The sequence below is a fragment of the Corapipo altera genome, unplaced genomic scaffold (genome assembly GCF_003945725.1).
Source record: "Corapipo altera isolate COAL_440 unplaced genomic scaffold, ASM394572v1 23, whole genome shotgun sequence".
In the NCBI taxonomy this organism is placed as follows: Eukaryota; Metazoa; Chordata; class Aves; order Passeriformes; family Pipridae; genus Corapipo; species Corapipo altera.
Window position 1 is genome coordinate 18,270,758 of NW_020884878.1, and position 72,089 is coordinate 18,342,846.

Consider the following 72,089-nt stretch of genomic DNA (forward strand, 5'->3'; position numbering starts at 1 on the left):
CAATCCCTATCAAACAGTTAAATTTTATGACCCCATAAATTATTTGGGACATGCACAAGGCTGCTCTTTACAGATCTTGTGTAGACTTGTTTGTGAATTATCTCTAGGTAAGCCCTCTGTGACAGAAGGAGGAAGCTAAAATGCAACTGATGGTAGCTTTGCCTGTCTGGTGTTGCCAAAACTTGAGAGAAAATTTAATGGTTTCAGCAGTGCACTGTGTCTCTGGTCAGTCCAGACCAGTCTCAGTTCACGGCCCTCTTAGAAATGCCTTCAGCAATGAAGTCTCACATGCACCAATCTAGGCAATCTAGGCTTTAGCTTCAAGTTCATTTTTATGCCCATCTACACAAGACAAGAAATGGTTTATTGCCTAGCATTTCCATTTCCATAGAACACTTTCTACCACACAGACAATAATTAATCATGCGATAGATTTTGGAACAAAAAAAAAATTCTTACTTTCTAGGATCTTGCGCATTGAAAAGCAGTGGTGAGAACTTTAGGTTCAGAGTCAACTGACTGAATATCATCTTCTGTGGTAATGTTACAGCAGTGTTTGGGCAGCAAAGGTTAGCATGACACTGATATGAAGCCCGAACAGCAGTATAAGAACACTCTGTAAAGAGTACAGTTATACTCTGCAACTCTAAAGAATACTCTTAAGTGTAGACACTAGCACTGAATGCATATGGATGTGAAATACTGGGGATTTTCATGCAGGAGGAAAATTAAAGGTTAAATGACAAGTTTTCAGTGTGAAGCTTATGAAAAATTACTTATATGGGTTAGTGGATTACATAGGACTTGCTGGGTGGGTATAGGTAGTTATACATGTCAAAAAAAGCATAATTGTAAAGAAAGAACAAGACTTTTCAACTTTGCTAAAAAAAAAAAAAAGCAGAGTAAGAAACAATGTCAGGATGTTCATATCAGGAAAAAACTATTCAAAGAAAAGATGCAATTTACTTATAAAGAGAGTAATTAATAAGAAAACTGATTACAAACAAAGATGAGCTAATTCTTACTTGATGCTTTTAAAGTCAGGACATGTCCTTGTAAAAATATCATTAAATCCACTTGCAAGATAAATACTATAGCCAAAAGGTTTGCAAAAGTTTTCTCCAGCTTTGAAAAAAGTTTGTACATCTTTTTGAGACTGGACACTGGGCTAAGAGAACACCAAAAAAAGCATCATTATAAAACTACTTCAGCCTTACAATACCCCCTAGGTATCCAAACCCAGTCACTGTGAGAGACAGACTACCAAGGCAGATAGATCTTTGGTCTGACCCAGTACAGCCTTTTTCATGCTGTTCATCCCATTTCCTTCAGACGTTACAAGGACAAGAGGGCAGCTTTACAAAATCCTGATCATCCTCATAATACTGGCATCTCTGCTTTAAGACAATGAATACTCTAGGTCATAACACGCAGGGCTCAGCAATACTTTTCCTGATTGTCTGCAAGTATATATATATTGCATCTCTCTCTGACATAACACGCTGTACCAGTCCATTTTCCACTTTTACCAATCCTTTAAGTTGGTAAAAGAATTCTCTTTCCCTAGTATGTCAGTTAATACATCTTTGTTAACTCACTGGACTCACACTAACAGCCATGTTTGCAGTTGGGAAGGCATTCTACCCACTCTGAAGTTGAGAAGGATGTTGAAGGTTCCCTCTGTCTCCACAACGTAAGTCTGTATTGTACATCACGTGGCTGAGGGCCAGCCATGCACCTGTCTCCAGGCACTGGTGCCAGTTTAGTCTCCCTGCACTTGCCTATGGCACTGTTCACTTTCTTAAGAATGAGATGCTCAGGTATAATCAAGACATTATGTTCTCTGTGCTGAGTTCAATCTTTGTACTGGGTAAAAGTTAATGGCCTAAGATAATCTTGTCTTACCTTCTGCATAGCAAGAGTCTCCTTATGCTTAATGCCTTAAGAAGCATTGCTGTATTTTTCCCATATTTGATGGCATAAAAGGAAGATTTCTCATCATAAAACACAAACTGGAACAGAATACAGAAGACATAGTAATGAAGTATCACACAGAGAACCAAGTTTGTCCTCCTTTGATAGTCTCCTAACAGACTATAAAAATACATTTTCTGAACAAATGATTGGTAGCGTCCTTCACTTTTGCTTCAGTGAAGTACTCAACAGCAAACTGTTGAGGAACAAACTGTTCCTCAAGACAACAAAGCAAAGCTCTTATCCACGTGATATAATTCCTTTTCAATACCCAGGCACACATACTATTTTTTGTAGCATCTTCCTTCTTTGGTACAGAACAGGTTACAATAAAAGATGCACTCAATCACCCTTCTTGTTGTCCGTCCTCCAATTTCCCTTCTCATCCTCTGCTCAGGATCTCTGCAACATCCACAAAATAACTGCAGGAGTTTCTACAGTTTGAAGGGCAGCACTGACCAACTCGACGTCATTATTCAGGAGTGATGCTGGCAAGACACACCTCTGCATACCACAATTACGAAGCTAATCTATCACTCAGTAGCACTAGTCCCAGCCTCTAACAAGTTTCTCTCCAGCTGCTGTTTTGTTGCCTTCTTCATTCTTCATTGTACCTTAAAATCACAAATCCATCAGGCCAGAAACTACATTCTTTTAATTTAAACTTCTCCAGTACCTACCAAATTGAGTATTAAGCCTGACTAGAGCTCACTGGAAGTACTGGAAACATGGAAAGAACTACTCAGAAACGTGCCCCTCTCAGCTCTTGATTTCTTTTTCACTGAATGGTCATCTTCTCTCTGTACATAGAAGCACGTCATTTCAAGATGGGTCTCTGTCTTCTATGAAAAAATGTGGCAATTGCACGAGGTCCCCAGTGACAAGAAGGGGTACGTATACATCATCTTTCTAAAAAGACACAAAGGAGTATCTGTGGAATGATAGGCTAGTCATCCCTACCTCAGTCCCTTGCAGCTTTATGAAGCAAGTTCTGAAAGCCATTTCCAGGTACCCAAAGGACAAAGAGGTAACTAGGAACAGGCTGCCATATTAAAGAGGGAAAATCAAGCCTATGAACCTGACTGCCTTCTCTAATGAAATGACAGACTCTGTGGATGCATAGAGGGCAGTGAATGCTGTTTACAATGACTTCAGTAAGCCTCTTGATGCAATCTCTCACAGTATCCTTATAGCCAAATGGGGGACCTATGGGCTACGGACCAGTGAGAAACTGGCTTAAGTGCCAGGTTAAAAGAAAAATGGTCAGTGGTTTGAAATCTGCCTGATGGTCAGTTACGAAAAGCATGCCTCAGAAGACAATACTGAGATCAATACTGTTCAGTGATCATTAGTGACCTGGTGGAAAAAGACAGAACATAAAGATCAGAAAAAACAGCATGTTAGGGAAGGGAGCCACTGATATGCTGGAGGGTGGGGGTACCACCCAGAGGGACTTTGACAGACTGGAGGAATGAAAAAACAGAAACATCACATAGTCCATGTATAAAATACAATAGTTCAGCTGGAAGGGACCTAAAATGAATACCTAATGCAAATGACTGATCACATCGTGACTAACCAAATGTTAAAATAAGGGCATTGTCCAAATGCCTCTTAAACAAACAGGCTTGGGGCATCAACCATCTCTCCAGGAAGCCTGCTCCAATGTTTGACCATCTGACTGTATAGAAGTGTTTCCTAATGTCAAGTCTGAATTCCCCCTCATGCAGCTCTAAACCATTCCCGTGTGTCCTGACACTAGATACCAGGGAGAAGAGTTCAGCATCTCCCTCTCCGCTTCCCCTCCTCGAGAAGCTGTAGAGAGCAGTGAGGTCACCCCTTAGTCTCCTTTTCTCCAAACCAGATAAATCCAGATTCCTTCACCAGTTCCCACAGGACATGCCTTCCAGCTCCTTCACTAATTTGCTGTTTTTTGTTTGCTCTGTTTTAAAATTACATCGTGAGCCAGTCGAAGGAGGTGATTGTCCTGCTCTTTTCTTCACTGGTGCAGCCTCACCTTAAGTCCTGTGTGCAGTTCTGGGCACCACAACATAAGAAGAACATAAAGCTACTAGAGACCATCCAAAGGAGGGCTACGAAGCTGGTGAGGGGCCTAGAGGGGAAGCCATATGAGGAGCAGCTGAGGTCACTTGGCTTGTTCAGCCTGGAGGAGACTGAAGGGAGAACCTCATCACCATCTACAACTTCCTCATGAGGAGAAGTGGGGGGGCAGGCACTGATCACTTATCTCTGGTGACCAGTGACAGGACCGAAGGGAATGGCCTGAAGTTGTGTCAGGGGAGGTTTAGGTTAGATACTAGGAAAAGGTTCTTAGCCCAGAATGTGGTTGGGCACTGGAACAGGCTCCCCAGGGAAGTGGTCGCAGCACCAGCCCTGAAGAGTTCAAGTGTTTGGACAATGCTTTCGCTCACATGGTGTGATTCTTGGGGCTGTCCTGAGCAAGGCTGGGAGTTCATAGAATCATCAAGGTTGGACAAGACCTTTAAGATCATCAAGTCCAACTGTCAACCCTGCACTACCACTGTAACCCCTAAACCATATCACCCCATGCCAGATCCAGATGCCTCTTAAACACCTCCAAGGCTGCTGGCTCCACCACCTTCTTGGGAAACTTATTCCAGTGCCTGACCATCCTAACAGTGAAAACAAATTTTCCAATATCTAATTTAAATCTCCCGTTTCAGCTTAAGGCCATTTCCTCTGGTCCTCTCACTATTACAGGCATGGCAGAAGAGACCAGTCTCTACCTCACCACAAACTCCTTTAACAGAGCTGAAGAGAGTGACGAGGTCTCCCCTGAACACTGAGGGGCGCACTCAACCCCCACATCCAGATAATGAGTAAAGATGTTAAACATGGCTGGCCCAAAAACCGAGCCCTGGGGAGGGGGCCCCCAGTGTTCCTGGGGAACACTGCTAGCAACTGGCTGCCAACTGGATTTAGCTCCATTTGCCACAATTCTCCGAGCCTGGCCATCCAGCCAGTTTTTTACTCATCAAAGAATGCACCTATCCAACCTGCGAGGAGCCAGTTTTTCTAGGAGGATGCTGTGGGAGGTGGTGTCAAACACTTTACTGAAGTTTAGATAGACTGTATTCACAGCCTTTCCCTCATCTTCTAAGAGGGTCACTGTCATAGAAGGAGACGAGGTTAGTCAAGCAGGACTTTCCTTTTGTAAACCCATGTTGGCTGGGCTTGATCCCCTGGTTGTCCTGTATGTGCTGTATAATGGCACTTAGGATGAATGATCTCTTCCACAGCCTTGCCCAGAGGTTAGGCTGACAGGCCTGTAGTTCCCCAGATCATCCTTTTTGCAGACGGGGGTTCCATTTGCTAATTTCCAGTCAGCTGGAACTTCTCCAGTTGACCAGGACTCCTGGTAGATGACTGAGAGTGGTTTGGCAAGTTCTTTCACCAGTTCCCTCATTACTCTGGGGAGGATTCCATCAGGGCCTGTAGACTTGTGAGTGTCTAATTGGCATAGCAGGTCACTAACCATCTCCTCTTGGATTACAGGGGCTTCACTCAGCTCCCCATCCGTAAGTTCCAGCTCTGGGGGCTGAGTATCCTGAGGACAACTGGTCTTGATATTGAAGCCTGACGGAAAGAAGGCATTAAGTACCTCTGCCTTTTCCTCATCCCCTGTCATTGTACTACCCTCTGTATTCATTATGGAGACACTCCTTGATCCTCCTTTTGTTGCCAATGTATTTACAGATACTTCTTTTGTTGTCTTTAACTGTAGAGGCCAAATCAAGTTCTGGTTGGGCTTTGGTCCTTCTGATCTTCTCCATACATGACCTCGCAACATCCTTATAGTCCTCTCAAGTTACCTGACCCTCCTTCCAGAGACAATAGATTCTCTTTTTTCCCCCCCCCTAAGTTCTCCGTTTAGCCAGGCTGGTCTTTTTCCCCAGTGCCTTGTCTTTCTACACATGGAGACAGCCTGCTCCTGAATATTTAACAATTCCTTTTTAAACCACATTCAGCCTTCCTGGACTCCTCTGCCCTTCAGGACTGACTCCCAAGGGACTGACTGTGTCAATCAACCTCCTAAACAGGCCAAAGTCTGCCCACTGGAAGTTCAAGGTGGAAGTTCTGCTGGTGCCTCTTATTTCAATCAGTATTGAAAACTTCTTAAGTTTCATGGTCACTATGCCCAAGACAGACACCAACCACCACATCACCCACCAGTCCTTTGCTGGACTTGATGACCCCTGTGGGTCCCTTGCAAGTCAGGATATACTATGATTCTATGATTTAAAGGACTTTAAATGCCTTTCAGTAGCACCCAGTATGATCTTCTCCACAATTTTTCCAGGTACTGAGGATAGACTAACAGATCTGTAGTTTCTTCGGTCTTGCTTCATGCTCTTCTTGTAAACTAGAATAACACTAACTAGCTTCCAGTCAACAGGAACCTTCTCAGACTCACAAAACCTTAGGTAGGTGATTGAGAAGGGTTGTGCTCTAACAGCCCCTAGCTTCTGGATGAATTCCATCTGTCTTCATAGACTTCCAAACATTCAACTCAGTGTACACAAATGGAAAGCCACTATTCCAACAGTAATGGTCATCCAGATCAGAAGACTGGGCAGCCCAAAGTCTGTCAGTATTATGAGAGATTGAAGCAAAAAAACCACATTGAATACCTCCACTTTTTCTTCACCCTGATTTGTCAGGTGACCATCTTCAACACATATTGGTCCAATGTTTTCCTTAGACCTTCTCTTGCTGCTATTGTACTTCAAAAAGCCTCTTGTCTAGAGTTTCAACTCTAATTAAGTTTTGGTCTTTCGTATTTTCTCCTTGCACATAAGAAGCACAGCTCCATAATCTTCCTGTGAAGCCAGAGATCATGCAATTTCTTTTTCTTCCCGAGTTCCAAGAGGAGTCCCCTGTTCTGCTAAATTGGTCTTCTGCACTGCTTGACTTTCAACAAAGGGATTGCCTGCTCTTGTGCTCTTAAAAGGTGATTCTAAAAAACTGACCAGCCCTCATGGAACAGCACACTACTATCTCACTGAGTAGCCTAAAATTAGCTCTCTTGAAATCCAGGGTAGCAACTCCACTGACCATTTTCCTCATTACATCAAAAATTTTAAAATTACCCATTTCATGATCCCTGTGGCCAAGGCAGCCACCTACCATCATATCTCTCTCAAGTCCTTCTCTAGTCATAAATAACAAGCCTAGGTGGGCATCTTTCCTGTTTGACTCACTGAGTACTTGTGATGCAAAATTACCTTCACCATACTTCAGGAATTTCCCAGACTTGCTTGTCACAGCAGTATGGTATTCCCAGTTCATATCTGGGAAGCTGAAGTCTCCCATAAGGACAAGGAGAGTAGACAATTGGAGAGAAGACAAAATCGGAAAAAGACTGGGGAGTCCTGGCTGACAAGAAGTGGAACATGAGTGAGCTGTGTATCTTTAAAGCAATAATCATATACTGGACCATCTTGGTAGAAGCACAGCTACCAAATCAAGACATGTTATTATTCTTTTCTACTCAAGTAATCCACATTGGAAGCAGCATCCTTCATAGCGAGTACTGTGTGAGCAGAGTGTGAGTTCTAAGAAATCTGCCTTAGAGAATAAAAGAGACAAAGCCATGAACGTATTTTATTCATCTAAGAATGCCGCAGATATTAAAATCTGTATCAACTTACTGAAGTCTGAAGATAAATTTTGATAAATACCCAGGAGTAACAAAATACATGATTCATTTAGCTTGCCTCAGGAGAATCAAATTTGGTTGAGAATGCAACTGACCTGTAAATGGATTCTAACGTAGAAATAGGAAAGACAGGGCAGCTGCAATAATTTGAGTCTCCTGACGCTTCCAGAAATTTGCCGTAGTAGGAAGTATGGTTTGACAAGACCTGCCACAGTTACTCTTCAGTACTGCCACAGGTACATTCAGCCTTTCAGGACAAGAAATATCTTTTAGGAGCTTACAACCTAAGTAAGGGCTTAACCAGATAACAGTGCTACTGACCTCAACAGGAAAATCTGATAAATTATCTTTGCCCCCAGAGAAAAGTCACATGAAGCATGGCAACCCACCTCCCACCCACTGCAATGAGATGAAGGCTCTGGATTCCCTAACATTTTCTTACACAAGTTTTAAAACCATCATGACACCACAGAAGAGAAAGAACTACTCTGGACAATACGCAGAATGTAGCAAGATATATCAGAATTGGTTTTAAAAAGAGGAATACAAAGGCTAAATATAAAATTTTAGCTGAATGATCAGTAATCTGAGTAAGTCTGTTGAATAGACTCAAACCAAGAGAGGTTGTGAAGGGTCCTTTGTGAGATCAAACCCACTCAATTTCACAAAAGCTCTTCTAGGGAACCACTCCCTGTCACTGGAACAGCATGCAGTTTAGATTACAAGGCTTCCAATCCTAAAATTTATCTGCAGGTTGTCAGGAGTATGTGACCACCTGTATTCACGAGTATTAGATAGTCAAGCTACTCGTCTTCAGATTTACCTTCCCCTCACATGTTCTAGATTAAAGGTCCTCCAGTGCTGAAACTTCTTGTGCTACTCCTTAGACACAATTGCTCAAAATAACTACAAATAAGACAAACCAATGACTACTTCAAAACAGGAGCACTCCTTCCTCCACAAAAGCCTTACAGCTTGCCCTGTAATCCAAACAGACCTCTGTACTCCTCCATTAAGGTAAAAATGTGCCACCCTAAAAAAAAAAAAAAAAGTTTTGAGATGGATTTACAATGACAGATCTGACAGTTTGCTTGGGCTGCAAAATATAAATCCAATTTGGATATCTCCCCAGGAATAAGTAGGTATTAGGGGATCAGACACAGACAGTATGTCTGTAGTATAACCAACTATATTTGTCAATTGTGATTTAGCAAGTCATTCAATTTCTGTTTTGTGTATGTTATGACCACTTAACATTTTAATACAGAGTTAAATATAAATCACTGCTTCATATTCCCACAATCAAACCTGTCCCTCAGCTATTTGATTTATAAGGCAGAGCAGAACACTGCGAAACCACTAAAACCATGCAAATTTTGGTGTCTACTTAAGAGTGCTAGCTGCACTTCCACAATCAAAATTAATTTTAAAAGTTTAAATGGTTCTGTCTGAAAGCTCCACACAATGAAGAAAGCAAAGAGTTCTATTCATACAAATATATCCCATTTTTACAGGACTTAAAAAGCTGTGAGGTCACCTGTTCCTTGACACATGCTATGCAGATATATATTCTGAAAACACAGCCCAAGGTAAGCTCCAGAGTTATTTAAGGAAAGAGAGGGAAGAAATCACTGTCCAATATATATTCTGCAACACAGAAGGTAACAGAAGACCAAGTGGAAGTTCTATTAAGAGAATCTCTTTAGTGTTCACTGCAGTGTAATGTGCAATCATCAGCAGGTGGAGACACCCCCAGTAGGTACAGCAGACAATACTTGTGAGGGGAGGGAAAGCAGGAGACAGGAGTCTGATCAATACCCATAATGCTCTGAACTCAGGTGACACTTTAGGTGGCTTTTTTGTTCAATGGCATGTTAACTTCAACAGCAAGCATCCTTTAGAAACGCTAACAGAATTTTTTTTAATTTATACACTGAGATATGGAAGTGTTGTATATCCTCTACCATACTCCAACGATATTGAGGGACCCAGGTTCCTTTCCAGGACACCAGCTTACATATTTATGCCAAAGTAGTTCTCCTAAATCCTTATCCAGCAGGAGGTTTAAGAATGAACATGCAATACACAAGACTAAAGACACTGAGAACAAGGGAGAAGGAAAAGGTCTAATGGATGATGACGCTGCCAGTGAGCCAATTGCAATTTCTACGTGGACAAGCACCATATTTGCTTTGCCAAAAGCAACATGATTTGAGTCCATTAGCACGTGGCCTGAAAACCTTCTGTTAACACAGAATTCAGGTTCCATATTTCAACCTGTTTGCATTCCCTCCTCATTCCCCAGTCAAGAAATCCCTCTGGCCTGGAAGAAAGCAGGGAGAGAATTCTGCCTCCCTGAGTGGCAGTGGGACTTTCACCCCCAAAAATGCCAAACACACAAACAAGTATCATGTCCAAGGGGTGAATAAAGATCTGAAAACCCAAAAGAATCTGTACATGACCTATTACATATAAGCTGGCATCAGGGAAAGAGATGAATGCATAATAAATACAGCAATAGCAAGAATATTTTTAAAAGCCGCTGCGGTCCCAACAGTGATTACCTTTTCCTAAACATAGAGTCACAAACATGACTTAGGTTTGTGGGGCACACAGATCAGTCTGGATGATGGGAGGCATCACACACCAATACTGAGGATACCACTACTACCAAACAACATGTTTGGTGCAGATACACACCAGAACCAAACACTTCCAAAATCGAGCAAGATTTTATAGTTGCAATGTGTCCTTTTAGTTGTATCCAAGGCTCTTCTCTGGTGGCATTTTAAAAAAGTTACTGGAGGCAGCAATAGTAGATTTCTCAGTTGCTGGTGTTTTCCCAGTCCACTCAGAGTTCTGGGATCTCAAGGATGGTGTTGCTGGTAGTTCTGATTCTGCTGCATCCATGTGGACAGATAAAGTTGCTGGAATATAAAATTGCAGGAAAGGGGGAACAGAGGAAGAGAATAGGGAAGGGCAATAAAAAAAAAGTTAGAACAAGTGACTTCATGGCAAACGCCTCATATATATAATTTCTTTTATGAAACTGTTATTTATTGAGTACCTACAAGTTTTCCATCCAAATTCCTTTGAAATACAGGTTCTTGATAGCATTAACACCTTCACCTTAATGAGTCACACATTCAAAACTCTAATTTCCCTTAGAGTTCCTGTTGAAAATCAAGAGCTTTAGCTGTCCCATAGTTAAACTGAATCAATTCACAATCACTCATTTGAAGATAAATTGAATTCTTTGCAAAGACTCAATTAACCCTGTATCTGAAACTTTGAAAGTCTCTGAAGGCATGGCAAATTTCAGGTTGCAAAGCTCCTTTAGAGAGGAAAACATACCTCTCCTTCTCACACAGTAAAGGCAGTAGCATGAACCTCCACATATATCCAACATGGTAAATCAGCACATTATGACAAGAAGCTACTTGCCAAGCTAGGTTGAAATCCATTCTCATTTTCTCAGTACAACCACTGCTTCAAATGGGACAGATTATAATAGCACAAGAGACTTGCAGATCCATAGCTCAACCCAACAGTCATACAAATTTCAAGAAGGATTGCCAGAAACCTAGAGATATGAGAGTTTACTCCCATTCTCAGTATCCTGAAACACTCAATCCCCACAACCAGAACAGGGCAGGGTAGAGTAATTGCCATAGGAGTCTTTGGGGCAAACAGATTTTTTTTAACAAGTAACTGCCTCAATACAAAACACATCTCTTCTTCATTGTAGTCTCGTAACAGATAATAATTGTTTGTGTGTTTTAATTACAAGTTGCATCTGCTACTCTGTAGTGGATGAAGGATAAACAGGCCTCAAGGATAACAAGCCTCAACTAGAGGACTAATTGCTTTGAAGTTTAAATAAAAAGTTGGTTCAATGCTTGAGGTTCCACACTCAGTAGACCTGGAACCCCAACAATGCTGCTTCTGCACATCCAAAACAGTGAGTCATTCCCATACAGCCACAACAACATAGCTGATAACAATATATTGCATATTTTATGTCTAGCCCACCAACTTCTTCCATCTGAAGGTCATATGAAACATGAAAAAAAACCTCAAAGTCCTTAAACTAACCAATACTACACTATGTGACCCTTGTTAGCAGCCTCCCCACACAGGCTCTCGATCTTTGCTCATAAAAAGAAAAAAAGCAAAGGACTGAAGCAGGCTTCTTGCTGCTGGGTATGACAAACCACCACCCTGAAAAAGAATGAATGATTAGCAAGAAATACAAGAGGGAAAATTCACCAAATTGCTAGTACTCATCAGACTGGTCTCTGATAAGCAGTTTCACAGGCTGCTAACTGGCACCTTTTAGAAATTAGTTTTTCACAAGCTAAGTGCAAATACATGACAAGGCAGACAAAAATCTGTTTATGCAGATTTTTACCCCCAACTCACTGTAAGAGCTGAAAAGGATGCCAGTTACCACGTGCACTGCTACATACCTAGTGGATTGAACCACAAAAACACTAAAAACATCAGTGTACAGATCGACAGTTGTTCACCATTTATGGCACAACCATCTGTACTTGCAGTTTAATCTGGCAAAGTGAAAACAGACATGACAGTCTTCATCAGATCCCTTTCAAACCAAAGAATAACTACCACGAGAATAAAATTTCATGCAGTATTTCTCAGACAAGCCCTACTGTGCAACTGGGGACATTATTCCAAATCTACTGTACTGCAATGGAAAGTAACTAAACACAAGGATACTACCCATGCCTTCAAAGTCTTAGGTCACTGAAAGCTCAAAGGAACTTTCTCACCACAGACTTTGTTCCTCCCTAGGCACTGGCTTTTGGTCATTAAGCTTGATGAACCTCTGGTCTAATCCAGTATAGTCAGTCTTAACTTCCTCCAGATTTCCTTATTCTACTGCCAAACTGCACCAGTCAGACTTTTGTTCTTAGCCGGTAAAAGCCTTATGCTTTAGGGCTCACACTGTTCGATTGTGTAGTGTAGAAGACACTAACTTTAATTTTCAATCTCTCTGAACATTTGCATGTTTGCTCAACTTAATTTTGATAAGTCACTTCCTGAAGTGCAAATTAATTCTGAATTTCTACCTACTTTTTGTTGCTCTCAACAGACACCTCAGTTATGGTATTTAGGTCCGTTAGCCTCAAAGAGCAGGATTAATACCAGAAGTTTAATACTATAACAACACAGTAGAGACCTAAGGCACTTCTGCTACAGCAATGCATGTTTTTTGATGTTCATACAGGGGTCTCTGGCAAAAGATGCTTTACCAGAACTCATAAATACTCATATTCATGAAAGTATGTGAGAGGATATGGAATAAACTTAGTTTGCTTGGTTCCCAAATAAACATTATCTCTAGCTCCCTTCTCTCATTCCTGCACTTAGAAAGGAAATAGCATCCACATCTCATCTGCCTTTTATTAGCGTTTCTGATTTCAGCCAAATTCGACTCAAAACTTTCTGTGGATAGTGGGGGGGTGAGGCGACAGGGGAAGATTTGTAGCTGCATGTTTAAGAAAGAAGCTAAATTCATCACAATGACAGGGGATAGTGTTGGCAGAGATTTGAGCTATTTATTCTTTTAGGAAAATCCTATAAAGAATGACACGAGAAAGCCTCTATCTGCAGTCTTGTTCATCACACTGGTGAGGAGTCCGATAACAGATGTATGCAGTAGCGTGATTTAGTGCCGGGAGCTGGCCCCTGATGTGTATTAATACAGCGGCAAAGCGGAACGAGCTCCTCTTCATCACTCATCTCTATAAAAGAGGTGGAATCCGAGATGGCCCGATGTTCGGCAGAGCAAGCCCATTTGTTCTGCTGACTGATGAAGCCAGCTCAGGCTGTGTCCTTCACCTCCACGGGGCACTCAGGTTGCAAAAAAGAAGATCACTGAAGCAGGACCTGGTCAACAAGTGAGACGAGAGCAGCTGGACTCAGCTAAGTAGATATTTAAAGGTGAAGAAATCCAGCACTTCATGTGCCTGCACTGGTAGGCAAGGGCCTGTGTTCTGATTCACCTGTGCTTCACCTTTTGCCAAGGAGGTAAAACACCACAAACATAAGCATCTGTAGTGAGAAAAAGAGGCTGCCATGATTCCAGAGGTATAGGGGAACCCCAGTATATGGCATTTATGCAAGGGTGAGTAGATGCATGGCAAGGGAGAAAAATCTTTTATCTATTTCATCAATATCTAACAAGCACAAGAGTATCCAGATAATTCTACATTATTGCAGAGTAATACAATGTATTTTTTTAGGCCTTAGTAATTCCATAGTAAGACCCCCTTTGACAGAAATAATATCAGATTTCAGTACTTTCCAAGTTACATGTCCAGGTTGTGCTCCAGCTACAACTGGGAGTCTGTTGTAGAAAGTCATCTAGGACACAACTTCAGTTATCCAATCATAAAAGTTTCTTTCCAAAAGTCAGAATTGTAGCAAACCCTGCCCCATAGTTGTTCACTTTGCTGGGGATATTTCTAAACAGGGTCTAAGGAAGAGATCTTTACCATTTCTGACCATTGCAGCACTTGTCTCTTAAAGATCAGTACAAGCAAGTCCATATTCTAGTTACTACACTCATTCCTTATTTTGTAATACATAACTCTAATTTTCTCTCCTATCCATAAAAAGAAAACTTTTCAAACCCCTGTTGCTATTTCCACTGCTAAGTTCTACTCCAGATGCAGTTTCAACTCTTCAAAAAAGTGTTCACTGTACAATTTGCCTAGTCAGGTAAGTACAATTTACACAATATTCTGAAACATGTAGGCATAAAACATGACCAGCAGTGCAGTACAGAATACAGTCTGAACAGGTAACTGGGGACAGTGAGATATTAGCATTCATACCAAGAAAACTTAGTATTCCAGTGCTAAAATTCTGTGGCTAGATACATGATTTTACTAACCCTTTCACTACAGAAGCTTGAATATCCCAAAATGGAATATGCAAAAGCCAGGAAAGAATATCCTAAATAAAGAGTTGATAACAAATGACACGCTGAGCAACAGATAAATAATGTTCTTTTCTTTTCTTTTTTAATCCAGAACCTTTCAGACTGTTTGTAATTCAGATCTGTGACCTGGAGAGAAAGCACAACTTTCTTTCCTACTTCATTATTTTACTGTCTAACCACCAGCCCAAGAAAGAAAGACGAACTTCATTCCTTTTATTTATCATCAGTCTCTTTGGCCTCTTCCCTGTTTTCACATCTCCATTCTTCCCATCAGCTTACCCACTGCCTTGTTACTGGATTACAAGAACAATTTTTTAATAAACTAGTTGGAAGAACATGTGTTGCTTGATAGTCACAAGACAGGGACTTGTGAGAGGCCAGAAAGTAGCATCCTAAACTCCTCTGTGTTCTGCAGATTAAAACTTTCAGATTCTGATGAGTCATCAATCACTTTCCAGAAATATGCCACATGAAAATAGACCAGCGTTTTAATGACTACATCCCTAGAGCACGAAAAAGAAAAAAGTAACTATTTTCATCCAGAAGAGTAAGACAACCTCCAGGGAATAATAGGTGGTCTCATCCAGTGATGACAGAAAAACTGCCAGATTTTTGCTCCTGTGAAAGTATCTACAAATACCCTGACAAAGGGCATCAGAGCCACCAGCTAATGCCAGCCCAACACTGAAGGAACACACTGTGCATACTGATCAACTCCCTATTACCATGGACTGCATAATTTAGGACAGTAGAAATAACATCTCATGAAGAAACAGATTACTATCCACTATACAGTGAAGCACCGTAAAATATATTAACCTAGTATAGCTACATCACCAAAAATTTGTTTAATAGACAGCTTTTGATGCTATGCAAAAACACATGATATGCTCTCTCACACCTTTCACTAGTTTCAAACCAAGGTAACACTACTTTTGCCTGTGTCACTTTGCTCAAGAGATACATGACTTAAAAATGCTGGCAAGTTACCTGATGTTGGGCTAGACATGGAGGCTGCAGCTGGCTTTCGTTTCCTCTTGATGTCCCTTGAATATGGTGGTCCCAGGTGGACACTTGTTTGCCTATGGAGAAATTAAAACAAATTAAACTCTGTTCCAATAATGCGTTTCTGTAAGACCGACCAGTCACCTCCAAATCCCATCTTCCCCTCACCCTATCTAGTAAGTATGACAGGGAAAAACTTCTCAGGGAAGTTTTGATCACATTCTTTGTTAATATACCATTATGCTCCCTCTTCTTTTAAGAGCTCATACACATAAACTGCTCAGAAGAATAAATCCTTAGCCTTTAAGGGATCTAGTTTTGCATTAACTTTAAAATAACTCCTTGCATACATAAAGATGTAGATTAAGCAGTGATAAGACACGTCCTACCATTACTTCTGCATAAGCGTAAAAAATGTCTGCAAGATTGCTCTTTAAAGAAATTGTGTGATATTTCCTTTCTTAGTCAAAAATTATTTTGCAATCTACTTAGTACTATAGTCATCTTAGAATGTACCTATAATGCCAATAGTCCATGCATATTGTTTCCACCACAGCAGTAAGTTCGTAAAGTTAGGAATGCAATGCTGTCTCATGCATTTTCAAAATCATTATTTCCTTATCAAAGTGCTTTGAAAACAGCTGAATCTGGCTTATGGTAATACAGCCTTGTTGCACCTCTAAACTGGCTGAAAGGCATAATCTGTTCCATTAATATCAACTGTTAAGTTTGAAGCCTACTGATGGCCACTGGAGTTTAATCATTTGACAATTAACAAGAAACCTACATTGTTGCGACTGACTTGAATTGAGAACTCCAAGTTCTAGATGTAGGAAGCAGAGAAGTTTAATTCAGAAACAACAGTCTGTACAGCAGACCAGAGAACTTTATCAAATACCATCCATAATGAATACAAATGTGTAAGGTTCAAATCCCTGCTTTGTCCAGTATAACAGTTGCTTTGGCAAGTTCCTTGGTCACACTCAGCCTCAGATCTGATGTGCAAAAGGCAGAACTACAGTGCAAATAGAATGCATTAAACACTGGGAGGTGCTCACATGGTACAAAGATTGGAACCTTATAAATTCGATGATTAAGTAATGAAAAGCTTGTTATTTTGATTTTTTTTAAAAAAATCCTGAAAGTTTAACAAACACTTTTATAAAGTACCGAAATCTTCTACAGATAACAAAAGGAAAAGTTCATGGGTTTTTACTTCTGTGCCAAAATCGATTAAAAAAAAAAACCCAAACCCCAAACAGCATATATAGAATATCTATAATTTTAGATGCTGACTTTACACAAAACCAAAGTGTGCTGTTATATCTATACAGTGTAGAGAGCACAAAAAAATTCCTATACCAGTCCAGTCTATAAATTGTTTGAATGTTGCTGCGTCTACCTACTTACCTGTAAAAAATGCACAACCACAAAATAAAAGACATATCTACCCTTCTGTCTTCTCAACTAAACTTCAAAAGTTCTACAAGAAATCTACAAGATCTGTCCTCTAAATCTGACATTAAGGAACAAAAATTTTTAAACTGTGCTAAGCTTCACTGACAGCCAATTTTTCAAATTTGGGAACACACATTAATACAAACAGACAAAGAAGCCTCCTGAGGGGATCGAGTGTACCCTCAGTAAACTCACAGACAACATTAAGTTCGGTGGGAGCGCTGACCTGCTGGAAGGTAGGAAGGTTTGGCAGTGGGATCTGGATAGGCTGGATCGATGGGGCGAGGCCAATGGCCTGAGGTTCCACAAGGCCAAGTGTCAGGTCCTTCACTTTGGCCACAATAATCCCCCACAGCACTACAGGCTGGAGCAGAGTGGCTGGAAAGCTGCACAGCAGAAAAGGACCTGGAGGTGCTGGTTGACAGCCACTTAATGTGAGCCAGCAGTGTGCCCAGGTGGCCAAGAAGGCCAATGGCATCCTGGCTTGGATCAAGAATAGTGTGGCCAGCAAGACCAGGGAAGGGATCATCTCCCTGTACTTGGTGAGGCTGCATCTCTAGTCTTATGTTCAGTTTTGCGCCCCTCACTACAAGAAAGACATTGAGGTGCTAGTGTGTGTCCAGAGAAGGGCAACAGAGCTGATGAAGGGTCTGGAGGGTAAGTCACATGAGGAGTAGCTGAGGGAGCTGGGCTTGTTTAGCCTGAAGAAAAGGAGGCTCAGGGAAGACCTTATTGCTCTCTACCTGAAAGGACGTTGTAGACAGGTGGGGGTCGGCCTCTTCTCCCAGGCAACCAGTGACAGGACAAGAGAGTGCAGCTTCAAGTTGTGCATGGGGAAGCTCAGGTTGGATATCAAGAGGAATTTCTTCAAGGAAAGGGTTGTTAAACATTGGATTGGACTGCCCAGGTAGGTGGTGGAGTCACCATCCCTGGAGATGTTCAAGAAACGACTGGACATGGCACTTAGTGCCACAGTCTAGATGACAATACTGGCACACCTATAAACTGCATATTCAAATCTTGTGTTTGTACACTGAACCGAATAACCTTTAAGTGACTTTGCATATCCTAAAAACTGCTTTTGTACATGACTACAATAGCAGCTATATAATATTTTAGCATAGCTGTACCATGAAACATCTAAGCACACATAGCCCGAGGAAAAGATTCAGTTTTTTTATTTTGCATCAGTGACACAGTATTAGATTACTAACTAGATGACTACATCATTATATATAATAATCCAACTAATTTTAAATAATAACATTAATAATAACAATAATAAAAATGCTCCCTTTTAAATTTTATTAATTTATGCCAACATTAGCCATCTGATCCTTGGTGGAGAATCACAATGGACTAGGAAAGAATCATGCACTATCATTTTCAAGAGACTTTATGCAATTTTTCCCAGTTCACAAATATTACAGCTAGGTTTTAAATAAGAACTCCTGGCTCTCAGCTACATGCTCAAACCACATCTATCCTTACCTGATGATTACACAGGGGGTAAAAAAAAAAAAAACGAAAAATGAAAACAGAAGAATCTCAAAATCACTTCTTGTAGTGAAAGTAAAGGCAAATCATACTCCAGTTGAAGACTACTAGCAAGGATATTGTATCTAGTAGCCCAGCCTCTAACACATAAAGGCTCAGAGGTCATAAATTGTCTCTGTAACATGTATTTCATTCAGGTTTATCCCTTATTGATCACCCACACTTCAGCTAGTAAATCAGGAACCTATTGATTACTCACTGGCTCTGACTAACCCGGTAGTAAAAGTGTCAGTTTCAAGTGGTTGGTGCACTTTACAGGCACCATAAATCTGCATACAGGGAATCTCCAGGTGGTAAGAACCTTGGGAGAGAAAAAAGCAGAAGACTGCATGCAGGGATGATAGCTCTCATTAAGACATGGACAGAAAAGACAACTGAGGTATAATTTATGAAATATACACATTTTTGGTAGATAGCACTTTTCAATCTAAATTTCTAATCACTAGTTTGCATACAGGTGCTATATCAGTAAGATAATAGAATTAGTGAATCCCATTTTAACAGCAGACTCCTACAAACACCACCACCAGGCAACTCAAGTCATGGGTATGCAGAGCACCCAACATAGCAGTGGACAGGCTGAACTATAGAATGTGAAAATATCACTGACAAGCTGCAATGATGAATTAGTTCTCTTCCAAAGCTGAATTTTAACAACTCTTCTGAACTGTTAAAAATTACTCTGAAGTAGAATAGAACAGGAAAGGCAGAAAGAAAATGCATATTTGTGCATTGTCACAACACCCTCTGTGTAGAAGTTTGAGGCCAGAGCTTTGTGGGATGAAAGATATGGACCTAAACTGATAAATTAGAACAGTACTTACTCTGTCCTTACTAGCTTTCAATCTCTTCTGCTAGGCTTCCATACGTTCTTTAATGTTGCATAAACAGTAATGAGAATATAATTCCCTGGTTTCTTTTGGAATAGGTTGATCAGAAATAAAAAACAAAGTTGCAGTGCTTAATCACAGATGGAACTGCTGGGTGACCAGAGACTAATATGAAAACCTAGTTTACATTGTAGAGAAGACTGAAATTCTAACCGGGGAAGAGAAAAAGGAGAGTACACTTGGAGAGACAAAGCAGGATGCAGAGTGCAGCTGTGTTGATGGCTGTAATATATTCAACTCACACCGCAGTCCCTCACTGCCAGGAGTTAGTAAATGAAAAATTACATATGTATAGGAAAAATGGCTTTATATGAAAAGTCTATAGTGTCTTTTTGACAGTGATAATATTTTTTGTAATCACAAGCTAAAGGAATTATTCAGGAAATATGGATTTATCTCTTGTTTTTAACATAGTACTTATAGTACCCAATTCTGCATGCAGGTCACACAGGAGAAAAAACAGGCTTTGCTATGGAGAAAGCTGAAATTCATGGTAGTCTCTAATGTGCCTGAACTAACGCTTCCTTTCTTTTCTTTTCCGCATATTTATTCTATAACTTTATTTATATTTTTTTAAACTAAAGGTAGCTACATACACAGGACTCCTATCTCACTTCTACAGTTCAAAGTCACCATGTGCTATAACTTGCCACTATTTTACATCTACCACAGGATTTCAGCAGAAAATTAGGATTGGCAATACAGTCTGTGGAGACAATACAGAGCACAAGCGGACACCAGACCACAAAGAACTTTACTGAACAGCATCAGGTCCCTGAAACCTTCACTAATCTGTGAAGTCTAAATTGTAGCATAATGTCCACTTAAAGTCCAGAGTAAAAACCGCCTCAATCTCCCAAATGAAGGCCTCTGAAAAGGCCCTACTGAACTAAATGTGGCAGTCTGTGGCCTTCTTGGAGGCAGGAGGCACACTGCACACTTGTGAGTGCATGCCTCTTGCTGCAATGTAAAAATGTCTGTGGCAACTGCTTTAGGCATCTTTGTATTTTTTTTAACTCCTTTTCCATTTATCTGGAGCACTTTCATGTCTTCCTTTGCTAAAGCCTGGCTAATATTCCAGTTGGGGATATAACTGAATTCTTCTGACAGGCATGCAGTGAACAGCAGCTATCAACCTAATGTCACATGCAGTTGTCTGAGGCCTAATGCTCCCATTTTGGTGAATCCTAATTCTCTGAAGTGAAAAATAAATTCTGCTTGGCTTCAGAAATTTTTTTACTTACTATTTCAAATCTGTGTACTTAGCAAGTCTGGCAAATATTAGGAGTCTTTCTGGCACAGATATTGTGTGATTCAATGTGAAAATAGAGACTATAATATATGGGATCACATCATCTCTGCTTAGAATGCTTACATGGAAAACAAGAAGAAAATGTGTTCCCTTGCATTTGCCACACACCGGCCTTTAGGGATGGAATTGCCACATCATTACAGTGCTTACTTGGGGAACAGACTGCTGCTGTTGAAGACCTGTAAGATTTGTACGATTTAAAAAGTGAGTTGACCTTTTAGTGATTTTGGAATATGAAAATGTGCTCTAGGAGCTTTCTCATGAGGCACTGCAGGGCATAGGAGACTGCTGTGCACAGGGAATATCTACAGTGAGATGTGATGGCAAGAACCACTTGCACACAAAGCTCCCGTATGTGAGCAACCTGTATGGATTTACACATGTTATGTGCAGATCAGACTTTGGTGCCCAGCTGGCTCTGTAGTCAAAGAGGAGGAAAAATTCTGCTTTTACTATTAATTTTGTGAAGCCACTATCAACAGCCTCAGGTAACACCTGAGGGCTTAGAGAAAGAGCCTTTCATTTGGCTTGTGTTTGCTGGGAATACAGCATCACAACAGCAACAGCTGAGTTGTTGGGAGTTTTAGTAGCAATATCCTTGTTAGAAGGCAGTTTCTATCAACATTCACTTTAACATGAGGATAACATCCCTGGTTTGCGTAATAGTATACTGATGTCTGCCTCTTTATTACGAAGTCCACATGCTTTGCTTCATCTAAGGATAGGGTTAGAACAAAGAATATAAACAGACAAACTGAATGATGTGAGATTTACTTTCACGAGTATATTTCTAGAGCTGGAACTAGAATTTGAGACATTCAAGTCTGTTCAATTTAACAGCAACATCAAACCCAGGGTATGGGGCAACTGGCAGTTTATGAGAAGATCACTCAGCCCTCTACATCTTTATCCCTTGTTCCAGGCAAGATAACAGATTTAATTCTAAATCAAATTAAACTCTAGATTTACAGTTAATATTAACTGAGAGTACATGCAAAACAATTTTCGTTGTCTGTACTGTTCAAATGTCTAATACAGTTCTTCAATCTCCAACATCTACCTGCCATCCAAGGTCCTATGACCTTCAGTGGGAACATTTAATTGCATTTTTCACCCATAATCCTATTTTCAAGACTAGGTAAATAATAAATGGCATTAGGAACAATTTATCTTCTACCTTCTTTTCTTATTCTGCCTGCCATTCAGGCTCAAATTGAAGTGACTATTGGTTCTAGGCTCTTCTGAGACTCTTACCCTGCCTCAAGGCAATAACATTCCATCAACCAACAACCCATAACATCTTCCCACCAACAGAACCATTGAATAACCAAAATCTAATAAGATATTCAACTTCAGCCTATACAAAACCCTCTCAAGTAGGAGTTGGAGAAGAAAATTTTGTTCAGACCACTCTTTCTCCCAGAGAGGCAAATGGGCAGAGGGGGAAGAGGGAAAGGATCATTTGCGCACGCAAGTCTCTACTTGCTTGCTTTTAACGGCCTGCATCATGAAGTCAAAATCTTAACAGACAAGACATGATTAGCAAACGCTTTGTGCTCTTAAAGGAGAGTAATTATAGGCATGTGAAAAAAAGAAGAGATCCCTGAGGTACTCTTCCTTGCATGCCTCCCGAGAGGCAGCAGGGCCATTAAAAATTCCATGATGAAGAGGAAAAACAGTCTGGGAACAGCCAGGAGGCAATACAGCAAATTAATACACCAGCCATCCCTTGGGAGGACTGCAAGAAAGCAGGAAACTCTCCTTGCTTCACAAAATAAAATTATACCACTAATGATAACAGTCACCACACACACAAAACGGCTTCTAATGATGGGTGTAAAATTCCCAGTGCTGTGCATACACTTTGAATGAAATCTCTTCTCATCACAGACATAAATCAAGAAAGGTAATCTAGGTAGTGTACAATTTATACAGCCTTTCAAATAAGACTTCCCAAGGAGCCCTCCATATAGAACCTCCTCCTTGACACTGGCAAGCCTTTCTTGAACACCCTCAACTGTGCTCAGTATTCTGGCCTTCAGCTCTACTTAAACAAAGCACTGGGTTACCAGTCCTTCAGACAAATTGCACCAAAATCCACCAGTGAAACAAAGAAAACATTTCCACAGTAGAGAAAGACTCCACCCGGGATGTATACTCCTTGGGACACACTCGGTGATAGCAGAAGCTAAGCAGAGAGAGGCAATTTTGCGTGGCACAGTGGGTATCAGGTTGAAGAAACTGGATGTCCACAACAGCAAGACAATTTCTTCTCTAATACATTTCATATTATTTCAGGGGATTGGCTTCCCACACACATACATCCGACTCTGACAAATTTCTGCATAGAGTTTCTCCAGGATGAGGTGCAAGCTGTTTGAGTTTCCTAAAGCACAAACTACTGAAATTGACTCCACCCATGGCAAAAGAGGGAGATGTTAACTGGGGCAATGGCTAAACAGAGCTTAGAGATCACCCGAACCTCCTGTAAGGAAACGGACTACTAAGTAGTAGGCTTAGCACATAAAGCACCTAAAGAAAAACTACTGTCAACGTTTCTGTGAAGGAACAATTTCCTTCTGTGCCCTTATCAGCATCTTTACATAAAGAAAGCACCTTGTACCAAAGAGTTCAATCCTTGCCATATACATGGGGTCACAAAACACATTCATTCTTTTCATATTTCTTTCTCCTATAAAGGTTCTTGAGGACATTTCACACTAAAATAGTAGCTACTTTCTCAAACTACAAGCATTCAGAAACACAACTGCCTCTGGGATGGTATAATTTCTCTGTCAGTTCAGAAGCAATTTATCAGTGCTTATGTTTGTCAGGACACCAGTCACCTGTTCATTAGAGGATGAAACCAAACATATATTATTAATTAGTTAACTAGACTATATACTCAGCAAAGCCTAGCTAACCTGATCCCTACGGGTTTAGAAATCTCTTTGGAAACAGACTGGCTTTGGAAAGGGCCTTCACTAATCATCATAGAGATTTTGCCCAGTTTGAATTTTCAAGCAGGATTTGTCCAGCTCTCCTTTCTGGAAGATAAACTCCTATAGAGCCCCAAGTAAAACACTGGAGGCACAAGAAAGGTTATCCTAGCTGAAAATGAAGAGACCAATCAATTTTCTTGCTTCACAGGCAGAAAACAGCCCCAGAGTGGGGCAAAAGTGCAGAAAGGAACCAATTTGCTGATGCACAATCTTCTGAATTCTCTTTATTCTCGTCCAGTTGAACATTTAAGAACTGATTTCTTCCTCCCTCCCCCTTTCCAGCTTTAACATGCTGGCTACAGCAGCATGAGGTCATGGTGCGACATCACAAAATTCCCTGCAGAAGCCAGTGGGAGGAGAGGCTTTGTTGGGTGGGTGCCAAGCTTCTGTTCAGACACATACAACCTTAGTACATTTTTCATGCTCTATTTGCTAATCAACAAGGAAAAGAAAGCCACGAAGCTGAAAGTCCAGACGTTTCTTTCAGATTTGGTCCCTCATACAAGCACACAAGCAGAATTGTGTCCAAAGCAAGGCTTTGTCTACGTGCATGAGGAAAGAGCTCAAGGGCACCTTACCTTTACATAGTCACCTGCAGCACAAGAACAGGAGTCACCTCTAAGGCCAACACATGAATTTAATTTAGGATTAGTCAGCAGAAGGTGCCTGAATAGTGTATTAGCCCCAACTACACAGACTCAAATATACCCAACTTTGGCCAGATCAGATCTAAATTTCAGCTTTAGCAAGAGAGAGACATATCAAGCCATTAGAGGTCACCTCAGGTGAGTTCTGAATCTGCTCAGAGGTTGCTCAGAGGGTCTATTTTAGACACTCAGGATAACAAAAAGCCTCAGAATGTCACCCACACAAGTTTGTCAGCACTTTCTCTCTCATCTTCTTCCGATTCTAATAGTGGACAATGATACTATGCCCACTTGTACCTATACAGCACATCTGCAGCAACTCACTGCACATTCCAAAACAGATTACAGTAGTTTCTAAATAATCTGCCTGTCACACACAATTTCATATACTGTAAGCACTTAGTTCATTGAGACTCTCAAATAAACTGCATCAGTATGTTTTATGCTAAGTTTGAACATGGGTTTCCTAGGGAAAAGCCTGTTAACTTACAATAAGGTCCATGAGTATTGTTCAGGTCTGTATTGGGTCTGGCTGAGCTGGAATTCATTTCCCCACAGTAGCCCTCACAGTGGTAGCTTTGCATTGGTAGCTAGAAGGGTGTTGATAACATATCAGTGTTTTGGCTACTGCTGAGCACAGCATCAGCACTGTAACATTCCTTCCTCAGTTGAGGGCAAGATCCTGGGAGGGGACCCAAGTAGGCCAGCTGACCCAAACTGACCAAAGGGATATTCCAGACTATATGACATCAGCTCAGATATAAAAGCTAAGGCAAGGAGCAGGAAGGCAGGCATTCATTGTCTCCAGTGGTTGCCTGCTGAGGAACCATCATGCGCACCAAAGCCCTGCTTCTCAGAGGTGGCCGACCATCACTGCTCATGGGAAGTAGAGAATAAACTGTGTTATCTTTCACTTCACTTTGCTTTTGTGTGTACAAGCTTCCACTTTGTTTTTTGATTTAAATAAACTACCTTATCCCAACCCACGAGTTGTTTTTCCACTCTGTCACTCCCTGTCCAGTTGGGAAGGGGAGTGACAGAGCGGCTGGGGGGGCACCTGGCATCCAGCTAAGGTCAATCCACCAAAAGACCACACAGTACTACTGAGAAACACCTCTGAGAGGGAAGTGAGACAATGCCAACAGAGCAGAGCAAGGGAGTTACCTGGCAGTGCAGTGTGCTGGTGAGCATCTTCGGTGGGAAGCATCAGCAAGCACATCCAGAGAGTACAGAGGAGATAATGGATTGAACTGGAAAGTCAAGAGATTTTATTTAAGCAAAGTGTTAAAAGAAATAGTCTCCAGATACAGCTGCTCAGATCTATTCCCTATAGCTGTTCATACAAAGAAGACCTTTCCAACACCTCAAGGGGTGAAACTAGATGAGAACAGACTCTCACTTAGACAAAAGGCTAACACAAAGGGGGCAACAGCAAATCTCACAACAGACAGCCTTAGCACACTCCTCTTTCAACTCACTTTATTAAATATGCTGGTTGACTAAGAGCATAAGTGCTCTACTGCTGCATGCCTTGAGCAAAATGTTTGCTTCTCTTTCAGAAAGCCTCTTGTCTACCTTCACATTGTAGAGAGAAAAGTCACTGTTATGAATGGTGCAAGCACAGAATTTCCCACAGAGCAGTTCCCATATTCCCTATGGTTGTATGGATCACTGGAACAGACCTCTAGAAGACTCAGGTGCACCAGGTTCAGTTCACAAATAGCTCCCAGTTCATTCCACAGCAAGTGAGCTGCTCCTTCCACTCCCAACTGACCTCACAAGCTGCCTTTGCAAACTGCTTAAAACAAACTTCTGAAATACTGCATAGTCAGGCTAATCTAAGATCCTTTGTTAGACACACACTAGACAAATCCTGAAAGCATCAAACCTGCACAAGATAGCTTGTTGTAAAAGATGCAATAGTCAGGACATAAATGGAATAATCTGGTCAATCAATGCATGAAGCAAACTTTGCTCAATATGTAAATAGAAGGTTTAAACCGGTAGTTTCTCTGGGGTATGTGCATTATACTTCCATTCAGTATCTCCTCTTTATTTATAATTCACACCTCGAGCAGGAAGTTCATTTCCATCTGCTTTTCAAAGTGCTACACCAATCTCCAGAACACTTTTCTTGTATTACTAGGATAACTGATGCATTTTTAAATAAGGATAAATGAACAATCTACAGTTGTAGCAGGACTCATCATACAAGCTATCTGCAACTCCAGAACTCAGTACTAGGCCTTTACCCAAAACCTTTCTGAGAAACAAGATGGATCACAAAGCTGCTGCCATCAGGGAGCTCCTCCTTAAGTGGGACTGTTAGTTTACTGTCAGTGAAGTAACATTGCAACTGCACAGCAGGGAAAATCACCAGGAACCCTCTGTAGCTGATTCAAGTTCATTTAAGAAAAACAAAAGTAATTTGTTTTTGTCATTTTGAAGCTCTACATAGTTATCATTCCTATCTCTAGCATTATAAAGGCAGCATGTGAAATGTTCTTGTTAATAGAAAATACACAACTGCACAAAGGCCTGAAAATCATTTCTTATCATACATGTATTTGTAGTCACCTGAAAGAGAAAACAGATTTCAGTCCTACTGCTCACCAACCATAAAACAACTCGCAGAGGAATAGAAAGGAGTGTGCATGGCCAGGAACACTGTTAAAACATGACTGCTCAAAATGAAGATCCTTTTTGCTTTCTGCTATTAAGAACCTGAGCTCTTATATCTTAAGTAAAAAAGCCTCCTAGCACTGAAGCTAAGAAAGACTTACTGGAGAATATAAAAGTGCATACACAAGAGTTTTAGTTACAAAAATGCCTATTTTTCTTGCTTATCACCTCTTACATTTTCCTGTTACAGCTTCTATTTAACTGTACCATTTAAGCTCACCATTTTTTCGCTTCTCTGTTGATGAGACTATCAAGTAGAAGCCTGAGCCAAAAAAGGCAAAACAAAGCATTTCAAAAGAGAACAATGTTCCAATTCTTATGGAATTTTGAGAGGCCAAAGGTCCTCCTTTCAAAAGGCATTTTTCCTTCCACTCACTGTCAGAGAGGAAGACTTACACTGACCTAAAACAGGCAGATAAACAAAAGGAATTCAGTTTAAATAGACAGTATAACGCCTGAGAAATGGTTTGTGTTCAAAACCCAGAAGACATATCAGTTAACAAAATGAGATGGGACAGGGCTGCCTTACCTCATGTGCACAGGCCACAATGTGTGGGAAATCAGAAGCCAGCACCGTGTTCTTTCTAGAGAGAAGGAAACCAAAAAAATAAAAAAGGAAGAGTAGAGTCAGCTTACCTGGTTGCGATCTCTCTTCCCCATGGATGGTAACCAAAAACTGGAAGGAGGGCAGAGTCGAAAGGACAGGTAGGAGCAATGCCAGTGAACGAACATGGTGGGGGGGAAAGGAGGGTTGGGGTAAGAAGAGAAGGGGAAGGGAAAAACAAAGATGGAGGGAGAAGGAAAAAGATTAACCATCATCAGGACCCATATTGAAAACAAGAAATTTCAAATCCAAGGAAGAAACCTAGATATCAACAGCTGGTGAAGGCTGGACCCATTGCACTGCAGTCAAGAGGTGCCATCCTTACCAACTCGTTCCCCAGCAAGAATAGCATTACAGGGATATCAAAGGATAGGCACCACGACTATTCCCAGTGCTGACTACAATTTAAATACACTAACTGGGGAAGGAAACAGAACAACAAAGAAAGAGAATTTCATGGCTGCCTTGTCAGCATGATTTCTGCGGCCTGGGTATGCACCCATAGTGTGACTCCACACCAAAGCATTTAAAAAAACTAACATATAGGGCTTAGTCTCCTCTAACCATGCAAAAGATCTGCAGTTATTACAATGGCAAATTATAAGGGAGGAGGAAAGAAAAAGCTGGCTGTAAACAAAAGGGCATTTGAGCTGTGTCCACACACTGGGGCAGCAATTCTAAGTAAGAAAACAGAGAAGCCATCAGTAGAGTACTGTCCCCCATTCCATAGGTTATGCTTAGGTTACTACCCAGCTCTTCATTCCCTTCAGCCCCGGGAGGGAAGGGGACCCTATAGTTCTTCATCCCCTCCCAAAGGTCTATACAACAGCTGTTAAGGGCCTTACTCTTTCTGGCGCGGATCACTAACAATATGACCCAGCCTCTTGGTGCCCAGATTGCTCATGGAGGTCTCCTGAAACACAAAGACAGGTAAAGATTGCTAACTCACACAGTGAGCACACATAATAGCTTGCTGCTGTCAGTAAGAACAAATCTCACTCCCCTGGGTCACATCCTTTCCTTACCAGCCCACTCTCAGCTAAACATATTCACTCTTACCTTTTAGAACCTCAGCTGAGCCAATTTAACTAAGTAGAATCTCAGAAAATAATTTAGTTTTATTTGTGAGGCTTGGTTTTTGTTATTTCAGTGATGATATTTGCTTGCAGAGAGGCTCACCAAGGACTGGAATAGTACAAACTATGCAGCACAACGATGCAGTTAAGAGTAGCAGAAATGACTGAGAAGTGCTTCTTTCCAGGTAGTCAGGGTCAGCTCAGCCATAAACAGGCTGAGAGACAGAACACTACACTATTCCACTAACAGCAGGGATTCACCAAGCACAGATGAATAAAATAAGTAGCAAAAGCACAAAGTTTTTCCCCTTTCTGAAAGCAGCAATTCAGCAGCAGGACCTCTAGCAGCTAAAAAGAGGTAGATCCTAGAAGAAAGGACTTGCACTGGGAGCACGTTGCTTCCTGTGAGATGCTACCCTGTATATGTGCTTGATGCTGGAATACACATACACACACAGCCTGAAGCACCAGCTATTCACATCTGCATAGCAACTCCCTCCAAGAAGGAAGTATACTTTGCAGCAAGGGGCTGAAGATGAGGGTATAAGTCTTTCACAGGTATGGTTTGTTTGTGCCAGGTACATAGGCAAAACACACTCAAAGTTTGGTGGCAGTTGTAGCAGCAGGGGTGAAAGATGGGCTGTTTGTTACAGCAGGAAAATTATTAACTTAAAGTGCCATAATGTTTAAATTTACAGTTTATTACTGTGTAAATTACAAGCCATACTTTTGGTAATTAGCAGCTCGCTGGCGGGGAGCTCTGAATGAAACTCATTATTTATGATTACAATTTCGAGAGAGATGGGGAAGGGGGAGCAGTGACCTCTGCTGCAAATGACAAAGATCCCTTTAAGGTGATGAAGATGAATTAAACAAGTAAATATTATCCTTCTCATTTGGATCATTAGAGGTGTGCCGCCAGGCCCAGCCACTTGCAGGTGGCCTGAGGAACCCTACCCAAAACCAGTCTCTTGCCAGCTAAGGATTCATATTTTAAACACTGGTTACAACTAAGCAAGGTGAGTGGAAGAAAGAAGGGGCAAACAAGGATCTTTCACGTATGACTGAACTGAAGGCAACTGTCACACTCCTCTAGACCCTGGGCCCCTCTAACACACCTTGCTAGCAGATTCTATCTATGGCCACTCAGCTCAGAACTTATGTCAGTTTTTCAAAAGCACAGAGAATATTGCAATAAAAGACAAGCCAAACACAGCCAACACCTTCCCTCTCAGAAACTTCTTTTACAACAAAACACAGCAGCCAATGTTCCATGATGCAGACCCAAACAAGTGTATCCCTCCTTTTAAGCAGACATCTGCAAAGTATTGCTTATTCCTTTAGAAAAAGGACTAATATTTTGTATGTTGGTTGCCCTCTATATAATAAGACTAGTCAGTGGCTTTGGGTAGCTTTGTCTGCATTACTGCATATACCCTTTTATTCTTCTGTCACCCCACTAAAAATGCAACCGCTAAAACCACCTTCCTTTGCTGCCATTAATATCAGTCAGCTTCCCTATCTAAAATTTGGCCTTCCTTCACCTTTGAGCCACCTCTCTGCCCTTGTGGTCTCAGATGAGCATGCACAAGTCTCACGCTATCACCATTTTCCCCTACATTCTGTCTAAATGTTCTTGTTATTTACTCTGTCATTCATCTTCAGGCCTCCTTTCATACCACTTTCAGTGCTGATCAACTGTCTTTGCCACCCCAAACATGCCTTAAAATCCACTTAGTCACTCAATCAATTTCTGACAGTCAAAGCAGTTAAACAAATCAAACAATATATGAAACAAAAAATATACAGGGCCACTTTCTGCAGAAGACAATTTACATATCTTAGAATAGTACTTCAAGACTGATCAGTATTGAAAATACAAAATTATCATCTTTCAAATGGGCATACCTTGCCAACAAGCCTCCTCCGACCTTTTCGGAGACAACGGGCAGCAGCTCCTGGAAGGCGATTCAGGCGAGCATGAAATCCTGGAAACCAAACCCAGAAAAACTGAGCAATGAACACAGAAGATTCTTCCTGACAAAACCACCAGGAAAAATCGTTAGTTCAGTAATCAAATCAGATCCTCTGTCTCTTGTTTTCCAGTCTCAAAGATGTAGATACGCCAGTTTATCCACAAATCAAATAAAATCCATATTTTTTAAAAAAAGAAGACTCAAGAATGTGGGCAGCTGGTAGAAGTACTACAGTAAACTCTCCAATAGTGCAGCTTTTTTTAACTGGATCATGAAAAAATCCCAAAACAGATCACCAATACCAGTTTAAATGCAACACCTACAAACAGAATCTACTCCTCCCACCACAACAGAAGTTCTCAAACACATGGCATTCCTGATGGATCTCACCTCTCTGAGCTGGTCGTGAGGGCAAAAGGAACGTGGAAACTGAGAGCTTGTCCAGGCCTGAGTCAATCCTCTCCACTTCAGATCGGTGATCAGCTCCCCACTTAGGAAGAAGGTTGGGGACAGTGAATCCTGGAACACATTCTCCTTCATAAAACCAATCACTTTGTTCATCATCTCCTAAAGAAACAGGATGGAATTAGCCACAAATAATATCAATGTGCCCAGTGACAATCCCTCAAAATATTAGAAGTAGGCATATTTGGATGTGAAACAGCTGAAGTCTCATTAGGAATTCCTTCCTGAAGAGCCTCATATTTGTATTCCATTTCAATGATCCTCAGTAACTATGGGGCCTCACTAAATGCTTTAAACTATCCAACTCATCAGTCTACAGAATTTCCCTATAGAACAAAGTCCTCTTTATAGACCTGCCTAGGGCAGCTTTAGCACTCTGTTGCTACTGCATCTCATCAACCTTAGTTCAGTGTTGTGTGATGTCTTATGCAGAACTCTTTCTCTGAAGTAATTACTGTGACAACGGTAGAGGCCAATCATTTGGCACACACTACAGGCAGTCACAGGAGAGATTTCACAAGAGAAAAAGACCAGGCTCACAGAGTAAGCAAAAGGAGCATGTTCACTGATGAGAAAGATCCCCACTCTCCTAAGACAGAAGCTAAGAGAAAAACACACAACTATCAGAAATGGTCACTTTGAGCGTAAGCACTAACCATGCTGTGAGTTCTTCTCAATCAAAATTTCTTAGAATCTGTCAGAACTACAAACACTCTGCAAAACTGAAGCAGCAGCAACAGAAGTCATGACAAAAGTCTCCATAAAGCTGTATCACTAATTAATGCAGCTGCAGTCTAAAACTGAACTGCATCAGGCACCATTCATAGTAAATCTGTCAGGCCAGAGACTCCCTGGAGTGGTAGCCCATGAGCAGTGTATGAAAAAAGCAGGAGGAAGGCAAAGAACCTGACACACGTAGCTTTTCAGTAGCCCAACTAACAAACAGTCCCATGTAATTGCATGGTCCTTCATCTTGCCTTAAAAAACTAACACACCTGACTTAGGGAAAACTCTCAGTTACCTACCATTAAGTCTCAACTCAAGCATCCCCACTTACTCTCCTTTCCTCACTAAGTTACATTACTCCTGACCAAAGTCTATGATGCCTATCCACACATTTTGCCAGAAAAAAAAAAAAAGGGACCCCCCCCATACCCTAAAAAAATCTAAACAAACAAACAAACAAACAAAAAAACCCCAACAGTACAAGAAACTAAGAAAATCTCAGCCTAGTAAGAATTGCTGCAATCTTGCACATAACAGAAGCAGCAACACACAAAACCAACTCCAATCAGCAACAGGTAAGACAGACAGAACACTTAAGCCCAAAGCTCTGACACTGCTTTTTATTTCTGTGATATATCAGTTGACCTACCACTTATATCTTAAAATATAAACATCCTTCTGCATCTCTTGGTAAATTAAAATCAAATAATGTTGCATAGTTCTTCTAAGTGATCACAATTTGTGCAAAACTATCCCTTCCATTTTGGGTCTATGAGCATAGTGCAGTGTCATATCTCAAATCACTACTTTCGTATTTCATAAAACAAACTTTAACAATCAGGATCATATGCTAATACTGCAGTAATTTTCACTGTGAGAGATCTCAATGCGTGTAACAAATACAAACCAAAAAACCCACCTTACAATCAAATTATAAACTAGGACCATTCTCTGCTCACAGAAGTGTGCTGGTATGTGTAATTGCAATGATAACTCATTTAATTAGCAACAGCAAAAATATTACATGATGTAACCTCAAAAGAAGGAAGGGAAAAACTTAAATTTCCCATTATTCAGTTTGGAATTGTACTAGAAAACTATTTCTAAGAAGATGATCTGTGAGAAAAATAATTTTGTGCTCTCCCCATCTCACTGACCACAGACAGCTGTTGTTTTTTTACTTACTTTATGACTAGAAATTGTCCAAATTAAAAAAAAAAAAAAAAAGGAAAGAGATATTTCTTATTTAGCCTGAAAGTCCAACAATATTTTTTAGCCCTTTTAACATAACAGTTAATATAACATCTTGGCCAGAAATCCATGACAGTATAAACTGTTTGAACAGATCGAGGCCTGATGACTAGGATGTCACATCTCTTCTAGTACCTAGACAGGTAAGGCTGTAATTGGATTTTATTAATTTATCTGAGTCACATTTCTACATATTCTTGTATACTGAGTATCCTACTTCTAGAAGCAGCCAAAAGTTAATGTCTAAAACAGGGTATAAAACCAGGGCAAGTATATAGAGCAAGCATATAGACAAGTATATATATAGAGTATCCAGTCTACATCAATCTTACCTTGGGTGATGAAGTAAAACGCTTCAGTCACCACCCTGCTTTATCAACTGATACACAAGTGCTCACTGATTTCAGCCACCCCCCGAACAATCATCAGTAAAAAGAGAAGACAAAAGATTTTACTTTTCTGTTGCTTTTGAAGAACCAGAGGCTGGAAACAGTTATTTTTCAGCAAAGGTCAAAGCTGATATTTGAAATCCCTAATTATACCCATGGAGATCACAACAGATTGACCCTACAGCCTAAAATATCATCAGAAAACATGCAAGCATATTTGCTATCCTTGTGTTGCCTCACTCACAGATACCCAGGTCAGTAACAAGCTAGTGGAAGCAGCATTTCCTACTGAGCTATTGATGCTACTTCCCTTAGCACACATATATTCCCAGAAGAGACTTCATCCAAATCTTAGTCTGGTAAATGTGACAGAATCCTAGTGCACAGAATTGCAGATCTCTAGGGTCACAGTCCACATGCTCCAAATATAGTCCTGAGTGCCTATGTGCCTACTACAACCTATTTCATACTTAGTTCTGCCATATCTCCCATAAACTGGACACTGTGCTGTCACTGATAAATAAAGCCAGATTACACTTCACACTCAAAACTCCTAAGAAATAATTTCTACAACAGACATTGAAAATACTAGGTTCAACTAATGCACACAAGGGCAAGGGAAGAACATATATTTAAAGAAATAAAACCAATCATGTATTACTGTCATCTTCTTAGCACAATTAGGTGACTTATCAGTATTAAGTAATTTTTTTTTCACACTTTCTCTTTCTACCAAGAGAGAAAACAACTAACAAATTCAGGCACTGATGGTGTGTAGACAACAACTAAAACATCTACAGAAACAAATCATAAGCCGTGTTCTTTCATTGTGGAGAGCTCTCAAATTCCCCTTGTATTTCTGTGCCTTTCCATAAAAATAGCTTCTTATATTGCAAATATTGTGGATCTGATATACAAAGTATTTCAGCAGGAAGAGTGTACTGTTATGAAAATCACATTTTTGCAGCCCTCATCTCATTTCTTAACTTCTAGCCCCTCTGTGACACTGGTTTTTCTCCCACACTTCCCTCTGCATTCCTCTTTAAACACACACCTTTCTTTGCACTTGTAAAGAAAGGAAGAAAAATTCCCCAGCAGCACAGAAGGAAAACCACAAGACACTTATTACCTTGTCGGCCCTCGTCATTGGTAAACAGGCCAGTATCACTGCTGCTGCACACACTGCTGGTTTCACTGGAACAGAAAACAAAATAAAAAAAACATGGTTACAGTTGCAGCAGGCACAAAACAAAAAACACTTTACTGCATTCTACTGGCTTTTCCAAGACCAAAACGCTTCACACATCTCAAAAAATTGCATTTCAGATACATGGACAGGACATAACTGCTTCCTGTTATAACCTAGCAACGCTGCATCACTTGAAAAAGAGTAGAATCCTGTATCTAGTTTAGTTCTAAGTTATCAAAAAGTAATTAATACAGTGGTATTTGCCTCAGGTACTAGAATTAATAACCTAACTATGACATTGTCTGGAATACTCACCAGGAAATTAAGTGCAGTTAAAAACTCTGTCCTTGGGTCACTTAACAGCTACTGAAAACCCTCTGAAGTTCTCTACTTCAGATTCCCTTTTCTCAAAAATGTTACACTAATACACAAACCCTTCCTTCAACAGCAACTTTTATTTTATTTGGAGTGAAGAGTAGCTGGTACATTTACAACTCTTCAGCTAAATACCTTAGCACAGCATGAATTGCTGCTGCTGAATGCAACCTTGTTAGAGCATGCTTTGCGTTTGCTGAAGCAGTTAGGGGAGACTCTTAATTCTTGAACAGAAGAATAAAGCTAATAATTAATGTGTAGAAAGCCATTAACTGACTGTAGAGCTGGATAAATGTATGTAGCAGAAGTACATGCTCAGGTCAATACCAAGCATCTGATGGCTTTAATGCTGACATTAAATCAATCCTTGGACACTTCAGGCCGTACTTCCTCCAATTTAGCCAAGAGATACCAGGACAAGCAGAAACCGCTTACTGCCTACTCCTGTAGCACTAAGATCTTAGATGCAAACACCTGGTGCACCTCAGCACTCAAATCAACCTCCCTTCTAGGCATGCTGTTTGAAAGTATCTCTGGATCCCTCTTCACCAGGGAAACTCAATCATACTAGACACCAGTATCAACTGGAAACCCCTTGGTTCAGAAGGCTGAATGATGAGGGACCACAAAATATGTCACCCCAAAGAACTGCAGGCACACAATAAACCCCCCATTCTGTGAGCATATTACTGCTCTTAGAAAATGCACCCTAAAGCACAGTCAACTCATCATGGTGGATATATACAAACTCTGCATCTTCATCATTCTATAAAGGCCATTTACACTTAAAGGATGAACAAATTGTACATCATTCTCATATTTCAGTATTTAAGTTAATATCAAGTTCCAAATTAATCCATTACAAAGCTTGGCCATTCTTTCACCCTCCCACATATACACCGTAGCAATTAAGGCCAAGGACTGAAAACCATGAGTTAATTGTTTCATTCCTAGCTCTCCTACCAACTCACTGTATACCCTGGGCCAATCTCTTAGCGTGTCTGCTTTCTCTTTTGATAGCTTGGATTAACAGTCCTCATAAGCTGCAGATGTGAGGACCAAGTGACTCCTTCATAAGGGTTTTAGCATCCTCAGAGGAAAGGTGCCTGAGAAAGGAAAAAGCATTGTCAAGATTCCAGATCACATTAATAGTATTTAAAGCATCCTGTTGCACTGAGAGCTCTTTAGTTCCTTATAGATAAGCATCACTGCCAGTGCTTTACTGGAACAAACTTTCAGGGATCTCATCTTCTTCACCACCCCTTTTACACTGCAGGGCTGAACACAAACTAGACTCCTACTACGCGAGCCTTTCTGCAGGTCCAGTAAGCACTGATTAATGACCTCCACTTGCAAAGGAGGCTACTTACCTTAACCATGAAATAATGAACGCTATTGATCCGACAAGCTACTGCTATAGAGTGTTATTGATCACGCAATCTTTGGTTAAAATGGTCCTCATTTAGCAATTTCACTGTCAGAAACACCTGGAGCAAAGCATGCTTATAATTAAATAGTTTGGGGGAGTTAAAGTGAGAGGTGATGGACAGAGATCTCAGGTTTCCCCCATTTATTCTTTTGCCTGAGCTATTGTTTGTGTCAGGAGGGATATTGATTTTCTATAAAAATAAGAAAACAAGAGGCACCGAGGGGCTGCAGAAGGTCAGGCTGGGCTGGAGAAGGAGGGGAAGCTGAACACTCTGTCTTTGTCACTTGCCTTCCAAGAGAGAGGAATTTTTTCTTTATGGAGAAACTGGCCTCCAATTCATCAGCTTAGCCAGACTCTTGAATGCCACTGCAGGCTGTCATCAAAAGAGCTCCCTTCCAAAGGGTAAAGCAACTTAACTGCACACCCAGGATAAGCAATGGTTACGCTCTCAGGCCAGAATACAGTAGTGGTTTTGGCTGGCACAGAGTTAAATATTTCTCATAGCAGCTCTATGGTTGTATGTTTTGGATTTGTGACCAAACCAGTGCTGGTAACACTGATGTTCTAGTTATTGCTGAGCAGTGCTTATACAGTGCCAGTGCTGTCTCTGTTTTTCACACTGCCCCACCAGTGAGGAGGCTGGGGGTGCACGAGAAGGTGGGAGGGGACACAGCTGTGACAGCTGACCCCAGCTGAATACAGGAATATTCCATACCATATGGTGTCATGCTCAGCAATAAAAACTGGGAAAAAGAAGGAGGAATCTGGGGACATTTGGAATTATGGCATTTGTCTTGCCAAATAACTGCTACAAATGATGGAGTTCTGTATTCCTGGAAATGGCTGAACATCTGCCTGCTGATGGGAAGTAGGGAATTTCTTATTTTGCTTTGCTTGTGCACATAGCTTTTGCTTTACCTACTAAACTGAATTCACCTCAACCCGGGAGTTTTCTCACTTTTACTCTTCCACTTCTCTCCCCCATCCCACTGCAGGGGAGTGAGAAGGCAGCTATGTGGGGCTGAGCTGCCTATCCAGTTTAATCCACAACAAACACATAAGCATTAAACCAGCAAAATCTCACAGCATTGCTGGGCCAGTAGAATCCCCAGTTCGAAAAAGTCACACTAAAAGTTCTGGCACTTGAAAATAGATGAGAGCAATTGCACATCTTTCACTAGTAAGCATGCCACTGAAAGTCATTTTTCAGACAGCTCTTGTACTATGGTTTGTTCAGCCCTCAAACCAAACCCAGACCTGGAAGTACGAACAAGAGAAAGAACTTCAGCACTCTATACATAATTTGCCTGTGCTTTATTATGGCTGCAGGGAACCTCAAAACATTAAGGGACAGAAGGGCATGCTACTTCTAACAGTTAACTTAGCAGCTAACTGTCACCTTTGTACAAATATACAAATGACTGCTTAAACCACTTGCTTCCTCTGTTGTTTCCACAATTATTTATAGATCAGGCATTGAGTCGTGTCATTACCCAATTCAAAACCATCATCATTTCCTCATCATGTTCTTGCACATCCTTCCTTCTCTCACTTTGTGTTCACCTCTTGCCACGTTTGGCAAACAATTTCAAAGATTTCATTTCATGCACATGTTGAACCATAACACCGCAGCTCATCTTCCTCCAGGAAAAGACTGGGAGCAGTCCCACGAGCAAACTATAAAAAACTACCTCCTCGTTAAGAATTCATATCCAAGACTTTCTCAGTGAATGGGAGTTTATCGACTGAATACAGAAGGGTTTTGATCTAACTTAGGATAAAAAGCCTTCTAGAAAGCAGAGAAAAATACTGGATACTTCAGCATTTACAGATTCATTCCTGCATAACAAAGAAAAGCAAGTGTCAGTGGAGGGGAGGAAAAAGAAGGTGGGGAAAAAAAAAAACGTTCTCAATATACAGCTTAGTTTGCCTGAAAACCCACTGCGTTTGTGACACTCCCTACTGCTAGAGGAGTGAACAGTGGTGGAACCACTTCAGTATGAAAGTTTTGTAAATCACCAGATCACCACAGATTGCTTCCAAGTCCCACAAGCAGCATCAGTCACCTTTCCTTGTGATGACAACCACACCATTCACTCCCCTAGGCATCCAATTTTCTTCTCCCTTCCTCAGGATATGCCCTTGTCATACATCTGTGCAAAGTACTTCTCTTACTGTACCAGAAATCTAGAGGACAGTGGGAGTGAGATAAGCACAGCCAGTTGCACTCTGCTGCTAGCAGCAAAGTGCTATATTTAGAGCAGCAGAGACCAAAGCATGATCCTTCACTGCCATGAGGGATACTCCACACTGAAGAGGGTTCTATGTACTTCTCCCTCCAACTTTGACCCTCCCCAGTGAGTCATAGCACAGATCACCCATGTGGTGTTGCAGAGGTCAAATATTCCAAGCCCTAGCTTTCCGAAGAGAATCCCAAGGATTTGGCAGCAGATGGTAAGTGTCATTTGGTGCATACACTTGCACAATAATTAGTTTGAGAGCAAGGGACAACTGAGAGAGAACAAATCAGCATGGTCCTCAAGTAACAGTCCGGACATAGCTCTTTATTAACTCTTTCAAAGGCTGGAACAAATAAAGGCTGGATGAAAGCCTGATGGTTTAAGTTCAAGTTTGACATGATGGAACAGACTCTGACTGGTGAAAAAATAAACAAACAACTCAAGGAACACTGTCCATCACTGCCACATCAAGGAAGGGTATCTCTCAGTCCATCATCACTGACATGCAACATTCAGGAGCTACTCAGCACATTCCTTTTCCTGGAATACCAACAAATAGCTCTGAAAAAATAAAACTGCTTTTAACAACTAGTAGCAAAACAGCATCCACAAGTCTCTTATAAAGACCCACTTTTTAGCAACAATAGCCACTCTTAAAGGAAAAAAGTGACCACTTTTTTGCTACTTCCAGCCTGTAAGTTACATACAAACCATGCTGACCCACTAAAAATGCAATAGTGGTCCCCTGGGCCAGGACAGTGAGGACTTATTACAACCTAAGCTCTTCACAATACCCCAGAAATACCACTGAGAAGTTTGAGCTTCCAGCTGTTATCCACAAAGCTGTAATAACAAAGTGCCACCTGTCCACTCTGACAAACGGCAAGAGTTAGACTGTCAGAACACTTAAATGAACTTTAACATATGAACAATCATACTGGATCAAGCAGTTATACTTTCCAAATGCACTGCCCTCTGTCTGATACGGCCTGTTACAGCGGATGGTTTAAGAAAAGAACATGAGAACATGACAAATGCAGACTCCTCTGTATACTTCTCCAGCTTCTAGCTGTCAGTAGTTCAAGAACTTCCTGAGCTGGATCTTTCATCTGGTCTGTAACGTTTAACAGACCCTGATAAATCTACGCTCCACATCCCACTTTTGAACATACTTAATCTTTGACCTCCAAAATGTCCTGCAGTAGAGTTCCAAATCTCATGTTTCATGAAATATGGGGTTTTTTGTTCTACATGTTTCCTCAATGTCTGCTGCTTCTTACACAATGATAATTAGAAAATAAACAATCACATTCATTTTCTGTATGCCATTCGTTAAGAAATGTCCTCCACTTGGTTCTCAGCAGTTACTTCTTTTCTAATCTGAAAAATCTTTTCAGACAGAAGCAGTTTTATAACACCAAACCTTCTACAGAAAGAATAAAAGTCACACTCGAGGGAAAAACCTTCCAAGTTTTTTAAACTCCCAAGTTTTTTTTAAATTCAGACCATGATATTTAAATGTCTCTTTTTAATCCCTTCTGAAATTCTGACACAAATTCATCAAAGTTCTCCAAAACTGGACATGAAGACACACCAGACACAGGCTTATCCTGTAAGTAATTCAAGTTCCCCTCAACTTCTTCATCATCTCACTACATTCTCCCCTTAGCTAGCCTTTCAGGACCAGATCAGAGCAGAGATGTAGAACTGCAAGCAAGATGTTTACACTGAGGTTCACACAGTACCTGTACAGAGGACTAGCAGTAATGATGGGAGGTCTTATCTGTTCTCTATTACTACCTATGGTAAATTTTGAAAACAAGAAACTGAGATCAGTTCATATCAGTCACACAAGTGCCAAAGGTGGACTTACTCTCCAAACCGCAGGCCACAAGCATGCCACTTTGTAGCTGCAGGGCCACAGACATTTCAGAGGACTCCTTGTGTAACAGGAGCCAGAAACATATCAGCTTCCCAACTTATCAAGGAAGCATTTCGGGCCATTATACAGCGTTGAAAGGAAAGACTTGGAAAGAATCTACAGTTTGGAAGTAGCTGAGATACTTCTCCTCTTCAAAGAGAGAGCAGCACTGAATAATTTTGATAAGAACTTCAAAAAGCAAGGCACAGGATTTACAAGCAGCTGCAAGCAAGGCAGCCATCTGACTACCACAGGGAAGAAACCAAGATCTCACCATTCCGACATGTTTTCATCTGAGCCCTGTTTCTGATCATCAGCTTCACACTCCATCCGCTCCTTCCTTCCCCCTTTGCTGAGGAAGGGCCTGTTCTCTCCTGATTCACAAAGGCCATGACTGGATGATGTCCAAGGGGCATTTTCTTTCCAGCGTGAAAGGCGCTGTTTCTTGGCTGACTTGAACCTGCAGCCCCTCTCACAGTTCCACTCTGACACCCTGAGCTTTTGCTGGAGACTGGCAGCCACCTCTGATGTCACACGTTTGACTTTCCGTCGGCGCCTGAGAGGTCGACAGGGTGCATTCTCTGTAAAGGAGTCTGACTCATGCCACAGGTGCTGCTTGCTCCTCAGGGTGGCACTAAGAGCTGGGTGTCGTTTGACCACTGCCATGTCATCAGAGTCACTGAAATTAGCTGTCAGCACCTCACGGCAATCCTTGATAGCTTCGTCCAAGCTGGACTCTGAGGCCTCACTGTAGCAGCAGGCGTGCTCTGTCTGATGCGCAAAGTCTGAGCGTCGCTTACGACCCCGTCTCTTGCGGAGCTGCCGCCGCTGCTGCCGTGGGCTTAGTGCCATCTCTTCCCATAGCTCATCCAGTTTGTTTTGTTCTGAAGTCTGCTCTAAGGCTGAGGCCAAGTCATGCACCAGTTCATCCATTGGCAATGCCTGTGAAAAATGACAACAAACAATTAGCACCAGACATAAACACTGCTACCAACATATCACTGGACTGTAGTATGCTATAGCCTTTGTAACATTAACCAAGTTAGACACTTACTTTATTGTTGCCTGGGAGGACCCAATGCAGGACAACTGGGCTAACACTCACTTCTTCCTTTTGCAAGGGTCAAATCCCTCTTCTAGCCATGGTGGCACAGAGCTCCATACTGCAGCAGGTGAGTCAAGTGCTCTGTGTCTGAAAAGGCCTTAAGGCTGCATCTTTTGTGTTGAAGCAGTACGCTCTATTACACATCCTAAGGGTATGAAAGCCTGCAACTAGTTTGCTACCTCCAGTAGGTAAGCCACAGAGAAGGATTAGCCTGCTCGACAAACAGATTGCATCTTCCAAAAAGGAGACAAACAGCAAAGTTGGCAGTAAAACAGATGGTAAAACAGGTATTTTGCAGGCCAGTATCACTTCAACAGCAAAATAAGGCGCGCGGTTCTCCGAGCTCCTTAGAACAGGGTGTATGAGACCGAGCCCAAACTCCTACTGCCGAAAAATCCCACCCCTTTCACCTCAGGGCTGCCAGTGTGCCATTCCGTAAGTCCTGGGCAAATCCCTCACCTCACAACTCCTCCCTCCCTCTCCGTGCCTTGCAGACGTGGGATTTCTCTCCTCACCGGGCTCAGAAACACCCGCACCCCCATCCCGGTGAACCACCCGCTGCCGGAGGCCGCCTTCCTTAGTCCTCAGGGACCCGGCCGCATCGACCCCCTCCTCTGGGGAGAAGCTGCTACTTTTGCTCGACAGCCCCCAACCCCGCCGGGAACACCTGTCCTCAGCGCCCCGGCACCACCGGCTCCCGCCAGGACCCCGACCCCACTCACCGGCCAGCGCCCCGCTCCGCCAGCCCCTCGTCAGCGCCGCTTCCGGCCTGCCCGGGCCACTTCCTCCGCCCGCCCCGCCCGCGGGGCGGGTCTGCCGGCGGGCCGGGTGGGGTAATGCCGACATCGAGCCCGCCGCGCCCTGCCAGGCCAGCGCAGCCCTCGCCCCGCGGCCGGCCCGCTTCCGAGCCCGGGTGGCCAGTGTCCGTTGCGTCTCAGTCTGTTTGCGCTGTGGTTGGTGCCGCTGGTGGAGACATTACAGATCCCTTACCCGCTAACGGGGCAGCCCTTCCCATATACTTACCCTCTAGTTGCTTGGTTATTGTATTTTATTTTTAATAGACAAACAATAAACTCCGTACTCGAAGTCCTCCATTTCGCTGCTGGCTAATTGTGTGTATCCTGAATTAACCTCTCAGTGTTACTTCCCTCTCCTTAAGCCTTCCATCTCTTTTTCCTCTAATGCCATTTTACATATCACCAGCAGCCATCAGAATAAAGCTCGGTGCCACCCTGCCACCATCCAGTTTTACTTAGCATTCCTTTTTATTTCTCAAATTTCATGATATTTCTTCGGGTTTGGTTTTTGGTTTTTGGGGGGCGTTTTTTGGTTTTTTTCCGGGGAGGGACAGGGTTTCGTTCTTGTTGGTTTTTTGTTTGTTTTCGGTTTTGTTTTGTTTTCGGGGGGGGGGGGGGTTTTTTTGGGGGTTTTGTTTTTTGTTTTTTTTGTTTGAGGGGGGTGTTTGTTTTTGCAACTCAGGTGGCTGCACTCACATTCAAGCCGATACTGATTAGTTTTTCAAGCAGTGTTTTACGAGGCAGCATACCAAAAGTTTTGTCAAAGTCCATAGCTTGCAGTATTCACTAATTTTGTAAATCCAATCAAGAGAAAGTAATCAGATTTGTCTCAATGTGATTTGTTCTCTATAAATGTATGCTGCTGCTTATTGCTCATAAATCTCTTATCCTTTGCATTTTTTCTTCCCCCCCCCCCCCCCCCCCCCCTATTCCACCGTGTTGCCAGGATCACAAGTAATTCTAAAAGGGTGATAATTGCCAAGATCACTGCTTCCTCCCTGCTCCCCCGACCTCGCCCCGCAAAATACTGGCAAAGCACTTGCTTTTCCTCAGTCCTCTGGCGCACTCCCTAGTTTGTCAACATACTTCAAAAATAGCCGAATCCTTGAGTTTGCCGTTGATTCCTACACCCCAATAGGAAAAGCTTCCTTTAGCGTTACTGAGTTTTCTACATGCTGTTTATCTAACCAGTCCTCTACGTTCGTTCTTCCGAGCTGTCATGTTAACATTTTCATTACCTTTTATTTATCTGACAAATTTCCTTGGAAAGGAAATATTAAAAGAAGAAAAATAGTCATTAGGTAGATAATTTTTATCCCATTTCCAAGATCTGACTTGATTAAAGTTATTTTCTGTGCACCAATTTGCCTGTAAAATTCTGTCCTTTTGTCTTTTTTAACCCTTTCTGTGGCAGTAACTCACCTTACTTGCTGGCAGTATTTTGTTTTCCTTGCCAGTTTCCTATTGCCAATACAGGGGTTTTCTTTTTACTCTCAGATCTGAGAGCAAATCCCTCCTAAAATCTAATCCTGTTTCACCGCTGCAATCCTTTTTCATGCTTCAGGATATAAAACAGCTACAAAATGTATGGGTTAGAAAGAAACTCCCCTGATGGGAAGGTTATTTTGTAAACATCCACTTCAGAGCTTACCCCTTCATTTCAAGTAATCGGTACTGGCTGCCGTTCCAGGCAGGATAACAAACCACACAAACAATTGTGTACAAGAAATCCTGTGTTCAGATGTCCTGGGGAGATGGCAGCAGATGCCCACTCTAATTTTCCCCTCATTTTCCCAACTAGTTCTATGCTGTTTCTGTAGGTCAGCAAACTGTTCTGCAACTGGTATGAATTGTACTTCACCTGTCCATTTTTTTTTCCTCATTTTCAACACTCCAACCCAAATTTCAGCAGATGTCAACATTTGGCCTGAGTAAAGACAACAGACTGATGCACAGGGCTGATTTTCTGGGAGAGAGATAGAGCAAAAGCAAGAGACAGGATGAAAGTGCTCTTACAATTACAAAAGTTCCAAAAACTAAGAAGGTGCAGCAGAGGAGCTGTGATGTATACAGGGAAACATCAGAAAACTGGGAATAGGAGTTAAGAAACATAATGAGACAGTTGGGGTAATCTGGTTTTGAGCAGTTTATGGTATTTCTGTCCAGTATTACAAGGCTCTCCCTGACATGGGCCAGCAACAGTAAATTTTGAATCCTTGCCTGCATTCAACTTCATCCTGTGTTCCGGGCAAATTGTTTACTCCCTGTGTACTTGCAGGTTGCCTGCATGGACAATGGGAACTGGCCCACCTCCTCAGCACTAGTTTGGCTCGTGAAATGCTCCAGGGATACAAAATGTTCAAAACTCTTATCCCGGATGGATTGTTAGCTGTCACTAGGCTTTGTAAAGACAGGGATTTTTTCCTGCCCAGAGGCTGTGGTCACCTGTGCTGAACTGTTGCTGGGCCTGGAGGCAGGAGAGGAGGTGTTAGTGGTGAGGGATGTTTCGGAGGTGAGCAGGAGAGGAAGGTCAGCTGGATGCTGGCCGCTCATCCGGCAGTGCCTTCTCCTAGCTCCCTCTCCGGTGAGCAGCAGGAGCCGTATGGCCCAGTAGGACAGGGAGAGCAGCAGGGTCATTGCTCTACCCCAGCAAATGCTCTGCCTGGTCCCATGGCACTTCTCAGCAAAACCTTCCAGGGGTTAAAAGGAAAAAGAGAGACAGAAAGGGGACAAGAGACAAAGGGAGGAATAAAGTCAAAAAATGTGCCGTGAAGCTTCTTGCAGCAAAATGCGGAGAAAGTCATTTCCAACTTCTTTCATCTCAGAGATGAAGCCACTAAATAAAAGGGCAGCGCAGAACACAAGGGCTTTTAATCTGTCTCATCTCCTTCATAATAACTGCAAATTTTCCCTGGGCTCCTGGGAGTGAGCCTCTTTCCTCTGTCTTTGCCTTATCTCCCCCCTCCATATTTCACAGCCGGCTCGGCTCCCCTCACTCGGCTGCCCCCGGCCTAGTCTCCGAAAGGCCTGTGGGAGCCGCCAGCTCCCAGGGCCTCATTGTTCCCGGCTTGGGAGGAAGCTCAGGGAGGGAATTGAAGGCAAGTCAAAGGGAAACGGCATCATCGCTGCTTCATTAATGGGAACCTTTCAGCAGAAAACATATCAGAGCGAGGTCTTTTCAGAGGCAGTAATTAGCAATTTGGAGCCTTCCCCCCTCAGGAGATGCAGCTGCGATCTAACAAGTGGGAGCAGCGCTCGCCTCCTTTTACGCTTCGTATTTATTGTTTTTCATTTTCTCCATCTTCCTCCCATTGTCCAGCCTCCTCCTCATGGCCAGATAAGGGCCCTTATTAATCACTCCCTTTTAATTCTTCATTAATGATAATAACTTTCTCTGGTGTGCGAAGAGGAGTTAATCTTTCCTGGGTATTGAGAAAGGACAGGGCTGAAAGGGAGGGAGGGAGAAATGCACGATGGACAAGGCTGTACTGCCATGCTTCCCTCCTGCCCCACCACCCGGAAGGAGTTTCTGAAGACTTTGGCTGTCAAGTTGCGAGTTGCCCATTGGAAAGTCTTGGACTCTCAGTTTAGTCAAGCTGTGTGGGTGTGGTGGGATGTACCTTGTCTCAGACATCCAGCTCTTACCAGAAACAAGTATATGTGGGCCAGAGGGAGAGACCGTCTCTGCATGTCTTTGCCAAACACTCACCAGTGTCTTGGTGTGACTGGCTGTATCTACTTGCCTTGTAAGAACGGTCCCTTGGACACCTTCAAAGCCCAGTTTCTCAACACTGTCCAAGCTTAAACAGCACCTGAATGTGGACAGAAATGGCATCTGGGAGGCTCTGCAGATGACAAGGCCCTCCCTGGTTCCTCTCCCTGGCAGCTGGTACAGTCTGCCTTCAATTGCAGCCTGCCTTGGATTGCTCCCATCTGGAGGTGCCAGTCCACATCTGTGGGCATCTGTGTGAGATGAGTGACAGCAGGCAGGCTCAGTGACAAAAGCTGGGTGAAATGGGCAGGGAGGGGAGGAGCTTCTCATGGAGGCTCTGGCTGTGTGTGTGTGAGGTAACAATCAGTGAACACCAGCCCCAAGAACACAGAGAGGACAGTGCCACAATCCAAACATGCTTACAGAGCTCAAGCTTCTTTTCCTGGTGTTTTGTACCACTGGCTTCATGGGAAATCCTGTTAGTAAAGGCCATTCAACTGATCTAGTGGTAGCTTTAGCAGTGGATCTAGTGGTAGCCCTTTCTGAGTAACTGGGCATACCACTATGAATTAAGAATATTTTACTATTAACAAATATGAGGAAAAAAGGGAGGAATGCCACTGTCACCAGAATAAGTGGCTTCACAACCTCACTGAGGATTGTCAGGTAGGCAGCAGTGAGAGATGCTGAGGGAAGGGAACAAATGACATGCGGAGAACCCAGGAACTTCAATGCAGGAGCTCAAGTTAATCAGTCAATTGCAGAGACAGCTCTGTGTCCTTCCCTTACACAGTGGGTCCCATCCTAGCTTTACATTCCGGTGTCATTCCATGGATGTTGCCAAAGAAGCCAGTAACAGTTCAAATTAGTGACTCCCATGGCCCTGGAAGAATGAGTCACCACATGCTCCTTTGACAGACATTACTCCAACACCACCAGTATCGATGTGTGCTGGTCTGAGGCAGTTGTCTGGCAGTGCTGGGAGTGGGTGGAGAAACCAAACTGCTGAGGGAGTCAGAGCAGGAGTGGAGAGAGACAGGAAAAAAAAAATGAAATTTGGTGTTTTCACTTCTTTGGTGTCATTTGCAGGGCAGATATCCTGTCTGCATTCTTTTACAGACCATGGCAGTAAGTACTTTTTTCTCTACAGTCAAAGCTCCTTTCTTGGCCCAATATCAGGACTCCTGCCAAAGGCTGTGGGACAGAGCAGGTCTGTTTATTTCTGGTTACTGTTTTACAAGCATCAGGTGGTGTTTGCCTAATATGCTCCAGTTCTCAGCTGTGTTTGAGGGTGCAGTGAAACTCAGGGCTACATTTATGTTCCTCTGAGCAATCTGCTGCTATTGTTTGCATCTTTGGTATTCATTTAGTATGGACTTAGCGGATTCCTTATAGTCCCAATAATTAGGGATAACCTGTATTTCAACGTTCTGTGACAGACCTGTGCTTAATTTCCAGTGTCCCTAATACACCGTGGGGAGATGTCTGAAAGAATAGGCTATGAACTTGAAGTAATACCAAAAGTGGGGCTGGCCTATCTGTAAATGTTGTATTTTAATCTCACAGTGGGTCAAGCTACCCCTATTAAATGTGGGCTGGATTTATTGTTTTCCCACAGCACCTCTACATGGGGCCAAAAGACCTCACTTGTACACAGCAAATGGAAGAGGTTTTCAGGCTTAACAGCAACAAATTGATGTTGTATTTTAAAACATGAATCTTTTCTTTAGACTCACTGAATCAGAAATTCTCTGGTCTAACACTGCTCCCCTGTACTGTCAGGCCAGCAGGGTCTACCAAATCATCTCCTCCAAGAGTACTGCCCCACTAGATGCTCTGCACCTTCCAGGCCTGGTACCTGCCTTCACACATCCAGCAGTGGATGGACAAAGTCTGCATGGTAGAGACTGAGTGAGTTGAAGTGAGTGGAACCAGAAGGTTTGTGAAACCTGGTAGGTATGAACCCTCCTGCCAGTATTGTGTGCTGAGTACTGAGTAGCAATGCAGATCCTACCTCAGTGAGGATTCACAGGGACTCCAACACCTCTAGTAGTCAGCTGAGCAATGACCATGTGTGGGATACATGGCTGAGACTTGTGACAAGGTGCCACTCCTGCTGATATGGCCAAGTCAAACTCTTGATTGCTGTGAAGAATACACTAAATATAGGTGTGAGGCAACATAATACAAACATGATTATTACTGAGACAGGCAAGAGACAAGGTGTCACATATGCAGAGTTCCTCCAGAAAGACATTTTAAAAATTAAATTGGCTTTACTTGGATTCTTCTATGGAAAAGACATTTAAATACAGCAAGAAGAATGTTAATGCTGTAACTTGGAAGCAGGAACTAAATAAAAAGATAAACAGAGGGCAAGCAAAGCAGGAATTAAAGAACCACTAAATGAATTACAGGATGGTACCAATGATGCTGGTGAGGGCTGGAACATTGTGGATGTTAATGACGTTGGGCAGGAACTGAGTGGTAGCTTGCCCTCAGCAAGAACAAGCGGTCTTTCAAAATCTATAGGCCTCAAAGCAACCCAACACAGCCAAGTGTAGGGATCACACACAAGGACAGGTGAAGCCTCGAGGAGGCTGGAATTATGTCTTTTGCCGTTATAATGATTGCAGGTTTTGCTTCCTGAAAGTCCTCCACAGACTCTCTTGTTCCTCTTCCACTGTCCCTGCATCTTCTGATAATCTGCCTGTTTGTTGCAGTGAGATCAACTAGTGCAAAGAAGAAGAGCAGCAGATCTTATATAGAGCTGCAGGGCATGCCACAAGTCTACATAAAGTGGGCAGGCAGGGGTTCCCAGAATGCCTTTCCTTATTTGAAGGGGAGGTGAAGGTGCTCTGGGTATGTGAACTGGGCTGGGTGTTTCAGCCAGGAGCGCACTTGTTGACTGGCACCTGTAGGTTAGGGTGGCCCAGATGGCTTATTTTTAAACATGGAGCTAATATGCATACGGGATCCATAAATGTGTAGCTTTAGAAAGCAACCAAGAGGACAGCATTTTCTGAATCACATGCAACAGCAACCTGATCCCTGCCTCAGGCTGCACTTAAGCTCTCCCTGCCCTCCAGACGAACCTACAGCTATGGCTCTCCTCCCTTATCTCCACGTACTTGCTCCTTCCTCCTACCACTGCTTTCTTTCAGCACAGTGTACTTGCCAGCTCCTTGCCTCTTGTTGCTCAAGACCCAAGTAGAACTGCTGCAAGCCCTGCCCCTTGAGCAGATCCTGCTCGCTGCCTTTCCTGGCTTTTGCCAGCTGGGTGCTGTCGCTTTCCACAGCCATTCCCAGCACGGGACCCAGGCACACCCTCCTCCTACCTCATGCTGTGGCCAGGGGAGCCTTTGGTGCTGACATTGCCTCCCTTTTGAAGGGTTGAGAGCACTTCACAGTAAGGAACAAGGCAGCAGCATGGATCTGTGGGGAGGGGGAGGGGAGCAGTTCTGACAGTCCCCTTCGAATTATAAACATATCCTCTTTAAATACATTTCTAAGGATAACATTTGTATTACTGCGTCCTGTGGCTGCTGATAGGGCCCTGCTTATCGCCTCGGTCTCTCCTCCTTTCTCTGGGCTCTGCTGGGAAAGGTCCCTATCTGGAGCCGAGCTGGCAATCCTCCGCCAAGCAATTGTTTCAGTCCAGGGGAAAAATTAATTTCTGCCTATCGTTAATTGAGAGAATTGTGTAGAGAGCTGGAAGGGGGGCTGGGGGGGGTAGTGGGGGATGGAGTGGGGAAGAGAGAGATCGTGTTATTAACAGTGTCCCTTTCATAACCAAATACCCTGATTTCCATCAGTGAGATGAGAGGCTCATTACAGCAAGAAGGTGATTAGAGAACTTGGAGGAGCTATCAGGCTGAGCAGGAGAGTGGCAGGGAATTCGGGAGGGACTCCCAGCAGAAGGGCAGCCGCACCAGCCAACCATCCCCTCTCACCCTCATTGCCATCTCCTCCACCCCGCTCCTCCATGTCAGTCCCACTGACCGACCCCCTACCCACATCTGAGGAAAAAGCAATTAAGAAGTTCCAATGATCATCAGTTTTAGTGGCTGGAGAGATGCTCTATGTGGTGGCAGAGCCTGCACACTCATAAACAAAAGCCTACTGGAGCTGGCCCTTCCCTGTTGGCCAAAGAAGAAGATGCACAACTGTTGGCCTCTCTCACAGCTACACAAGGAGGTCATGCATGGCTATTCAGAGTGTCTCTCATTAGCTGATCCCTCAATAAGTGGCCTAGGACCCCTGATGACTCACTTACAGAAACAATGTACAAGTGCAGGAAAACTACGTCAGACTGTACTCTGATCCAGCTTTTGCACCATTCTTTCCATGTGTGTCTCAAGATATTTTGCCTGTTTTAGAGGTATCACTGCTGTGACACAGCCCACCAGCCCCCAAGCCATCTCATGTACCATGTTTATGTCTTCATGAATTTGCTGTCCTTCAGCTCACAATCACTCCCCTGACAAATAGCTACAGAATCCCCTTGATTCCTGACATTGCTAGAAATAACTTTCTCCCTCTTTGTGAAGGTAAGCAGCCTTGAAAATTCATCCTGCTCACATAAACTCTAGGGGATGGGACTAGGATAAAATGTTGAACTCCCACCTAGCATGTGAATGATTCTATGAAAAAAAAATCCCATCACTTTAATTTTCATTCTCTTTCTAATATAAACATTTGGCATCCCAGACAAATTTGGAGTGGACAGGAAGATAATATTCTACTAAATTAGAATAATATAACCTATTAGTCCCATAGTTAATATTAGTTAATGCTTTAATGATTATGATTTTTTTGTTGTTAGTCTATTGCCAGTGACGTACTTAAGAATGTCAAAAATCCTGGTTTGAGATGAGAAAGGGTCTTTGGCAAAGTCCATATTGAAGAGAAAAGCTGCAGCAGAGAAGTCAAAGTGTTGACTGAGCACCAGCAGATTAAAAAAAATTATGGGGTCTGAACTCTCCTCTTCCTTTGACAAAAGCCTTTCCTCTAGGCTCAAGATGAAGGGCAGATTGTCCCACTCTACAGGCTCAGAAAACTCAGTTCAGGAAGATACTCACAATAAATTGATGTGAAAACAGAAATTTTTCTCATCTAGATCATGCAGGAGACCGTGAAGGCTGACAGAAGTGCTCACTTTCACAGTGTATGGAGTTCTGCATACAGCAGCACAGACAATCTCTCCCAACTCCCAAACCAGGCAGATCTCCTACCCCTTCTTAGCCTAATCCCATCTACCCGTGACCATGTGTTGAGCTCAAGTAATCTCCAGCTCTTCAGGGAGATCCAGACAGAAGCAGAGAGAAGCAGACCCTCCACACAAGGCAAGGCCTCCCATTTAGCACCAAGTTTCATTGCTGACAAATAGAGGACACGTCCAGGAATATATGGTCTCTTGTAAAGCTAGCTGGAGGGCACAGTGGTCACCAAGATCCATTCAATCCTTAGGAAGTTCTCTTCATTCACTTATTCCCATGAGAAAATTATTGGCAAAGAGCAGGGCCATAATAGACAGTTAAGAGTAGGTCCAGAACCAGAGTTAGAAATCTTTGAAGCCAGAATGATTTGTGAAAGTCTGTATATTTAGCCTTTTCTCTAACAAAGTATCCATTTCTTGCTGTTTTCTTGTGCAAATCAGCAGCAAAATGAAAATGGAGAAGAATATCTGCAATACATATCTTGTATATTGAAATTTGGGGCATGCCATCTTCTCATGCCACCTTCTTCCAAAGATGCTAAAGGCTTAGCCTTGAATTTCTAGTATCACCAGTCAACTAATTAATAAAGAATCTTCCTCTTGATTAATAGGTAGCTCTGGTTTAATAAAATTGTTAATAAAGCCAACACAGGCTTAATGACAGCCCCTCAGCTAATCTGACCTCTGGCTAGAGAGGTTCTGGAGACAAACTACAATAGCACAATAGCCAGTCTGACCCAGGGACTAAGCACTCAATCCTGGGCAGTTGAACACAAATGCCCTCTCTCCAAGCCTTAAACAGATGAGACTCCACTGAGATTGCTGTAAACTGGCAGCCTTCAGCTTTGGATAGCCGGTCTGAGCTACTGTTTTGCACTCAAATAGCCCAGATTACCTTCAAGTGGGGAAGTCTAGGCCTTGCATCTCAAACCAAAAATGATCAGGCATTTGCAAACGCCTCTACTACTAGCTCTTTTCTTCCTTAGACAGTATTCTGCCACCATCTTTGTAAGGTTTCAGCATTTAGGTCTGAGGAAGAACTTGTACATTTGCTTCTCATACTCTTTCTTTCACTCTCTCTCTGCAGCCCATCAGAAAATAGAAAAGGGGAGACATGGTATGGTCAACCTCCAGCTCAACACATCCCAGGCTGTGCAGTGTCAGCTTAATGACTGGAGTCAGTTTTAAAGAAGAGAGCATAACTGAACCTCACCAAAGCATTCGGAAATATTTCATCAAGTAAGAAGAAAGCTCCCTCACACACATAGAGCCAGTCTCTGAAACCCTTCCTGGTGCTCACACTGCTTGGGCACTGCTGAGTGATGTAGAGGCCACAACAGTGGTTAGGTGCAGCCCTTGAAGACAATGGGATGAGGATGATAGTGCAGAAAATGTGTTCATAGGGCAACTCTGTGCTCTGATGATCTCTGGTATCCCAGGAAATCCCAGAGCAGGGCAAGGTGTGATAGACTCTATTCTGACATAGAGAACATGTATTTTCCAGCATATTTTCTCCAGTTTGGCCCAGACAAAGAAGTAAGATTAGCCAAACTCATGGAGTGAAAGAGAGTGTGACACCTATACAAAGAGGGACAGGCAAATAAGCAGAGAATATGAGAGAATTTTAGGAGGAAGAGTTTGAAAAACAGAAATGTGACTACAAAAAGAGGAGAGTAAGGGTGAATTAGACAGAGAGAGATGGAGACATGGACTGTGTTTTGAGGAAAGAGCATAGGGGGAGAAAGGAGGGGGCAAAGTCCGAGGCTCTCAGTGAGTTCAGAACAATCTCTATTCTCCACAGCACTTTCTGTTTAAAAAAATAAAAAAGGAATGATGGAGAAGGGGAGAGAGTCAGACAAGTTTAATGATGTGTGTTCAAAGCTCAGATTGGAAAAATGACAGAGAAAAGCAGCCTGTTTCGGCTCTAATAAATTGTTCTTTGCTGTAAGAGACGCCTGTCGCAGCATTAATACAGGGCCCTAATACACGGGTCAGGGTTAAGTAATTTTCTCCGGCAACTTAAGCGAATAATGAAGCTGGCAGCGGCTAGTGGCGCAGTGGGAGAGATGGCCCAGGCCGCCGGCACTTTGTCTTCATTTATTATGCCAGCTCTCATGATTTGGGTACTGGCTGCAGCGACGGGAAGCCTCCGCCGAGGAGATATCGCTTCATTTCGGCAAGGTAATGAAAGCTGGGATGGGGGGAGGATAAACCAATTTGCTGGCTGACATAGGAAGGAGTGATTTGCAGACCTGGCTAAGGGAGGGGGGCTACTAAGCAAGAGGAAGCACAAGGCTAAACCAAGGGGGTGCTCAAGGCCCTTCCTTAGATAATGGCACCATGTGTTTGTGGGGAGGGCAATGGAGCAGGACCAAGCAGGAGGGGATGGTGCGGTGGTAGTGTGGCAAACGTCAGGACTTGATGGTGTGGGGAGTAGGGAAGAGCCACCAGGAAGAACAGTGGGGGCAGCAGAGGCTGATGGAGGAGGAAGGAGCAGGAGCAGGTCCAAGGGCTGGTGGAAGTGGTTGGTGAAGTAGAGAAGTACATGTAGTAGTGGGATGATGGAAGACAAGCAGAGAGCAGCCATGTGGAGGGGAGGCAGAAGCAAAAAGCAGGGTGAAAGGCAGAGCAAGGGATGTTGTCTTGGCACTGTGGGGAAGATAGACTGTCACAAGCAACTTGCCAAAGCATAGATACTCAGGAACTGAAGTACTGGAGCTCACTGAAGTTTCTCCCTGCTGAGCCCATCAGTCTTCTACTGTGGAAAAACTGCAAATGAAGTAAAAGAAGTCCTGCAGGCACATCCTTTCCAAGAAGAGGGAACTTCTGCCTCCTGCTCTTCAACCCCACCACACGGGCACAGGAAATCCACCTCCAAGTGTACTTCCTCGAAGCAGATTAGCAGTGGCTTAATTCCCAAAACCCATCACTCTGACCAGCCTGGGCATACTATTTGCATGCTCACAGCCCCCTTTGACTACTCCTGCACTGCTGTCCTCTCTTCTCAGCCTGAGAGGATATATGCCTAGAAGTAGGATGGCATCGTAGTCTCTGCTTTAAAATACCTGCATCGCTCAGAGCACACCCCTACCTCCTTCAGTATCCATGCTTCCCATTCTCAAAACATTGAAGGGAAAGGAGGCAACAGAGCCCTGGCTGAGTCAAGTCTGGAACTCTTACATTTTCCTTTCCTTCCCTCCCCCTCTTCTCGATGTGGGTTAAGGATTTCCAATAAAGACCAAGTGTTGGAGGCTTAACACTGCAGTCTCTGGAGAAGCAGGCCAATTTCACACTAATCTTCCCCATGAAGGGAGAGAGCATCGGAAGCAAGAATTACATCAAAGAGAAGTTAATGCTGAGAAGCAGACGACAAAAAGGAGCTGCTTTCAGTTTCAAATGAATACACACAGCTGGATTAAGAGATCAGGCAGCTCAAAGCCTGTATCACAAGCTTTGGTACCCAGGATTTAGCCAGCAGGGAAGAGTTCTGATCTGGGGGCTCTTCTGAAAGGAGAAGAGAGTCTTTATGGAGCACTGCAGGTATTTGAGAAGAGCTGAGTAGAAGACACAGAGGCTGATCTCTTATTCTGGCCTCCACTGACCTCTTCTAATAAATATCATGACAGACTCAGAAAATGAGATAGGTTTGCACAACCTACATAGCTCCTGAAGCCTTTTGATTAGCAAACAGTTACCCCATTATCTCCCCCTGCCCTGCACAGCCCTTCCTCCCACTTTGGTCTGGGGCATTGCAGTTCCATGGGGAGTAACCCTCTAGGTGCTGAAACGCAGGCAGTCCTTTCCCCCATAGCAGGAGGCGTGTTCAACTTCAAATTCAACTCGCAAAGTCAGCTGAGCTGCTGTAATATAAAACACACCCTCCAGAGGACGGGAGAGCAGAGGGTGATTGCAGTAATGTGTCTGTTGTCCCATTTTAAGTGGTGCCAAAGTAAGTCCCAGCATGCTCCCCCCGCTAGGAGTCTGACAGGTGTAAATCCCACGATGAATGAAGGCACCGAGCCCTACAAAGCTGGTGTCTCTCCACGCATCTCCGCTCTGATTGACTTGTCGGCTCTCTAAGGCTGACTCTATCAGCTCCTTGCTGCCTCCAATTCCAGGCGTGATTTAGTTTGGAGATGAGAGGTGACAGTTAACATTGGTAGTCGTCAGTGTAGATCAGACACAGTCACGCTGTCTTCTCCTGGCTCACTCTCAGCTCCTCCCCCACGCTCCCCACTCCTCTAGTGTCTCCCACTCCTATCTGTTGCTCTTATTCTCCCTGCCTATCCTCATCCAGTCCCTGTTTACCACCATATCCTTTTGCTTCCCATCACCATTGCCAGAGCTCAACATCAGTAAATTTTCCCTTCTGCTTGTCTTTTCTGTTCCAGAACAAGAGACTCCTAATGCCTTCTTCAAGGAAACATCTTTTGTGCAAAGACTAGGAACAGCTGTTTTGGCTTGTCCTTTCCAGTCCCCTGTAAAGCAAAGTGAGGAATATTTAGCAAATATTCTATCTGACAAATTTAACCTATTTCTCCACTGATGGGTTGTTTGTTCGAGTTGAATTCTCTCAAGTGTATTTGCTGTTTGAAATTCACCAAATGGTTTTGAGGCATGAATCTGGGCTTGAAGACAAAAGAAAAAAGGATTTTGCACTTGGTGTGTGAGATTACATCTTACTTGTTTGGTGTGGAAGAGCTATTTTTAGTCCATATGCTGTAATATACTAGATCAGCCCTACAACCCAGGTTTCCAACACAAATACTCAGATTTTCCATCTGGAACTCCTCCTTGATTTAAAATTTCCGGTTCATCAAACATTTCCTGCCAATGTCACTACCTGTAATCCTTTTAGAAAAGGAGCACAAGGGAAAGGAATTCTATTTTTAATTACAGTTAATAGTTGCAAAAGATCTTGGATGTATTTACACAGCTCTTTTTAACCCAAGTAGCTTTCTACTCTGTGTCACTCATGGTCTCTCATTTCCCAATCCCATTCAGTTTCAGTCCCTAGTACTTTAAAGTGACAAGATTTCTTTAAGCCACACTGAAAAAGGCAACTGTTCCAGCATCAGGAAACAGAAGGTGACTCAGTGGACAATACACTGGTTAGGTTAATCCTTTTCAGTTTCCAATTCCCACCCTTCTAATTTTCAATAACATCTGAGATAATTTCCAGTAAGGTATATTTTCCTCTTTTCCAGGGGATGGTCACCCATCAACATAGGTTTTACTGTAGCAGAAGCTTTGCTTATAAATTTACAGGTTACTTAAGCTGGAAGCAATTGAATGGACATTTTAGGATGGGCAGAGGATACAAAATGACCTTGACAAATTGAAGAAAATGTCTGGAAGAAAGGAAGCAGAGGCACCCCAGCACCACACTTAGCCATCAGGTAGGAATAACACAAACAAATGCGTCTCTCTCGGTGAGAGACTTGCAGAGCCATATTGCCTCAGCTCAGAACATACCACAAGCATGGTGCACTTGAAAGTGATAAAGGAGATGGGCTAAAGCTCCCTTAGCATATTCCCTCCAGTACACCTGAGCCTGAGTATTCAGCTTCACAATCATGGGGCTGGAGAAGAACCAGGTAGGTAGCAGCACTACAGAAATAGATACATGATGAAACAGTGGTTCACAGGTTGAAGACCAATCCACATGCCAAGCTATTGTGAAAAGGCAAACAATGTACTGGGCTGTACAAACAAGAGAACAGCCTGTAAGGCACAAGAACTAATCCTTGTCCTCTCCTTACTGTTAATAAGGTCTGTGGTGGACTTTTTGGCTCTTGTTCCTCACTGGACACTGAGGCTCAAGAAGAAAAGCAGACAAGCCGGAAGGCCACAGGAAGTTAAGCAAGAATGATCAGAGATCTAGGAAACCTGGCCTGCATGGAAAAGGCTGTAACCAGGTTTGTTTAGTCTAGAGAAAAAGAAGACTGGAAGAGATGATGGCAGTCTTCAAATTCATAGCAGGCTGCTTTGAAGAGGCAGGGTCTTTGGAAAGTAGAAGAAATTGTAGCCTTAAACTGTATTAATGAAGATTTAGAAAGTTCAAAGAACTTTTTAGCTGTATATGTGGTAAAGTCTAGAAATAATTTGTTTAGAAAGACCAAGTTAGGTAAGCATTTGGAAGGAATCATATTTTGGCTGGATTAGGTGAATTTTCAGCATTCCTTCTTTCTGTATTTTCTCTGAATCTGCAAATACTTTGACAATACTCTGCTAATGTGACAGAGACTACCCATAATCATAGTCCCTTACAGAAATAAACTCCTAGCTGCAATTCTATAGTGCAGTCACACGAGCTTATGAATGATAATAATACAAGGCACTAACTAAGTCCTGTCTATGCCTCCCAGCATGGCTATGATGAAATGAAGCAGAAAGAAGAGCAACTATACATGTACCATGATATTGCTGAGAATCTGAAGGAATGTGTCCTTTCCTCCGCATGAAAGGCAAAGATGCATAATTTGGAGACTGAAGATTACCTGCTGCAGATATTGCTGAGTTTTGTGATTCTTTCTAAATTTAGGTAATTTAATGAAACATTAAGTTCTGAGGTTCAATGAGGTGTGACAGTAGTTCCGTCCAGAGCTGGTGAGAAAGACAATGTTTAGAATACACTTATCCTTTAATTCAGACTGCATGAATAATATTTACTCTAGATCATTCCGTGATATTTTTTCTCTAAACATAAATTATTCCTGGCCTATGGAACTTCATCAAGAAGTCCCATCTCTGCCTCTGAGAGACAAATGGAGCAACTCTGATGTACATATTCACCCCCAAGCATGAAGAGCTGTCGTTCCCTGTACTGTCAAAAACCACTAGTCAAAAGCTCAAAATGGCACTAAGTACAGCTGTCCACATCACCGTCCTCCAACTACAAAAGTTTAGGGGAAGACCTTAGCGATGGGGCACATCTGCCTGTTTCATGAATCTCCCTGTGACACACTGATGACAGCCACTGTTAGAGGGTGGATATTGACCACTTGCCTACTCTGCAGGGGCATTCCTGCATCTCTCGATTCTGAGGGCATGACAGCACAGTACTGTATGTTCTTTACCATCTTCCCATGCATAGTCCAAGATCCTAATACTAAACTTTGGGCTTGTCTATAGTGAGAGATGCCCACGCTATTCTGTGGCTCACCAAGACAGTTTGAGTCACTGAAGACATGGGAACTGAAAGTACTTCCATGTATACTCTCAGAGGTTGGGAGCTCTCAGTCCTAGCCTAGGGAACACCTTAATGAAGTGGTTCCCAGTTACAAGATGACAAAACTAGAAATTCAAGTTTAAGCAACAGAACCTTAGGAAGGCACAAACAGAATCCATAGGAAAGCTCTAATACCCTGGAGTTATCTAAGTCAGACTAGAGACAGAAACAGTGAACTCTTTCCTCACTTCTTATCCCAAAGCTCAGTAGCCTGACTCAGGACTATGCTCACTGCTAAGACAATTCTCAACATCATTTTAGCCTCTCCAGCCCCTTTCTGCCAGATAGCATTCTTAATCTTGCCATTGTCAGTATCTAAATTATTTCTGTCATTTATATGCCTATATGATAGCTGTTCTCCTGTTCCATCTGAAGTCCTCCTCTCCAGGACAGATATGTAACTCTCAGTCTGTCTTCATCTACTTTTTCCTCATTATTTGCTTTGCTAAAGATTCCATCTCTACCTTGGGGCTCAAAGGGGACATTCAAAGGTATAGCCTGCATCTGGGACACTTTTTACCCAGGCAGCCTCATCTTGTCCACAAGACTCCAGACAGGGGAGTTGCAGAAGGAAATGGGCAGTGTCAGCACAGGACACTGGGTTACTGAGCCTGCCAGTTTCTCCATCAAATCACTCCCAACAAAGCACACTCACGTATGATTTTTGAATGTCTGAAGGCACTCTGTTCGGTGTTGTGTTGTCAGTGTTGGGATACAGTTGCAGAGGGACCTTAAAACATTTTTAAGTGGCCAAAAGCCTCTCCAGACAGAGGGCTGCTTCCTGATCCTGGCAACTTTCCAAATGCCCTTTCTGTCTTTCTGCAGGCTACAAGTCCAGTTTGGGGAAGAGCCTCAGCTTTACACTTTCTAGTTTCTCTCAGAAACAGAAAACCCCTGCCTCCCATAACCCCACTGCCCACTCTTGCCCTGTGTCCATCCACTCCCCCTCCCTGCTCCAGCACCACCCTCCCCACCTCCAGCCTGGGTGACGATCCATGAAAGCCCCCAGCAGTATGTCACAGGAGTGATAATTACATACCTCCGCTCGCATCATGCTGCCTGCTGCTGACCTCTCACCCCTCCTCTCTTTTAATCACCACCTGGCATCAGTCACTCTGACAGGGCAGCGGCACAAGACACGTGACCTGTCAGCCCAGGGACATGACTTATAGGGCCCGGCTGGTGGACAAAGGGAAGGGAGATAGGCAGCATAAATCTCCAGTACGAATAAAAGAGAGTGATGGGGCACTCTGCTGGGGCCTGCATTAGCAGATTCTCGGCCTCTTGTTATTCAGCCCAGAGTTATGGTGATGAGGCAGTGGCTGAGAGTGACACACACTGGTCCCAATCAACCTTGTGAAACCTGCCAAGACCTAGAGGAGCCTTAATGTCACATATAGCTGGAGAGCCTCAACGAGGTGGGCTAGGGCCAGGGGAGCAGCCAGAGCTGTCCCTAGCCACCAGAGGCATCTGACCAGCATAAGCTTCTGCAGTCAGCAAGGCACTAAGTCACACAGAACAAGGATCATTCTACATCTCTACCAAGCATGGCTGCAGTAGGATTTGAACATCAGAGCACCCACCACTGGCTCAGGACACAGGCTTCTCCCTAACTGGCACATTCTCTCAAACTTCCCACCAGGCCTCTGCTCACCAGCAGACTCCCCTGACACATATCTCCTTTTCACCTACTCCCTCGCACTTACCTGTTGCTTGGTAGGGTGAAATCACTGGTACATCAGTCAGCTGCTCCCATTAGAGGACATCTGGAGTTTCCACCAAGGAACACTCCTCCATCGCACCTCTGCTGTGAAAAAATTGCTCCTCATCGGACTGCAGAAACCTTTTACTTTTATAGAGGGCCAAGAAGGAGTGTGTTGCACTAACACCTGCTATGATGGGTACAGTAGAGGACAAAGGGCACCATAAAGATCCATCTGGATCATCAAGTCCATTCTATGACAGTCACTATGCAGGGTGTCTACAGGTCATCTTGTTCCCCTCATCCATATATTTCTCAGGAGGGAGAGTGGCAAAGAAGAGCTGATGTCCCCAGTAGTGCTGTAACTTCCCTAGTACTTCATCTTCAGAGAAGAGAAGTCAGGAACTTTAACCCAGAAGGAGTAGAAAGGAAAAGGAAGCCCAGAGAGAAGAACTGTGGGCTTTTGAATATACTGGAGGGGAAATTAGGGAGAGGGCAACACCTGGGAGGAAGACAGGGAAATTTTAAGAATATTTTCTTTCATTTGTTTGAAAACTGAAAGTAGTATCTGAAACTGTAGCTCTTCAGCTGAAAGCTAGCAACTTTGATGGCTTTCCCTTGTGCGTCAGGGAACAAAGTAATGAAGCCCCTTTCCAGGTGTGAGGGTAGTTTTTCCTGACTGAACACAAGAAAAGTGAATCCTAGTAACCAGGAGGGATTTGGCTCCATAAACATATCTGGGAACCACCATGTCTCAGGTGCTCAGAAATGTGAAAGTATTGGGTGCAGAGTGGGAAAGCACTGTGCAGACCTTTTACACTGGTGCTGTGTTCCCATCCTGTCCTGCACTGGCAGCGGCTCCTCTAGACTTCAGGTCTCATTTGCACAGTGAAACATCAACAAAGCCAGCTACTAATGTTGGCTGTTCGTGCTGTGCATAAGCATCACCTCTTGACCATGTCCTGCTACACTTCCCTGAGACCTACAAACTCGCAGCATTGTGGCAGGGTATCTTCTCATTTATAAGACATGCCATTTGCTAAAATGAGAGGTGTGCCTAGACAGTGATGGGTGAAGGTCTGCTTATGCCTTTCCCTGAGCAAGGGATATCTTGTACATCAAGATATCCCTGCACATGTCCAAGAACGACAGGGTTGTACAAGCCATACAGCTCCAGACAGGGTTGTACAAGCTATACAGCTCCAGACAGGGTTGTACAAGCCATTCAGCTCAGTGCTGCTGCCACCACTAAATGAGAGGGAGAAGTGCTGAGACCTGCTCTTGGACCAAGCAGTCACACCAGCATCCTACGCATATCTTGTACCCTCCTCCCCCAGCAAGTGCCCACTGTTGCTACCCTCCTCAGGTTGCCCACCTCTGCCTGAAGCCCCCAGCCCCTGGGGCACAACAGGAGGCAGAGGTGGTTGCCTCTCACACAGAACAGACTTCATCTAGGCTGGGACCTGGAGATGAGAGTGACCAGGGCCAGACACTTCATCCTTCCTGAAGGCTTTTTCTCCACTGGCAACTTCCCTCTGGGCCAAGGGGGAAGCCCTGAAGCCCCCAGCCTCCTCACCAGCTGGGTCTTACACTCTGAGACAGGAGCACACCACTCCCTACCCTCCTCCCCCACATCTGCCTTTTAACGATGATGGAAGCTGCTGTCAGCGTGCAGCGACAGTAATAAACACTCTTCTTAATAACACAGGGTGTCCCTCTTATTAAAATGAATAGACTTCAGTGGTGAAGCCAGGCTGTCTGCCTTGCAGTCTGGTGTGGACAGCAACCCTCAAGCAGAGCAGTTCATCTGCTGTAATTACTACAGCGGCTTCGGCTCCACAACATTCCTGGTTATGGCACTGTACTGTACCCGCAGGCAGAGACACGGGTGCATGGACAGACTGAGGTACCTACCAACACACGAGCACACAGAGAAATGAAGGCAGATAATTGCCTGTGTGCCTGCAAACATGTACAGTAATCTCTAAGATGCAAGGACACAGCACAGTAGGGTTAAATGTATCCACAGCCAGGCTTTTAGACACACTAAATCCCACTGAAACCAGCAGCAGCAGCTGGTGTCACTCTTTCTGCTTCTTTCATGCATAACAGGTATATTAACACATCTGTACATAAACCACACTGCACTGAAAGCAGGTAAAGGAAGGCAAATGCTTGGTCTGTGGGTGAGAATCCTCTCCTCCACCAGCACCCAATGTATCTGCTCAATTTTTCCAGTTCCCTGATGGATGGGAGGTCACAGGATAAATGTATTTCAAGTTTTACATATCAGTGCAACATCTTGAAAAGAACTGAGATGGCACATCGCTCATGTCCACCCCTTCTGGGTTTTGGATCTCAGTTAACGTACTGGTTTCTCCCCTTTGGGGAAGCTGTCCATTTCCCAAGCACCAAATTCAGAGGATCTCTGTATCCCAAACACTGACTCTTTCGCCATGCGTACTATAGCCAAACACCAAGTCTGGGATTCACAGGACAGTGAAGGATACCATCTGACATGACTGACATGCCAGTGGTTCTTTTATGTTTGAACTGGCTATTACACAGTGGCCTCTGTGCACACTTCCTGTTCTGGTAAAACAAAGCATCCCCCTCCTCTCCTGATCTAGTTTATGTTCTTAGACTTTACTAAGCTGACTGGTTCTGCAAATGTGTCCAATGCTGACCTGACTGAGGCTATATGTATGTGGAAGAAAAGTTGCCCGGGAAGCATTTTCCTCCTTTTGAGCTCCCTCAAACTGAGATTATACAAGGGAAAAATCTATCAGAAGGACAAATGAGAGTAGCACATCCCAACATCTGTTCTGCTACCAAATCAGAGCAGTTCTCTGGGCTGCAGAGACCCAGCAAGACCAAATCTCATCCACTGCATCTCACCTTTCCAGGAGCAAGCACAGAGGAGCTGTGCTCAGTTACTGCATCATTTCTCCACCTCTTCAGTGGATTAAGGCAGGTTTCTGCCTCACTGTCATAATCAGGCCACAAAGAACTCACACACTCACAGGATTCCAGCATTCAGGAACACCTAACTCTATCTCACCTTTCAGTGCTCCTCACAGAAAAGCCCAGAGCAAGATACAAAGATAGCATTAGGCAATTTAGCAAATTTGCCAAAGGAGTAGAACAAAATAATCAATTCATGTGCATCCCAGAGAAGCAGTTGGCAGGATCTCACTATGAAGAACTAGACTGAGGTATGTCTGCCTTTAGTAATTACTGGCATCTGTCAGCTCTTAGAAAATGTAAGTGGTAGGGGATATTACAATCTCACTGGTTTTGCTGATGTTTAGTACAGCACAAGACACTAGAGCAGTGGAGCAGATAGTAAAAAAATTAAACAACAGATGAATGAACTAGCCTTCTTCAGCCAGTGACTTCCTGGCTCAGAAGTCACCACAACGAAGCTGCAGGCATACTGTTTCTTCATGTTTCCCAATTCACTCATATGCCATGTCTTTTGCTCAATGGAAGGTTAGCAAGGATATATCAGAGGTAGCAGTTAGAATGGAAAACAAGATAAGAATCTAATCTAAAACGCTTCCAAAATGCCAGTAGCATACCAGAATCGGTGTCTCTAGCTACACAAAAACAGACTGCACCACCTCTTTCTAGAGTACTTCCACCTTTCCAGGCCTTAGCAGTGATTCTCCAAAGTTCACTTACCGCCAGAAATAGATTTCCAGATCCCCATGGCTCGCCTTGCTGAATCACTGCCACCAAGGTGCTACAGGTCAAGTTGGAGGTTGCCAGCAAGGCTGCTAGTCTGGGCTTTCAGAGCTGCAAGTCTGTGTCAGTGAAGAGGGCTAAGCCAGCGGACAACAGGTCAGAGGAGACTGTGGTAGCACTGATAGAGCTCCGAGGGACAGCCTGGCTTTGCAGTCTACCTCATCCTGCCAGTGCCTTATTTAAGCACAAACATTTCATCTATTTCTCACCTTAAAAAAAAGTCAGAAGAGAAGAAAATAAAGAAGAACTTTCACAAGAAGCTGAGCAAAAGGGCTGGGCAGAGCTAGGAAAAGCTGCAGCACACCCTTCACCCCTGCTACTAGTGATTTTACTCAGGGGACATGCAAGCTCAACACACAGCAGGGTTGAGATGGAAGCCACATGAAGCCCATTTGTCCACTCCCACAGTGCTTCTGGCGTGTCCCTGGTAGCAGCCTGGTTACAGGCTGGGTAACTCCTGGCCTGCACAAAACCACCCTTCAGAATGGCTGGAGGGGTCCTAATGCTGATATATTGGCTGCACCATGGTGATGGCTGCTGCACACCACTACATATGGAAGAGAAAACACAGCACAGAAGCAAACTTTCCTTCCTGTGCTGAGAAAACAACTGAAGCTTCATTCACCACAGGGCTGGGCCCAGGCCCTCACATCAAAGGGAAGTGCTGGTCTCTGGACTCACCAGGCTGTGGCTCATTACCTGTCACCAAACAGCACATGGAAAACAAGCCACAGTGTTCAGAACAAAGTGTTTGCCATAAATGTGGATACCCCAGCCCCTTGAGCAGGTCTTGTGCTCCAGGTAGCCTGCAAAGGAAAATTTACCTTCAGGATGTGGTTCACCAGTGCTACAATGAAGTGAGATGTGGGAGAGTGGACAACCAATCATCCAAAAATCTTAGCACCATTCACACAATTTCCCTCCTTCCACTGCTCTCAGCTTCAAAGCAGCATCAATATTTTGCTGCTGATGCTTTTTGCTGGAGGATTTTGCAGCATCCATCAAGCGCACAGGAATTGGAGAGGCATAGGCATACAGGGGCAAGCTGAGACCCATTGCATGAGAGCCATCTGGACAGCCTGTCCAGAGCATGAGGAGTCAGGAGAGGACCAGCTCTTCACTAGATCCTAGAAAGCTCAGATTATGGTCCTGGCAAATCACTTCTTGAGCCTGCTGGGGCTGACCGAGGGCAAAGGGCTTTCGATGCCACCCAGCTGCAGAGCCCTGAAGTGCTGACAAGGGTGCTGGGAAGAGATGGGAGCTTGGAAGAGCTGAGCAGCAGAAGGCTGATCCCAGACAGAGACATTTTCAATCAGTTGACATCCAGAGAAACTGAGCCAGGGAGAATTCAGCCCTGTGACTTCCCTGGGCTTGCATGCTCTACAGGGCTGTGACATGTCAAGAAGCAGATGAAGAAATTATTCTGAGCAAGTGTATTTTTCTCCTATTACCCTGCAGACAAGCACATACAGATAAAGAGAGACCTCTAGTGATGCTGGAGGGACTCTGCCTGGCCTCCCCCTCCAAACATCCCTCACAGCCAGAAACAATTGCTCTGACTCGTGCAGTAACGGCCTTTCTCCTGAGTGGGAGAAAAACACGAGTGGATCACAAGAATATCTGCTCATCCATGGAGGAGGTGGAGGGATGGTATTCAGAACAGGGGAACGATTATGCCAGACTGGAGGAGTTCAGAAAAACTGACAAACAAAAGTGAAATGGGCTCAGGTCTTGCCCACAAACTGCCTCTCTAGTTGCAGCTGTCCGAGCTCCAGGGTGGTCCTGGGATCAGGCGTATGATTCAGCATGTGGAGAGTGGGTAATTGCCATCAGTAGGAAATTATGTGCAGTTTGGCTGCAATTTGGAACATGTACCTGAAATTTACATTCAGGCAGAGAGTTCAGCAGCTGCCAGCTCAGTGTGGTGAGAGGCAGGCACAAGGAACAGCAGCTCCCTGGCTGAGCCCCGCCATACCAGGAGATGCCTCTGGTATCCACCTTGCACAACCCTAACAGTTGCAGTATCTTGCACTCAGCTGCAGGAAGGAGTAGTTTTGGCTCTTGCTGAATTCAGCCTCAAAACCCCCCAGTGTCCAGGTGTGAACAGAAAGGATGATGGACCGGGCATAAGCGCATGCTCATGACAAGCATCCAACACCCAGCACAGAGAGAAGACAGGCTGTTCACCTTCCCAACTCTTTGTACCAAGGGCTGGACACAGAGCCAAGGAAAGTTTGTCTACTCAGACACAGTAGTAGTACATTAAACTTTCCATGTATGAAAAGGGTTTGAAGAGAAACATGAGGAGAAGAGGCAAACACAGGGACAGACTTGGCTATGGCAGAGGCACAGCAATTGTGCTGTGCGATGTCAAAAACCAGACACATATACCTGTCCTGTTGTTCTCAAACCCGTGGCGAGAAAAGAACTCCTGCCAGCCAGAAAAGAAGGCCTCCCTTGCCTGCTCCTGCCACCTTCTCTGCAGCTCTGAGCTGCGATTACTCAATTAGCAGCTCCTGTAGTACCTTCCTTCCACTCAGCAGTCTCTCCATTTGCCCAGCCAGCACGTAAATCAAAAAGCAGCAGCTCTTTCCCTGGGCTTTCTTTTTCTTGTGCTAGCCCAAACCTTGGTGACCTCCTGTTGAATGAGGGGCAGTCATATTTTGCTGAAATGTTTTATATTCTGTGCTGCATGAAGAGTAATTGTGGAGGGGAGGGAGAGCACGAGAAACCATGTACACTGCCAGCTAGGCCGATGTCCTTGTCCCACAAGGTTATGGATCCATTTTAGCTCAAATAATAATAATAAAGCCTCACAGAAGCAAGGGATTCATAAAACAAAACACGAGCTGGGCATTTGGCAGCAGCTGCCCACAGAGTGGGAAGCACACATTCAAGTTTGGAGGTACACAAACACTCAGGGATTTCAAGGAGGTGTCAGGGTTAGTGTGTGCATGCATGTGTACACACATGTATGCAGAGATACCTGCCACAAGCGCGCTTTCTCTTCCCCTGCATAATTCATCGATGGTATTTCAGATACTCAGTGCATCAGAATGCAGAGGTGCATTCAGACTGAAGAGCACATCTGACCCAAACGAGAGCAAGTGGCAGGTGAGAACAGCCTGCATGGTGACCTCCCCCTCCACCCTGCCGCATCCCACCATGCTTCCCAGCACAGTACAAATGCAGCTTTCTAACAGCTGCATGGGATGTTTGCACTGAACATTTCCCTGCTTAGAGGGCAAACATGAGCACAGAACAACAAAACAGCTTACACCTGAAACAGAACAGCCTCCTCTGCGAGAATTCAGGAAACTTTGGAGATTTGCAAGTGTTCTGATGAAATCCCAATAGGCACGCAAATATTTCTAAGTGATAAATAAGGCCCTGAGGACCAAATTCAAAACTTTTCAAGAAAAATAACACTGGTACACTTCCTTTTGCTTCACATATAGTGAGCTCTAATAACAATTACTACTTCTTTCTTGTAACAGGTATGCATGACACTTTCCTGACTGCAGAGGACATCTTGCTTGCTCATTTCTAATATATCAGAACATAGACATTTAGATCAAATGCAAAGAGAGCTGGGCTGAGTTAAGACTACCTGGTACTTTCGAGGAGTCAATTACTTAATAAACTATGGGTTAGTCAAAAAAAGTACTGAACAGGTTAGAAATTCAGCCAGTGTTTTTGAAAGATAAGATCTGTTTCTTCCGGATAGGTGTTCTTGCATTAAAAAGCCCTACAGTTAACTGGGGAAGCTGAAGGCAGGATCTGAGCAGTCAGGGGGGATTTCTGTGTTTACTGGTCAGAGTGCAAAGCATTACACTACTGACCAGTGTCCACAGCAGCCTAGACTGTGATTTCTGCCCATCAGCACCTCCAGGCTAGAGGTAACAAACTGGAAGAGCAAAAAGGAATGGAAACCGAGGACTAGTCCGAAATTCTTTTTTAAAAGAAAGCCAGCCATCCTTAGCTGACTAGAAACCTCTGAATAAAATTGTGAGTCCATTACCTGGCCTTCCAAAACAAAAATTCATCATCTTGTAGAGGCTGCTGCTGAAGATAAGCCATGACAAGTTCTGGCACTGGATCATAGCCAAGGGTGATCCCAGCTGAGGCAGTGTCTTCACTGGCCAAGGCATAGTCCTAAGCAAGCACCTAAGCAGAGGTGGGTACTGGTAATAGGGCCCAGACATAGCAAAGTAGTGAACCAGGCTCAGGGTACATACAGGGAGTACCATCAGGAGCGACAAGAGACAGGCCTGAAGACACTGCTGCAGTATAGGTCTGAGGTCAGGAGATGAGGCCAGAGACACGGTTAAAGACAGACCCACAGCTCAGGAAGGCAATGAGTAGCCCAGGCTGAGCTTAAATGGAGCCCCTGGGCAGAGGGTGTGGGTGGGATGAGATCCGGGCAATTAAGGCCTGTCAGGACCCTGACAGTTTTGATTAATGTACAGATCCCCTCCACATGGGGCAGGATCATCCACACAAGGAGTTTATGTGCAACTGCCCTGCTGCTCTAGCTGGCCCTGAGTGCCAGCTTTCCTTACACATTCCTGTAACATCTGTCTGCCTGCACACATGATGGGGAACATGTGTTCGATATCCCTCAGGAGAGGATTTAGCACCATCTAGGCAACAGCATTAGGAGAAAAAAAAAAAAAAAGCACACCCCTCCCAAAAAGTAAACCCCACCAATTCCCTCAAACTGAATTAAAAATAATGCAAATACATTTCTATTTCTCCCGAAGAATAAAAACAAAAGGGGTTTGTAATGGGAATACCTCTTACTGTAGTGCATAACTAGCCTGTAGGAGTTGCCAACTGTATGTGGAGGATGTAAGCCCAGAAGAGGCTCCGACACTCATGAGGCTTAGGGAAACACCCACAGCTACAGCAGGCAGGAATTTAAGGACAATATGTAATCTGTGAACCTTCCTGTTCAAGGACATATGGCAACTGCTATACACCTTGGAAGGAGGAAAACAGTAATCTCTGGGTGGCTTAGACCCTAATTGTTCCATTATAGCGTTTCTTGGCCTTTTTTTTCCTAAGTCTTCAATTGTGGCCATCCTGAGCACTTAGGACAAAAGTCTGTTCTCTCTGCCTGGGCAATTCCCATGCTAAGGGAGTGCTTTTTTCCCCAGCACTCCAAAAGGCGCTGCAGGATCAAGAAATAAAGTGTATTTTCTGTCCTGAGGAATGAGTTGTGCAGAGAGAAGAGAGCATGAAAGCAGGCAGGCAGCCGGGTACAGTGATCAGCAGAGAGGGAAAGGGCAGCACAGGGGCTCGTAAATATGTTTTGCTGTTACTTTGGAATGGCAAAGACACATCCTTGTAGGAGCAAAACCCCACAGATGGCTTTATTATTTTCAGTCCAATGAAATTAGCTGGGGTGGAGGGAAAAGTGGGGTAAACAGCAGACGGGAACAGCAGGGATGGAGGGTACATAGCATGAGGGTGCCCTGTGCTTGGGACTGCACAGACCCCTATCCCAAACCTGCAAGGATGGGTGATGCCTTGGGAGCTCAGTGTGGCCAGACAAACTGGCGGTCTGTCCTCCCAGCTGCAACAGCTCTGCTGGTGCCTGGATGGAGACCCGGCAGCAGGGCCTCTTTGGTTCAATGCAGGAAGCTGCATGGAGCCTCCAGCTCCTGCTGCTGCTCCACAGCATTGAGACCCCACAGAGTCCCATGCCTCTCCCTGCTCTTCCCTGGTCCATCCTGCTCCCTTCCCTGGCACCGAGAGCAATGAGAGCCTGTGCTTGCCCCATCCATATGCCCCATGGGATTGGAAGGAAGCAGAAAGGTGACTGCCATGCCCATAGGTATATTGGTCACTTATTCTCATACTGCATTTAGTGATTTATATATTTGATGTAGGAGCCTTTGCGTGCTCCCCCCACCCCTTGTCTCCTTTCACCATCTGTCTGTTCGTTGAGAAATCTGTTCCAGCTGACCTCGAGCTGACCAGCGCTTCCCTCTTCCCTGTATCCTGCCATGGGCTCCTCCAGACGTTCCCAGCTCAGCTTATGGGCTTTTAGCTGACTATGCAAATGTCACCCAGCCAGCTGGTGTCTGCCTCCCAGAAACACATGTTCAAAGGCCCCCTGGACAGCCAGGGGGGAGACGGGGCAGGTCCCTGTGCCCCGGCCCGGGGGCTGTGCAGAGAAAGTTACTTAGGCAGGAATTATTCAACAAACAGATGGGAGAAGGGAAGGAAGGTTGGGGAACACAGAAAATAAGAGCATGGTGCATCTGTGTCAGCGTGTGTAGGTGCGAGTGCATGGGAGTCCCAGGCAAGTGTGTGGGAAGTGCAAATGAAATCCCTGTGTGAGGATGGGTGGTGGTTGAAGGGGTGTGTAGGAGAGAAGTACAGATCAGGGCAGGATGTTGCTGATAGTTTTACAGCCTCCTCCTCCTAATGATATTTACTGCAGCATGCAAAAGGAGCTCTAACAGAACAGCATAAAGGAGACGGAGCTGTCAGAGGGCCAAACAGCAGGTCCATGAAAACAGCCCCCCAAGAGTATTACTAAAGCAAGGCAAGGCCTGGAAGGCTCATTTCTTCTTCAAGATCTCTGACTTCCCTCTTCATCTAACACATGACTATCCACCTAAGCTCTATAGGTCTCCATTGAGGAAGAGTGTGAAGATGTGGAGCTGAGGATTTGGGGAGGGATTTGGGACTGAACCAAGGAGAGGAGAGAGTAGAAGAGTATTGCCACAGCACCCTACTATGGCTGATAACACTTTAGGACATACATTTACAGCCAGAAGGCCATGCATATGCAGCAGTGCAGCTCACCTGGGTGTCTTTGCAGGGCACACGCTGTGGCACAGTCACTTCCTGAAGTGCTGGCAAGGAACAGGATTAACATGGTGATGCCTCCTAGGTTTTTGCCATGCATGAGGTGAGAGGAAGGCTTGGAGAGAAAAGACCAAAGCATCCACAGTTCCCTTTATGGACCACCTCAGCCAATTATTGACACCTTCAGCAGCTCTGCTGCTGCACCCAAAGGCTAGCACAGCCTTAGTTTTCAGGTAGAAAGGGAAGGTTGGGTGGCTCCGTGTAGTTACACAAGGCTTGGACACTCCACCAAGCTGAGAATCTCCTTTCCTTTACCTCTTTCAGATGCTCTCCCTTATCTGACCTCAGGTGTCTGGGTAGTTATTTCTGGGTACTTACTGATAACATTTGAACAGGGGGACACCAAGTCACATTTAGCCTTCTGTAGGCTAAATAAAAATAAGGATATTTGCACTTAAAATTTAACAAGATTCTTCCTTGTAATAGCAATTAAAACTAGAAGAAGCAAGGTACTTCTCCCCCACCTAAATTTCTCCTGTCACAACTACTGCTCTAGCCCTCTGATAAGAACCCCTTGGGCTCCCTGGGAGAAGGCAGGATGGCAGATCCAGATGTAGCTGACAGATGATGCTCTTCCTGGCCATAGGCAAGAACTGTGAAATGGTGAGCTGCCAGGAGCAGCTTAAGGAAGAAATGCAGAGTGCATGTACAAGGGAAACCATGAGGTTAGAGCATCAATACAGAGCATAGTGGGGCTGCTGAACATTGGAGACATCTCCTTTGTATCCTGACCACAGGTGACAATGAAGCCTGTCCCTGAGTCAAGCCTAATGGTAGAGAAAATGTGCACTGTATGAAAGAAACCCATGCAGCAACAGGTGCTCCTTTGCACTGAGATTAACAGGACACCAATAAA

The 72,089-nt window shown here is 43.6% G+C and overlaps 1 protein-coding gene across 8 annotated transcripts; it reads right to left on the reverse strand.

The window, feature by feature from the left end:
* Positions 1 to 7,595: 7,595 nt before the first annotated feature.
* On the reverse strand, positions 7,596 to 52,988 carry GPATCH2L (G-patch domain containing 2 like). 8 transcript variants are annotated; one of them, XM_027637868.1, is made up of 11 exons: positions 42,667 to 43,234; positions 41,894 to 42,031; positions 41,114 to 41,781; positions 34,815 to 34,879; positions 31,245 to 31,421; positions 30,787 to 30,866; positions 28,648 to 28,715; positions 27,728 to 27,782; positions 25,681 to 25,766; positions 15,636 to 15,727; positions 7,596 to 10,602 (listed from the first exon to the last, which is right to left on the reverse strand). In XM_027637868.1, exons 3-11 carry the CDS (start codon positions 41,770 to 41,772, stop codon positions 10,430 to 10,432), a joined length of 1,455 nt encoding a protein of 484 aa, XP_027493669.1. In that variant the 5' UTR covers positions 41,773 to 41,781; positions 41,894 to 42,031; positions 42,667 to 43,234; the 3' UTR covers positions 7,596 to 10,429. The 8 variants fall into 8 exon arrangements, with proteins under 8 accessions (XP_027493669.1, XP_027493667.1, XP_027493665.1 ...); XM_027637866.1 differs by having other exon boundaries at positions 41,894 to 42,089; XM_027637863.1 differs by lacking the exons at positions 7,596 to 10,602; positions 42,667 to 43,234 and adding exons at positions 13,179 to 13,588; positions 52,972 to 52,988 and having other exon boundaries at positions 41,894 to 41,933.
* Positions 52,989 to 72,089: the final 19,101 nt, after the last annotated feature.

Excerpts from the sequence above, each read along its gene's own strand:
- GPATCH2L (XM_027637864.1), bottom strand. The coding sequence starts at position 41,772 with ATGGATGAACTGGTGCATGACTTGGCCTCAGCCTTAGAGCAGACTTCA. Across the intron at positions 31,422-34,814 it reads CAATGACGAGGGCCGACAAG|GAGATGATGAACAAAGTGAT; the intron begins GTAATAAGTGTC and ends CTGTTTCTTTAG. Across the intron at positions 30,867-31,244 it reads CTCACGACCAGCTCAGAGAG|GATTTCATGCTCGCCTGAAT; the intron begins GTGAGATCCATC and ends TTTGGTTTCCAG.